At 31.2% G+C, this 72,089-nt stretch overlaps 3 protein-coding genes across 3 annotated transcripts; 2 read left to right on the forward strand and 1 right to left on the reverse strand.

The window, feature by feature from the left end:
- The first annotated feature begins 3,561 nt into the window (after nucleotides 1-3,561).
- LOC125065116 (leucine-rich repeat-containing G-protein coupled receptor 4-like) lies at nucleotides 3,562-6,903 on the forward strand. The gene is made up of 3 exons (XM_047672560.1): nucleotides 3,562-3,710; nucleotides 4,676-4,854; nucleotides 5,517-6,903. Exons 1-3 carry the CDS (start codon nucleotides 3,707-3,709, stop codon nucleotides 6,813-6,815), a joined length of 1,482 nt encoding a protein of 493 aa, XP_047528516.1. The 5' UTR covers nucleotides 3,562-3,706; the 3' UTR covers nucleotides 6,816-6,903.
- Nucleotides 6,904-7,498: 595 nt separating this feature from the next.
- On the forward strand, nucleotides 7,499-11,620 carry LOC125063861 (insulin-like growth factor-binding protein complex acid labile subunit). The gene is made up of 4 exons (XM_047670543.1): nucleotides 7,499-7,731; nucleotides 8,155-8,218; nucleotides 8,932-9,130; nucleotides 9,550-11,620. The coding sequence occupies exons 3-4, from the start codon at nucleotides 8,951-8,953 to the stop codon at nucleotides 11,611-11,613; spliced, it is 2,244 nt and encodes a 747-aa protein (XP_047526499.1). The 5' UTR covers nucleotides 7,499-7,731; nucleotides 8,155-8,218; nucleotides 8,932-8,950; the 3' UTR covers nucleotides 11,614-11,620.
- A 614-nt stretch (nucleotides 11,621-12,234) lies between these two features.
- On the reverse strand, nucleotides 12,235-57,407 carry LOC125063941 (protein windpipe). Its single transcript, XM_047670672.1, has 3 exons — nucleotides 57,140-57,407; nucleotides 33,447-33,493; nucleotides 12,235-15,246 (listed from the first exon to the last, which is right to left on the reverse strand). Exon 3 carries the CDS (start codon nucleotides 15,224-15,226, stop codon nucleotides 13,127-13,129), a length of 2,100 nt encoding a protein of 699 aa, XP_047526628.1. The 5' UTR covers nucleotides 15,227-15,246; nucleotides 33,447-33,493; nucleotides 57,140-57,407; the 3' UTR covers nucleotides 12,235-13,126.
- Nucleotides 57,408-72,089: the final 14,682 nt, after the last annotated feature.

Here is a 72,089-nt window from a genome sequence, read left to right on the forward strand (position 1 = left end):
TACATTACAACCAAACCCTATAAGGCGAACGAAGCTGCAGATGACAACTAGTCTTTAATATTTAACAAATTGCCGTATCCCGACCTCATTACCTCATTCTAAAATATCAAAAACATTCATAAATAAATAAAGTTTGACATGAAATATAATAATAATACAACGAAATCTTTCAAAACATAATTTAAAGGAATATATATAAAAATAAATATAAGTTTATCTTTAAGTAAACTTCGATAATCAAGGAGCTCCCCTATTAAGTTCGGGGTAGCAAATAAGTTACAAACGAGTTCAGACAGGCGTGATTTAAACATGTCGCGTTTTTGCACTCGACACCTGATTTTAATCCTCAGGCACTTAGGATTTGAGTTCAGATGGAACACGTCACGGGAGATTGGTTATAGCATATTGAACTTCGTATACTCAAACTTTATTATATATATATATCATTTATTTATTTATTTATAACGGGAAACCAGACGGGTAGAGGGCCACTTGATAACTACGTTCTAAATACCTCTAAGACTACACGTGTTAACTATTTCAATAATTACACTGTCTCATCCATTTTGTGTACACCCACACAAAGTACCACAGTAGTTTATTTCATGGATTACTGTCTATCTACCATGGTGTATGAAAGGCTCTCGTTGAAGTATCTTATACTATATCTTCTATTATTTTGTCGTCCTATTAAAATATTCTTATTAGACGAATGGTCCGTTTTAATGAAAGTTTATTGCAGTGCACGCCGTCGGCTGATCCTCTCTTGCTTTTATGTTCCAGATGCCTACGATTAGTCACAGTTTGACTTCGCGGCTTTATCACCTGAGATGATTCGAATATGGAGTTTTGTGGAACAGTGGTTTGTTTATATTGATGAGAGTATGTGACGTTACATACAAAATTGTGTATGAGTAATTGTAAACCCATTCATCATATAATAAACCGCTAAGCAGTAATACTTAGTATAAACTACGGTTAACTACTTCAATAAACACAACACGACACCAAACAAATAATTTAATATATAGCTTTTATTACATAACTAAATAAACATATAATTATCTCGACCGTGAAAATAATCAGCCTGTATACAATGATTGTAATTACTTTTGTAATCGTAATTCAAAAGGCTTAATGCGTATTTTTTATGATTAGCTTATTTCATGATTATAACAAAAAATAAAAGTAATAAAAGGAATTTATTTTTTTATTTATTTATTCGAAACACCATCGGCATATTCACAAAAACAATGCAATCAAAAGTACACGGACCAATGCAGTGTGGTACACCACTACAGGTGTTTACAGCATTATTGAATTACAATAAAAAGTAGTACACTTTAATTTAGTCACAATACAATTCATTTTATATATAAAGTTTCAGGCCTTCTTCCAAGACATGCAGTTTTCCTCACGATGTTCTTCGTCTCTACATAGTGTAAAACAATGTCGCTTCCAGCCGTGTGTACGCTTAAATCTTTTAAAAAACGTATCGAATTTTAATACACAAGCTTAACACAGGTATATTGTTGTAGACAAAAATCGAGAATTTCAGCTTTCCTAGCCGGAAAAACATTTAACAACAATCTAAAGGTTGTATAGAGATTTTTTGTACCCGTGTGAAGCCGGGTGGGGTAGCGAGTCATTAATGTGAAGCCTGAATATTTGACAGACATCTTAGATTGAAATTCCATCACAACTCTTTCGTTTAAGTTAATGTTGCAATATAAAAAAATATTATTAAATATTGTTTGCGTGCATTTTTTTTTACGTTATATTAATTTTTAGTTCACAATTTATTGGGTTGTCATTGAAATAATGTACAAAATGCAAAATTTTGTGCATTTGAATGTTTTTTACATTACGACTTGTCAGATATATAAATATCGTAGAATAAATATTAATAGGATTTTTTTTAATTAACGCAATGTTTAATCTTTATTTACGGCTAGCAACTCTAGAAGCTTGATATAAATCGCTGAAAAACGTAATCTTGTGTACATTTAAAAAAAATCACGCGATTATTTCGAATGCGTTAACACACGTCATCGATATAAAATATATGAATACATATAACTATGTAATATTATATATTTAATTAATCATTTGTTAAGCTGGGTTTGTATAATCTATGTCCAATTATATTTTTTTGTGATATGTGCCTACGTTCCGTATGTGTTAATATGTGTCATAAATATTTCGAGTAAAAACTATTTCTTTGGGTACGATGATAAGTCAATACGTGCCTAATCAGTGATAAGAAAGTTTAGATAAGACTAAATGTATACAGGTTGATGAAAAGATTAAACTCTAAATAAATACTTTATTTATTCTACGATGTATTTTTTATTATTTTACTAACCGTGCCCCCGATGGGGATATCCCATCTGATATGATATTCAGAAACCGAACATTTTACCTTAAATTCATATTAGAGTTTTTAGAGATTGCATTGTCCATATTTTACCAAGGTCACGCACTAATTAACGAATACAAATACCGATTTTTATATACAAATTTTTATATACTTTGTTTATATATTTTTATATATAAACAAAGATTTTAAAACTTACATCTTAAGTTTTATCACTAAGATGATGTATTTTTTAAAAAAGCTTTTAAAGATTTTTAGAGTTGTCCTTCCATATTTCTAACGTCATAATTTCCGTGATGAAATTTCCTTTTTTCCAGGAAAAGTCCATTCTTAGTGCTCGTCCCAGGAGACATTTCTGCAGCAGAAATTCATCGCAGCGGTGTTAGAAGCACCGAAATTTAGGCTGTATGTTGTTTGTCAGCAAATAATTTTAAAATTTTACTATGTTGATTAAGGATAAGTACTTATTAATAGGACTTTGTGAAATTTCGCCTGGGTATGTACTCATCTATTCTGTCGCCAAAGAGCAACTTAGTATTATTGTGTTCTGGTTTGAAGCGCGAGTGAGCCAGTGTAACGACAGGCAAAGGATCGTAGTTTCGTTTGCAAGATTCGTGGAGCATTAGCGATGTATCGAATGATTAATATTTCTCATAGCATTGATATGTCGATGGGCGGTGGGATACATTTACCATCAGATGACCTAATTACCCTTCCCATATAAGAGCCGAGATGGGCCAGTGGTTAGAAAGCGTGCATCTTATCCGATGATTTCGGGTTCAAGCCCACGCAGGCACCACTGAATTTTCATGTGCTTAATTCGTGTTTATAACTCATCTCGTGCTCGGCGGTGAAGGAAAAAATCATGAGGAAACCTGCATGTGTCTAATTTCAACGAAATTCTGCCACATGTGTTAATCCAATAACCCGCATTGGAGCAGCTTGGTGGAATATACTCCAAACCTTCTCCTCAAAGGGAGGGGAGGCCTTTAGCTCAGCAGTGGGAAATTTACAGGCTGCTAATGCTACCCATATAATAATAATAAAAAAAATAGAATTAAATATCAATGTTATCAATGTAACGAAATCGTATCAGCCTGTATATAAAGTAGTTGCTCTTTACACGGTGGTGCCCATCCGTTGACGTTTATAGATATGTATTCCAATGACGAATTAGTCAGGCACCTTCATACATGAAAATATTGCAAGGAAACGTTTGAAACATTAATGCAGAGATTGAAAATAGTGCAGTGCATATTTAATCGGTTTAGTGGTAATTTGTGATCATATGTGGAGTATGGGATGACATAATATGAAATAACTTCGCTAATGGGTAAGTACTCGATACTAAGTTCATACATCGATTACAATCGTTACGCATTCGTTTAATTTTAATCGATTATACATTCGCACGTCTAAAGAGTTAACGTTTTTTTTTAAATGTTTATGTAATGTGAACAGCTACTTGGATTAGAAAAGGTTTTCGTGATTTTTATTATCTTATCAAGTTTTACGCATGTTTATACAATTTAAATTCGCTTTTTGTGTATTTTTTAGGAATGTTCTTTAATTTATCCTTGTTATTATCATTTCAGTTAGGGTTATTCAATTGTTGTTTCAATTCAGGTTTAAGATTATAAGGAAGTGTTACTAAAATTACTAAAATTATACTGTTTCTGCACTAAAAAATCACAATTTTTGAAGAAAATTTCCAAATCATAAAAAATCTTTTATAATAATGGTATAACAATAAAAGCTTTTGGATTTGTCATAGATATTCCACAGCTTGTTCCACCAAGCTGATCCACTGCGAACAGTGCGTTTCATGAGACACTTTAGAAACACGGCATTTTGATTCACGACCGATCACGAGATGAATTAAAAACACAAATTAAGTCTATGAAAATAAGTGTTCGGATTTGAACTTCAAATCTTCATTTAACATCTCTAATTCTAACCAATCAACCATCTTGGCTCTTAGTTTACTTACATGGAAAGCCAGATGTCGTAAAATTTTCATTTTAGAATAATATATTATAATACAACAAGAAATTAGTAAAATAAACGTAATTCTAAACCTAGAGTACTAAGACTCATTTTGTCTAAGCTTATAATCATAGCATATATACTTTTTTTGGAATATATTAATTTTGATATAAAATGACTGTAATACGTTTATTCTTACGATAAAATGCTTAAAAATAAAAAAATATAAGATAATAATAGAATAATGTTTATTTTTTGTCATCGTAATTATAAAAAAATATATAATTAGAATGTTATTAATAATGGTTGCAGGTCTATTAATAGTGTCGCTGTGGTTATGGCTGCTGCCAGCGATGGTTTTATCTGGAGTGCCACGGGAGATGGAAGAAGATACAGAAGATTCTTGCAGGAGCTACATTCACGAGAACCTACTCTATATAGATTGTTCTGATAGGGGTCTCAATGACCTGCCAGAGGGACTTGATATAAACGTAAGCCTATATATACATATAACATATATATGAAAAGAATAACACCAACAGAATTATATGTTACAGCAAGTACTGCTAAACTCATATTGGAATACTTATTATTTTTGATGACACGGAATTAATAGTACCGCACTAGGAAGCTACCGCACACGTAAAATTATTATAGCGTCCTTTAGTATGAGTGCGTGACGATCGTAGAAGATGTCTTAGTGTGTGTGAGACGACTAAGAGTAAAGACTGCAAAAACAAAAATCAGACTGTTAAGTAAAACTTATTAACGAATTTGTAGTAAAATGTCGGACTTACTTGAGTAGATTAAAAGTGCAGAACTAATGCCAGGCAATTGTTATGGCGATCAGGTATAAACTTATATTGGTATAAATCATACGCGGGTATAAAATTATCTTACATGGCCTCTAACTAACAATGGTTTGAAGCTTATAGCACCACTCTATTTTAATGCAGGTTAGGTAGTAATTTCACCAGATAAAGGCAGATTTATTCACGGTGTGACTATTTCGTTGTCGTGTTGAAGGAACACGAAGTGAATTATAAATACAAATTAAGCACATGAAACTGACTATTTTATAATTTTTGGGTTAAAGATAAACACATTTCTTTACAAAACTGTTTTAATGCTAATACGTACTTCTTTGTTTCAGGCTCAAGTCCTGCTTCTGGCGAACAACAATTTCATTACGTATCCATCACAACTTGAGAAATTTACGAAAGTTGAAATTATGGATCTTTCTGGAAACCGTTTAACCGGTTCTTTACCTGCCTATTACGAAAATTTTAAGGAATTGAAAATTCTTAACCTATCGAACAATAACTATGATTCTTGGTTAAGTAGCGATTACTCGCTCAGTATTAAGAAATTAGATCTATCAAAAAATAAAATAAATGGGATTGATGAAGATACTTTCTCAAAATTTCCGCGGTTAGCGATATTAGATCTTTCTGAAAATCGTATATATGATCTTCCCATTGGTATATTTGAAAAGGCCACCAGTTTAGAAGTCTTAATATTATCTAGAAACTACTTTTCTGAAGTGCCCAAGTTTCAGTCATCATCGTTAAAAAATTTACGCTTAAGCAGTTGTCAAATAACGAACTTCCAAGTCAATTCTTTAAGTGGAATGCAGTCTTTGCTTGAAATCGATTTATCTATAAACCAAATCGAATCTATTCCAGATAATTTAGCATCAAACTCTTTACAAGAATTAGATTTGAGTTACAACGAAATCGATACCCTCACAGACTTGACGTTCTCGTCTCTACCGCATTTAGCGGTATTAGATTTGAGGTGTAACGAATTTAAGGAAGTATGGTCTACGTCACACTTCGCCTCAAACCCATTTTTGAGAGAAGTTCATGTGAAGGGAAACCGATGGAGCTGTGAGGGCTTTAACGTGAATCTACTATTGACATATGAATATCTAACGAAGGAACCGCCCAAGGTATTTGATAAAGGTTCATTGATATGCTACTCGCCCTCCAACGTTACTCAAATGAGTTGGCAACAAGCTTACATAAGAACGTGGCATGCAGATGAAAAGACAATGTCTTCGTACACATTTATGGCTGTAATCATTGGCATGATTATTGGCGTTATACTAACCTCGTTCGTTTGCAGATTTCTTATTTCTTCAAACAGACCTAATCCACCACGCCCTACCCCTGAAACGACAGTTTTGAACGGTAATGCAACACAGGCAAGTACGGAATCTGTGGTCATGAGAGTTCCCCTAAGAGAAGATTTGCCTCCTACGTATGACGAAGCTCTTTTAATGCCAAGACTGAATTCTTCCTTCCATTCACTTCCGGACTTCGTTGACGAAGATGAAAATACTGACAGAAGAAATCGCAGATCTAGGTCAATTGGAGATTTAACAGAGACTAGACCAAGAGTTGGCGATAGACGATCAGTAAGGCGAACAGTTGAAGTTCGTATACACTGATTTTGTATTATTTCTTATATTTATTGTAAATTTTATTCGTAAAATATATGTTAAGTACATAGTCGGTTTGGTTGAGCTAAATGATAATTTATAAATGACAATAATTCACTAAATTAAGACACTTATGTTAAGTATCTTAATAAATTAAAATAAATATTTAAAAAATTGTATTGCATTATTACGCCTACCTGAGTAATTACTGTTTGACAAGGAATTTTGCAAAACGCTTTAAATAGTAAGTACTACTAGTGACATCTAGCGGATTATAATGAAAATACTTTTTCCTTTTAACACGCACATGGGCGCATGTTTTAGTTAAGGAATGTGCTCATAGATGTCGCTCACAATATTATTTTGAAAAATGTTTTTGTTCTTAACTTTTTTATTATTTATATTGTAATTATTAATATATATTGATAATTAGATTGAAAGAGTAATTGTATGATATCATAACTAATGTAATAAGAAGAAGAAGTCATTGGCAGTTTATCATATAAAGTAAACACAAAAATTAAATTTTCATTAATGTATATAATACAATACATACTACTAAAGAAAACAATATAATGATCAATACTCCTAAGCTCACCACGCCTCGCATTAGACTCATATACTTATCATTATCAATGATAACACGTCATGTGTTTAATTCGGCTCATACAAGCTTATCTAACGGCTGAAGACACACGTACAATACTATTGTATTTGTTTTATTTATAAAAATCAAGTTTCATATCTATATTAAAGATTATTGTTTATGTAATGGCAAAGTGAAGTGATTAATAGTATTATATATTTTTTTAATATTCTTAAAGTTCAGCAAGTTGCTCAAAGTTTAATTATGACCTAATTATTTTATTAGCAATTGAATTTCCTTTAAGTTTTTTTTACTTTTAAAATCACGTGACATTTTATGGTAAGCACTGTATTATTACTTTCTTTATAATATATTTGTTATACTAAATACTTATATATATTTTCATTCATAGTTCTTTTTAATTTGGTTGTTATTTTTATTTAAAATATTTAATTAACGTTTCCAGTTGAAGTGCTATTTACGTAACTATATAGGTACCAAAATAGATGTTGCAAATATATTTTTGAATTGAATTAAATCAGTAAAGTAATCTATAGTAGGTAACATAAGGAACCCACATATCTATTAAAAATTTACACAACATTAACAAAGTAGTTGTACAAACGTGAATTAAGTAAATTTCAACGCCAAATAAAAGCTTATTTTACAAAGATCGCTAGAAAATAATTTAAACCATTCAAAATCGATAAGATTTATCGGCATCTCTTAAGATAATGACTCATGCTTTGTTATTTATTGCAGTAAAGATTTTCATTATCAATGGCCAGTGAGCGGGCAATTCTTAAATTTGCAGTTTTAACAGCAGGTATGTGTTAGATCGACCTAAATTAAAGTATTCTAGCACCTTTATCATGTAGATAACGATGATAAAATTGTTATATGTGTACAGTACTATATCTGTTGATATTTATTCTATGAAACTAGATTCACTAAACCAAAGGACGACCCTTTTTGGGTAATGTGCGAGACGTGAGGAGAAAATTCAAGTGATATGACTTACGAAATTAGTGCAGGTGTTTGATTCTGATTCATCACTAGTAGTAGTAGAATTTATTACAGGTGTTATTTATCAAGACTCTTGCAGGAAATTCCATTGTTAAAATCAACAACGACTAATAATAATTAATAATTAAATTGTGTAAGAATTAAACAAACAGTAACAGTGAAACGCGTGGATTATAAAAGATCTCGGATTAGAATTTAGACAAACACCAGTTTATTAGTTCACCTAACTCGCGTTCGGCGGTAGAAATCGTTGCGAAAGAACCAGCTTTTGTCAATAATATTCTGGCACATGTATGTAGAGAACACGTTACTCCACTTATGGTGAACCTTTGTCCTGCTTATAGGTCCAACAGTGCGTCATACAAAGGAATATATTCATTCTGTTATTTTGCCCAAACGAACAGATATCTAACCGTCTATCACCATTACATCACTGACTACGACAATTTTTATTATTCCACTAATGCCATAGACATGTCCTGTGACAGAACTAACAAAAAAAAATTATTACAGGCAGTTATGATAAAAAGTGATGATTCTGTCACGGATTTGGAGTCTACTCCTGCTGTTCTTTATAACAGAAGCCGAAATATTGGATTTTGATGACCATACAAATGAGGCTTGTTACACTTGCTACTGCAGCGCAGATTTGACGAGCGTGGATTGTTCACATAGAGGATTAACCAATATTCCTAATGGCATCAGTTTGAAGGTTTGTAATCAGCTTTAAATTTCCAGCTATATTCTGTAATATTAGCAAATATTAATGTCTTAGTGCATGTTGGCAAAGAAAAGTGTCATTGTGTCTGTTACTAAAATTATATATGATCCACAAAACCCAAAAAAGGTTTGTTGAAACTGTTAATTGACCCGAGCGAGTAATATTAATTTGAAAGAAACCTCTTTGTTATTATAATAATAGTACTAATTTACTGATATATAATGATATACACTAATACTCTATAATAATCAGCATTAATGTTAACCATTAAGACATTTTTATATTTCGATCATTAGGTCCTGAGATTACCTCCTACATACAAAGAAACAAATTTATCCCTTTATAATATTAGTATAGATTAATTTTGTTTTCGTTACGTTAGCTTAAATCCTACTTATATTTAATTTCAGGTGACAAAACTCAACGTTTCAAACAACGAAATTTCATCTTTTCCAAACAACCTAAGCAACCTATACAATTTAAAATCTTTGGACCTAAGTGGGAACCAGTTAAATAGCTTACCAGAAAATGCATTACAAAACCTCACAGCATTGGAAGTATTGAATTTGTCAAGAAATTATTTTGAATCATGGCTAAGCATAAATCCCAACGAAGTATTAAAACCAGCGACTAGTCTAAAAATTTTAGATTTGTCGAAGAATAAATTCACAACCTTGGCAAATCTTGCAAATCAAGAGCTCCTTATCAGCCCCTCGTTGGAAACATTGATATTGAACAGCTGTGAAATAAACTCTATTCACGGCAGATCGCCTCTTAGCGGACTAATTAGTATAAGAGTTCTGAAATTAAATAACAATCCTTTATTAAGAATTCAAAATTTAATATCATCTACGCTGAAGAGTTTATATGTAAGCAATTGTCAGTTGAGTTATATAAGTCACAATGAATTTGCTTATTTGCCTTCATTGGTGTATTTACAAATGTCATATAACTACCGGTTAGAGTTATCTTCAACATCGAATGCATTGTTTTCTAATTCTCTAAGATATTTAGACATTTCATATTGTAATATTTTTAGACCTAACTTATACGGATTTCCAAATTTAAGAAAGGCTATTATTAAAAACAACATGATACGATTCTTGAAGAGTATTGAATTTATAAATAATACAAAATTAGAATATTTAGATCTATCCTATAATAATATAGGGTCCTTCAAAAGTGATACTTTCCGAGGACTAAGTATGCTCAGATATTTGGATTTGTCTTGGAATGAGATAGCCCAAATACCCGAAGATAGTTTTATAGAGACGCCATCACTGACACAACTCAAACTTGCTAGAAATTATCTTAATAGAGTGGGACACATTAAATCTACGTCATTATCAATACTTGATATGAGTTCTTGTGAAATTAGTATAATTGGTAAAGATTCCTTAGAAGGACTTCCATCGCTTATAGATATAGACTTATCACACAATCTTTTATCTTATATCCCGGATAGTATCTCATCGAATACGCTAAAATATTTAAATTTAAATTATAATAGAATTAGTTCTATTAACAATGTTACCTTTTTCATGCTACCTCGACTAAGTGGATTGAGTGTTATTGGGAATAGGTTTACTAATATTTGGAGCAAAACCTATTTCAATTCAAATCTTTATTTAGAGAGACTCGATCTCACCGACAATATGTGGAGATGTGATTGCATCGACGATAATATGTATGACTTTTATGAATTTGTTACTTTAGAACCAAATAAAAAGGAGGAATCTTTTAATCTAATATGCAACAGTCCAATTAATGTTATCGGTCAAACATGGTTAGAAGCATGTTATTTTCATTGGAACCCCACCGAAAAAGCAAGAAACGTCGATAACTTGATTTGGTTCTTAATAGTCATGGTTGTTGGATTAGCTCTGTGTCTCCTACTAGTCAATACTATCAGAAGAACAATGAAACGACGTTTAGGAGCAATTCAAGCAGAAAGGGAAAGACAAGTTGAGGAGGCTAGAGACAGACTAAGACAGTTAAGAATACGAGCTGAACAAGAAGCGTTATGTAACACACCTGATCCAAGAGATTTAATTGCACCACCGTCTTATGATGAAGCTCTCTCAATGCCGAAGCTAAATGCTTCTTCTCATTCTTTAAACGAAACCGGAACAGGAAAAACCAAACGAAGAAGAGGTAGAAGGAAAACAAAGTCAAGTGGAGATTTATTAGAGGAAACAGAAAGAAATGGTGACGCACGTGTCTTCGATGACATAGAGCTTACAGAAACTTCTAATGATAATAATAGACATAGACGTCGCCGAAATCGAAGATACGGTAGCCATGAAATAAATGAACTAGAGCAAAGTCCAGGTGCCAGACGTAGAAGAATGTCAGAATATAACACCTTAGATGACAGTGTGACAGTTGAAATCGAAACGGAGTTAGAACGGCCGCTTCGCCCAAGAAATCGACGATATTCTGACGAAAACCAACCTAGAGAAAGTGATTTTTAAGTTATGTACGTAGTTCTTATTTAGTTTAACTTTATATAAGGTTTAAATTAAAGAATGTTTAATACAATTTAAATTATTACATATATACATATTAAAATATTGTTTGTCTATTTATAATATTTTTATTTTGTTGTACTGTATTAGTCTTCTTTTTTTAAATTTCCTTTATAACTCAAATTTTGTTTTATCCTATTTCCAAACAGTGGAATTATTGTAAATATTTTTATTTCTTACCACCATATTAAATATTTGATTAGTATAAAGATAATTGGCAAATAAATGATATGAATTAATTTGCTAAAATAAATTCTTTAAACTGGAAATGACGGTCGCTGTATTTTAATGTAATCATTTTTCAATCGTTACTTAAAAATACTATTGTAATTAAAAACATTCTCAAAGATTCATAATAACTACAACTGAACAATGCCTATGTGTGTTCAATATTTAGTATATTTAATTTTATTTTCATACTAAAAATATATTAAATATTTAATAGCGAAAATGGATATTGATTCAAATTAAGATATATTTTTGTTGATTCTATTATTCTATGTGTATATGGGTTATTAAAGGTTGAAGAAGAAATAAAACAAGTTCAAACAAGGCTTTATATCGTTCGAAATAAAAATACATGAATTATAAATCTCTTTACATTGAAATACTTTATTGTTCTATATTTTGAATCATAATATTGAAGAATGTTCGTTTCTAAAAAAATATATAAGTCGATAAATTATGGAAACATGAATTATAAGTCAGCAAAAGCAGAGTGATACAGCAATTAAAACATCTTATTACAATGTAAAATAATTTCAAATAAAACTAACTAAACAAATATACAATGAATTAATTATTTTCTGCATACATATTACCTTAATAGCATGGTTACTTAATATAAATGGTATCACAATCTTAGATAACTAATAATTTAATAAAATTACTCATAAGGAACTTATGCATAGACCAAGAATGTATCTCTCTAAAGTAGGATGGTATAATATGATGGACGACAATCAGTAAAACCATTCGTTGTTCTACATTTCCGTTCGCATGCGATATTCAGAGTGATATAGGTAAGTACACAACCATTGACAACTCAAGAATTGTACCCAAAGTAACCAAAAACCTAGTAAAGAATACAATACAAGATTGTACAATTTGTGTTACCATAATAAGTTTTAAACGAGACGATTTTTGTAACCATTTTAACAAATTTTATATCTATAATGAACATGGCAACATTTTTACACGTATAAAAATATTTTTACTTATCGCACAATATGCTCTCATAAATATATTTATACCACTAACAAAATTACAATAAAGGCACTGTCGACTACAAACACACTTTGGCAGTACTTAATACAGTCAAAATCTTCAGACCCTCAAAAACAAGAGTTCCCTCACTCACACACACGGAATAATCACAGAATTTCGCCAATAGTGAAAACTTTGCTAATTGACACTGATATCTACAAATTGTTCTTATCCTGTTCAATGAGGCAAAATTTCAAGTAGTTGATTTTGGCGCGTTTCCGTCCTGTGAAGGTGTAATAATTATGTCTCCGGCATTTGACCTACTTCTGGTGACTAGCACTGGTGTTTTAGGCTTGGGAGTTTCTGTTATTTTTATACGAACTCGTCCCATGTCGGGAGAATATACCGGAACATATTCACGTGAAGGTGACAAATAATCACAGTCGACTGTAGGATCTCCGTTAATAAGTGGTTGGGATACGTCTGAATCTCGATTGCGATTCAACCTCGGATTGTCATCATCATTTATAGGTACAAATATATCCTCACTGGACAAAGAATTAGTATCTTTTCTAGAATTCGCTCCTATGTCAGATTCAAATGACGTTTCTTGTTGTGGTATTTGGTGTTCATGAGCTAAATTATTATCAATTGAACTGCTCTTGTTTTGATTTGTATCACGAGGGCTATCAGTTCTAAGATCCTCGGTTTCATTGCGTTTTATACCGTTTCCAACATCGCCATTTTCACTTTTTTTCTGATGTGTTTCATGAGTAGGTACAAGTTCATATTTCCCATTAACTTTTTTTTCCGCAGGATTTTCTATTGCAGCAGGTTTTCCTAATAAGGATTTATTCATGTCTACCATTTCTTTAGAAGCCTTCTCTACGTCTCTCTTTTGCTGTCTTAAAAGTCTTCTGTCTCTTCGTTTCCTCATTTGCCCTTTAGTTATAGCAAATCCAATTAAACCGACAAGTAAAACAATAATTAACGCAATACAAACATAAGTTCCAGTCTTGTGTGGAACTACATTCTCCTCATTAGACGGTGCTTGACCCAGAACTTCAGATGCTTGAGTTACTCGAATTTGCTCAGATACAGTCGTATCTCTTGTAACTTCGGGAGTAGCTGATCTCCCTGTAACTACTTCGGGATCAGTTTTGCTGTGCCAGTCTGGACCACCCTGATATATCGTTGGTGGTACGTGCATTGGAAATTCTAATTCAGTAGAATTTTCATCATCGTTAAATATTCTTTCAACTGGATCAGGGCTTAGTTCGCTAATTATAGGTGTAGTCGTTTCCACATTCTTTTCACTTATTTCTTCATAGTCGGGTATGAAGAAACCTGATCCTTCGCCGGATCCCTCCATAGGGTCATCTGTAGTATGAGTATTCTCTGCAGGTAAAATTTCCTCATTTGCGAATAAGTTACCAAGCATTTTACGTTCTTGCACAGGCTCTATTACATCACTAATTGTAGTACTTTCAGCATCACCCGATCCTTCGATCTCATTAATAGGTGATGGCGTTGAAAAATGACCGACTTTCATAAACTGTAAACTGTCATCATCTTCCACTAAATCCGCACCGTGGATAATTTTTCCTTCATCGAGATCGCTACTAGCTACTAAAGACATAGATTTCAGAGCCGTCGTTTCTTCACCAATTCGAACAGCATCGATAGGCTGGTCGCCCATCATCATATCCATGAAATCCGGTTTCGCAATTTTGCAAATGTCTTTTGTTTTTAGTTCCAACCAAGAACGGCCTTTTAAGTGTACTGGTGTGTGGCATTTCACGTTATCGATATATACATTCGCAGCCAGTAAATGATTTCTAGCAACAATATTGTCGCAAGAACATTCCAAAGGATTTCCATTTAATTCCAAATGTTCTAAGCTAGGTAAATGAGCTATGTCTGAAGGCACATCTTTTAAAAGATTACCAGATAAATCCAAAGAACTAACACTTGTGGGCAGATACGTCAATGAGAGTTTTTGTATTCTGTTGTGAGCTAGATTTAGGTGAACTAATTTTTTTGCATTATGCAAAAATTTGTTAAGTTTAGTGAGACCGTTAGTAGACAAATCAAGCGTTACCACTTCAGTCAACCTGTCTAACTCATGAGTGATTTTAGTAATATTATTATGTGAGAGATCAAGAATATTTATATTATGATGTTTCTGTCGGAGAGAATATTTGTAGAGTTCGGCGAGGTTACTGCAAGTGACCCGGTGAAGTCCATCCCGCGTTGTACTGCAAACACAGCCATCAGGGCAGACAGCCGCCAATGTTGGTGATAGAAGCAAGGATGCGGCAAGAAGGTAGACATAAATAGAAAGCCACGCCATCTTAGTCACTCAGACGCCACCTGGAATAAACAAAAAAAACCATATTAATATTATTGGTAACTATTGTAACTATACTAAATTTAAAGGAACTTAAACTAGCTATCTTGTGCGCAATTTAGTTTGACATTATCGTATTAAGGTAGGGGAATTTGTGAAGCTTAAATAATTTGTAAATCTTATCTACTCGTAAATCTTTTTAAGGATATAGTTGATCGATATATGATTTAGTGACATTAAACGGTTCAAAGAATTCTAATTGAAAAATCATTTTTAGCATAATTGGTGTTGTCTTCTTCCGATCAATATTAAATTTGACATAGAAAACCTGGGTACCGACATACCTACATTCATTAAAGTTCAAATATAATGGAAAGTTGACGGTAAAATAATGATTTAATTTACTTCCGGACTATTCAACTACTCATAACAGATGACCACATTTATTTAATATAATATATCTAAAAATCTTTTATATAGTAAACTGTTATCAATCCACCATTCCATGGTTGAATTTGTGTAATATATAAAATGTTTAAATATTCTTTTTAAATAAATACGATTAATGATATGCTTGTCTGTGATTGGTCAATAATGATTTTGTATACGAATTAAAAAAAATGTTTTTTCAAAGTATCACAATACATCGTTAAACTTTCTTGAACAAAATAAACAGCTGGAATGAAATCGCACAATACGTAGGAGTACAATTTGAAATCAGTATCTATTTGTAGCACCGTAATAACATCCTCGGTGCACTTGGCCGGCGCTCGACCAGAAGTAGTTCAATGTTAGAGACAGGAAGAGGATTGTTAACCGTTTGTGCAAATGTCGTCACATCGTCTTCGAGGGAGGCATACGTTTGGGCGTCAAAAATATTACGCAACACCACAACTTCAAATATTTGCAATCATACTAACAAGCACTGACCATCTTGCTTCCAACTAAAATACCACAAGTTACACAAGATGCATAGCGAGTATATTCTGACGCGTATGCCTCAACGTAATTTTATCAAATTATATGAATTTCCACTTTAAACATAACGTTTGAATTTAGGCTTGTGAGTTGGAGTAAGAAGCCTTATTACTAACGTTAAATATATTAATTTGCATCTCTAAGCCTAAATTGCCACAATAACTCTTGCTTTTGTTTCTAACTAACCGGCCGAGATATATCGCGCGTGTACTATGCGTTAACTAATAAATGATCTTAAAATTTTTAAAACATTCGTTAGACAGAATAACGTAATTGACGAAAGCAACCTTGAACGACATTTGCTATGTTATATGTTATGTTATTATATGAGTTAATATAACCTTAGTGTCATAATCGAGTAGAATATGCATATACACAAGATTATGGTAAAAATATATTTAGCTGGAAAATCACGTCATTCGATAATGTCTAGAAACTGGGAAATTAAGCAATTAAATGAGAATTTGTGTTAAAGTAATTAAAGATACGTACAAAACAAGTAAATAGTCGTTTTACTACGTTTCGACCGTAATTACAACGCTTTCTTTTACAAGCTTTTATTTATCTCCACCTGTCAGTATGTGTGTCAGATCTTGCATCCGAATTGTAACCTGGTTGCGTTCGTTCTGATTGAGCTGAAATTTCAAACACACTTTTATTTGTACAATGTTTTTTATTCGTTTTAGTGCATTCATGTTATATGTAGTATTATTATTTTAATTTATTTTATTTTAGTCGTCGCGTTAGAGACTCTTGTTGAAACAAACATGTATTGTACTAGCTGACCGCCCTGACTTCGTAAACGTTAAGTTCAGAACTTAATCCCACCCCCTTATTAAAGTAGAAATTACACCCAGAAGCTTTGGATGTGCGTTGATTTTCATTCAGAACTAACGATTTTTTAAAGTAGTCATTTTTTATTTCGTGTATGAAAAAAAGTTTTTCGTAATTTAAGACAAAAAAAAATAAAATAAAAAATGACTTATAAAACGAGTACATTGAGTCTCCGGCTCTATTTTGACTAATAAATACAATTCTATTTGTGTATTTTTTAAACTATAAAAAAAAGCAAGTGTAAAATTTGGTATATCCTCAAACAATTCACGTAAACCTAGGAAATTAGCTGGAAAACGGTTTTGTTTATCGTAAAACACGTGCTATAAACAGATTGGGCAATGGAAGTGCTTACGTCATTCTACTAATGCTGTTAAGCCATCGTATTACTCCAGAAGCTGTTGTCAAATAAGATAGAAATTATGAAATATATTCATCTTGCTAGATTTGAAGTATTCTTCAAACACAATGATGTTACATTCATAACCTATTACATAATATTATTGAATAAATTTGAAAAATAATCCCTATACACATAATGTCGAAAAACTAATTTAGATAATTAAAAGGCAGCCAGTTACACTCCTGGGAGGAAGACATTTTATTATCGTTATTTAAATTACATTAATTTTTAAAATATATGCATCGTTTTTTAATATTACAAAAGAAAGATATATTATTTTATAAAAAAAAACTGTTTGCAACTGTTGCCTTGACTGTATTTGTCAAGGTACGTTTTGACTGACTGCAATGTATAAACGTTGTTTAATAAACAATTCTTTAAAACGATTTAATGCGGAAAATAAGCAAGGTTATTTTTTTTTTCTTAAAGGTAAAAAAATCACAAACCGTTATTTTAAACATAATTAAAAAAAATAGTTAAGAGTTGCGTAACAAAAGTATGCAATCATTAAAAAAAAAAAAAGTTTTGCTAACGTAGATATATGCCAATATAAATTTATAATGTGTGATGCATATTATAAGGGGAATTTATAGACCCATATCGCAGCCTATCTCATCAAGTGGTCGGTATTAGACTCTTCCGCGTCTGGATTATCAAATAGACTACATTTGACCTTGGAATTACATTAAGCCGGAAAATATACATTACGTAACTTATGTATCTAACTACTACTGCTTCGACAGATTTGACTCGATGGTTATCATGTCATTATGATACTGCACTTAGAGAATTTATTATAATTATTAGACACGAGTGAAATAATGACACTGACATAATTAAATAATAATATATTTAATTTAATAATATATATAATTGATGGAAATTTGCAATTGTAAACATTGAACATTTCTCTACGTGTCATACGTAACGTATACTAGGTACATATTTTCCCGGTGTTTCTCGATACTTTGTTTCGTTTTGTATATTTTATTTTTATCGTACAATGCACTGACTTACTTAATGTTTTTTTTTATGTCGGTAGACGGACATGCAAATGGACCATCTGACTGGACTGGCTTTGGTACTGTAAGAAATATCACTCGTCATATTACCAATGTACCACGTTGGGAACTAAAATGTTATATCCCTTGTAGTTGTACTGACTAATTTACCCAAACCGGAACACAAATTTACCAAGTATTGCTGTTTGGCGGTAGAATATAAATTGATCAGTATGTGGTACCTACCCAAACGGGTTTTGCACAAAGCCACCAAATAAACATGTTTTTTTTTTATTGTTAATTCATTCAAGACAAATTATGATTTAAATTTATAAAAAAGAACTAGTTTATAGCTGTATAACTATTGTAGGTTTGTGGATATATGTCTGTATATATGTACAGTCGTCACAGAACTCTCACAGCATATAATTAATAGCATAGTGAAACATATAACGAATTTATTATAATTTGATTCTTCATTTTTATTCAATTCATCCCAACTACTAATTCGATTGACGTGAAAAGTCATCTTTTATAACATTTAAATAGCTATAATCATAAAACTAATTATGTTAAAGAAGCTTCCGATATAATCGTCGATATAGGGGGTTTTCTGACAAATGTAAATTAAATTAAGATATACATCCATTAAGTCGGCTTTTATTAGAATATTTGAAACAATTTGAACGATGAATATACCTAGTTCGGAATATAGATTCTACCAAGAAGGTGGGATAAGTAATTATTCTTCTAACCAATTAAAAATAATAGCTTATATAGTGCTTTGATTCTTGGCTCCATTTAATTATTATTATCGTTTACATTAATTCTACGTGTATTTATATAATTGTATGGCTGCATTATATTTAATAATTATCTTCATAACGAGTACATGTCTGCACCTCTGCTATACAACTGTTTTTTTGACGAATGCTAATATAAAATACATATTATATGTAAGTACTAACTGTGCCCGCGACTTCATCTGCGTTTGAATTGAACAAAAAAGTTCTTGTTTTAGTCTAAGTTACTCCTTATAAGATCAGCTTTTTGCCAGCGAAAGACCCGTCAAAATCGGTCCACAGATTAGCCGGAACAAATAGACAGACACACAGACCGACAAAAAGATTAAAAATGTTGTTTTGGTATATGTACCGTGTATATATTCATATTTAGTAAAAAGCGGTTATTTTAATATAACTAACAGACTCTCCAATTTTTTCATATGTATAGACTATATTTTTACATATAGGTATAAATAAATGTAACCAATAAAGGCTATCCTGATAATGATGAAATATTATGACTCACTAAGGTCGATGCGACGGATATGCAAAATATTACTCGACGACCGTGGGGCCTGAAACGATCGTACCATATTATGAAACATTAAAATAATGATAAAGTCCCTTGAAACTTGTTATCGTAGAGTAATGTCATATAAAATATATTAAAACGAAGCAAAAAATAACGGTAATTAGTTCTTATAAAGCGCTCACTAAAATTTCCTCAATATTTTGACCTTGGACGGATAAATATTTAATTTTGAATCGATTTAAAATTGGAAAGTATTTCTCTAGCTGCACCAATTAGATACGATATTTTTTTTCATTTATTCTCTCTATTGTTTTAATTAATGTGTGTTTCAGTTACGTATACCTTATTATAATGTGTTTTGTCACTTTTTTTTTATAATGACAAGATAAAACTTGTGTTTGTTTGTTTTTGTTACCTATTTATTTTTATATTTTGTTTTCTTTTACATTATTTGCGTCATAAATCCTCTGTTTTTTGGATGGACTTTAAAATAATGACTCTTAGCGTGTTTACGTCCGCAAATAAATATCCACATGACAAAAATAGGTATTTTATCGACTTAATTTTCTAGAATCTTTGTTGCGACTGTTAACAAGATCAAGTTAAAACTACAGCACGAATCGCTCGTCCCTATAAGATGTTGAATGAGAATGTTTAAACTACATAAATATATATTCATCTATTCGATCACCTGTTACTTAATCAACACTTGCTTGACTCGTTGCAATGAAACGAGTCTCAGCAAGTAAAGGTCACGGGAGCAGACAATCAGACGCCTTAATGTCACATCTTAAAACAAAAACCTGTTGTTTTATTTATTCACAAAGACTTAATTTTATATTTATGTTAAAGCGTCGAACGTCAAGCACCGGTTTCATAATATTACATCGGATAAACCTGTGCGTCACAGCTAGGTGGCAATACCAACAGGATTGGAGCGATCTGTGTTGATATATGTAATCTAAAAATGTTATATTACTTTCAAAATCAATATTTTTTCAATATATTTATATACTAAATAACTATCTTCGTATATAGACAGTATCTCTTTATATGTTCGATTAAAATTATTTTTGCGTTTACATTTTAATAATGAAAGGCTATTTTAGACCAGAAAGAAGTCGCGTTGCTATCTATAATTTTGAAGGGCAATATAAGTAAAAGAAGGTGTGGAAAGAGTGGCTGAGGGCCAGATTATTTTCAATGCACCGGGGCCCATGTGCCTTGTTATAATGTTTCACTCAAACATTATATATCCAGAAATATTGAGTCAAAAAATTCCCAACATTCTTAATAGCCTCTGAACGATAGCCTAAGGAAGTGAATATATGTAGTTTGGTTATAATAATAATTTATTAAACTGTATACATGTGACATCATACCTCGTCCCCAAAGGACAGAGCTGTACCTATTAATTTTATTTAATAAAACAAACCCTAGAGCTACGTATGTATAATTCAAATTTAACACGAGTAAAATCAGCAGGCAATGCTAGTAATTCGGAAATTGGAATACCTACTAATAGTTACAAAACTTGTGACTAAAATGTTGACAAAAGAGAGACCATGTTAAAATGCTATTCCTTAAAGATCATACTATCAGAAAATCTTAATTTAAAACTAAAATATAATTTTTTGTATAAAAAAAATAAGTTAGAAACTCTTATTACTTTAACATGATATAAATATAGTTTTCTTGTAAAGTGAAATCCGTTACAACGCTCTATTTGACGTTTCCATTTGCAATGTAACTGGATCCTGGAATGTTCGATGCACAAATTCACTCAACTGCAAACTTGGGAACTAGATATCGAGCTCATTTCGTACACACACACACACACATATAAATTGCAGTCTTGAACCCAATTCACACACACTATCCAAAATTAGGTTCAGCTCGAATACGTGGCTGTAAAACTTGTTAATTGTCTGTTTTACATTTGGCAGCCACTGTGGAATTTATTTAACTTAAATTTTATTCGCTGCCGAAGGTTATGAACTTTAATAGCTTAATTAAAATGACTGTTAATAACTCTGAGATCCGAATATGTAAGTTCTTTTAGTAAAAAGTATAGCAACAGGTTATGTATGACTTGCAGCTGAGCAAAGATCTCGTCTTTTCATTAAAAGGTTCGGCTTGGAGCTTATAACACCACGTTGATCGCATACGGACTGGTGGCCAAATATCATCCGACACAAATATATTTTACTTCGCTGGGCACGAACTAATTTATAAATACAAATTATCTACATGTCAACTTAGTGATGCCTCGATTAGAATCAGTGGTCTTCGAATACAGTTGACATATTCCGAGCATCTTGGCTTTAACGAAATATATAACCAGTTCGATTCTTGAGTGTAAAAACTTTGTTCTTAACGATGGAAATGGAAACCTTAACCTACTCCTGAATTGGCAGTAAACATTGACCATTAAGACTGATATGTTGGGAGCATTAATAAATCTCTTCAGTACATTAACTGTCAATCTTCTGAGACAGACGTTCTGTATTCGTATGTTAAAACCTTGACAAGAAGTCGTTACGGTATACGTATTAAGAGCAGCTGATGTCTTATCTCATAAGAAACTCAATAATTGCATCTTATTATAGTTAATACAAAATATCTGGTTTGCGGTTTTTATTTTATAAATATGATTTACGGTACTTTTGCGGTTTATTTAAATCTTGCTAATTTACGAATATATATTCTATATTAATCAATACTAATATTATAAATGTGTAAATAACTCTGTCATCTGTTTGTTTGTTACGCTTTCAAACCACTTTGATGAATTTTGGTATGAGAAAGATCATAGGCTGATTTTTTATACCTAAATCTAACGATCAACCTCTAAAACGCGAGCGAAGCCTCTGGCGATGACAACAACAACAACATGTACAGCCCTTAAATTTCTCATTGCTGGGCTAAGGCTTCCTCTCCCTTTTGAGTAGAAGGTTAGAACATATTCCGTCGGCGACAACTCGTACTAAATAAAATTGCTAAATAAATACCTAGTAGAGTTCATGCTAAATATCTAAGATTCTCGGTAATACCTCTTTGCATAGAACTCATCAAGGAGCTAATTTCCCGTTCCAAAGACTGAACTCCTGAACAAGATGTATTTTGGTGACATTCACACAGTTTCAATTCACAACTTTAGAAAATATATTGTTATGAACTTGAACGACAAATATTTAAGAGTATAAACTTATTAATGTTTTTTTGCTGTATTTGTTTTTATATAATCACTTAGACAAAAAGTGTATTAATAATTCGGAAAAATGTTTAAGTAAGTGATTAAAGTAAAATAATTAAAAACAATAAATAATGAATAGCCAAAACTTACTTGTTTCGACATGCATTATGCATTTCGAATAATATTATAGAAATTATATTTATAACGTCTACAAAATATATTAATCAAATAAGGATATCCCAAGAAAAGTAATTCGACAAGCACATTATTGTAAGTACCTCGTTTAGTTTTAGTACAAATCTATTTATCGTTTGCACTTGAACTTCGTTATTAAATAGATATTCACTCCGCAAACGCGTAGGCGTGATGGACTATAAATTCTGACTCGTAGCATCGTTTTATTTCTACTTCCTGGGCTATTAAGTGTATATTTAGACTAAAATATTTTTTTCTTACACTTACGTACATAAAATGTTTCATACGATACAACATTACATCACATTTCGCTTTTATGTCGGAAATCAAAACATTTCGAATATTTTATATGAATATTTTTCCTGTGTGAAGTTCCCAACATTAAAGCATCCAATGATCCAAAGCGATTCGAACTTCAATAAGATTATTTTTCTTTGAAGCTATGGAACAAAATACTCGCTCGCTCCCGAGTTAATATTGGCCGTTCTATGCGCGTGCACATCGCGTCGTAATCCTAAGTATTTATAAAGGTTTTAGCGAAACCCTTCTGAAGATATAACTGACTATCTATATACTTTATTATTATTTTCAAGCAAACATGGGTAATATTTATTGGCTTAATTTAAAAGGCATTTTAAGGCATCAATATTATATATAATAAATATTTTGTATAAGCTGAGATGGCCCAGTGGCTAGGATATTGAGTCGAAGACTACGGATCAACTCTCCGGACGAGCAATGAATTTTCATGTTCTTAATTTTATATAATTTATCTCACTGTGGCGAAGGTTAGCCTCGTGAGAGACGTGTGAGGTATCAATCCAATTATTATCAATCATCGTGGTATGTGCTCAAAAAACATATAAACCTTCCCTATAAAGTAGCAGCAGTGGTATATTTACGAGGTGTTTATATATGTCGTCTTGCCTTGAAACAATTCAACGAACAATGAAATGAATACATAAAACTAATTATAAATGTTCCTATTTGTAAATGTTTTTCATGTGACTAAGTACTTCATCGCAATACGGTTGTGGATTGTGGATTTATTAATTTGGGTCAATCGAGATGTCATCCGTAAAAGATTATCGAATTAATCTAGTGCTCAAATAACATGACTCATTTACATCTAACAACTGTAGATAAAATTAAATAGGAATGTTAGAAATAAAAAGTCAACAAGGGTGTAGGTAATCATAAGATAATATAAAAAAAGCATATACGTTGCAGCGGTTAATTTGCTGACGTTTATTGAATTTCAGAATAAACTTTTTTCGAATAAAAAAATAATTTTGCAAAACCGCTTGTATATCACGGAGTTGTACCCGAAAATAAATACACATCCAACATTAGAGAACCTCCGTCTATTTTTAAGTCTTTTATTAGTAATATATAAAAAATATTACATTTGTGACGTTATTATGTATAACGTAATGATAGACAATTTAACAGGTCGCGGTCAGATAATTATCACGAGGGCGTGTCTTATTCAATAGAACGCTTACGTGTTTTACGTTAACAATAGATTAGACTTTGACACTGCAATCATAAAAGCGAATACATTTAATCAAGTATCGAAGACGTCAATGGATGGAAAACTATTGATAGATGGATCTAAGAAGAAAATTGTAATCTGTGATTGTACCAACCGAACGATTTTTCTAAAATACTTGGATATTATTTTCGTAACAGTTCTTGGGTTTTCGCATTCAATCAGATCGCTATTTAAGTTGGCATATTGATGTATTTTTTCATGAAGGTTTTTATAATAACCAGTATGTGTTAACTCAACACTAGATGGCGCTGCAGCATATCAATTTATAGTAGTACACGGTTCACCTAATCGCCATAACAATTGGTTTATATTTGGAAGGGGGAATAATATGTCGCATCGAATAATAGTTTACAAACAAATTAAAAATAATGCAATTTTTTTAAATTTTACCAGCTCGTAAACTCTAAATCTATACTGAGAATACAATTCATGCAAGAAACATTAACTAACCGATAATCTTTATATAGTAATAATATTAGAGTAACATGGGATTATCTTTATAAATAACGAGACCAAAAGAAACGGCGAGAAGACCTACAAGGAATATGACCTACGTATGGACACTGAACGGAAATCGAACTCGTCAAAGTCACCGTTAACAGATCCATGTTGCTGATCTAAATGTTGCTCTTTGCCATATACTAAGAAGAGAAATGTATTTCGAACTATAATCAAACAACAACGAAAATTACAACAATATAATTGATCATTAAATCAACAGTCGATCGCTTCCTGCAGCTAACAAAGAGTATTACACTTGTTACTGCAAACATATTTCTTGAAACAAGCAGTTTTTACAAACAATGGTATCTTTTCAAATAAAAAGAGTTATTGGTACATTTTTCTTCCTTTGTGTTTAATGATTATAACTGCAAGTTATCTTGGTTTGTATTATAATTCGTACATTTTTATTAATTACTAGCTAGGATGAAATACGGGTCTAAATACAGCATCTCACCAATGTTTCATCACTACCGGATGAAGGGTTTATGATCGTATAGAAGACAAACATTCAATTCAATTTATCGTCATCCTCCTGCCCTTATCCCAATTTGCTTGGGGTCGGCGCAGCATGTCTTCTTCCATACTTCCCTATCTGACGTCATCTCACAAGGAACATTATTTCCAGCCATATCATCTCTCACACAATCCAACCATCTTCTTATTGTTCCCCTTCCTCTATATCCATCCACGTTCATGCTCAAGACCTTCCTCACAATATATTCAAATTAATTTATATAGAAAATAAATAAATGCACATAGATAGATAATCGTTGATGGGTATGATACGTAAATATTTTGTATTTTTACGTACATATCATTGTTCTGACGTTATATGTATATATAATTGTATGTAATTCGCGGTCCCCTTCAAGGTCAGTATACTATCGTCGCTGGACTGTTTCCAAGTTCAACGCTTTTGAAATCTAGACATTACAGAGTTATTCAGATTTTTACACGAATCCGTCATTGCACTGAAATTCAAGACAGTTTCTTATGAATAATTATAGAATTCATATTATTGTTGTTGTCGTTGTTTGTTTGTTTTCGTTATTTACATCTCCTTTGTACGTAAATATTACTTATAGGAACATTAAACTCAACTAAAGAAGAATAAGATGTACAGAGATATTTTTACTTATTTATATTTAATCTTTATATTAATCCAATTTTGTTTAGTGTATTGTTTTTTTTTTTATTAGTACCAAAAATACAAAATTAAAACTGGTTGAGAGGTACTAGTTTAAAATTCAGTTACAAAATTTAGTAAAAAAAAGACACTAACATTCACTTTAAATAAAATCACGAAATAATAAAACACACTTTTTCCAGAAATGATCTCTTACTTAATTTGACAGGTGCTATGTTTAAATACATAATGAGGAATAGTCGGTTTATAACTTAGGCGTATTTTTTAAAAGTAGATTAATATAAACCACCAAAAAATAAGATATTATTATTCTTTAAGTGTAACTAAAACTATAATTATCTAGTACTGCTATCGCTAATTCCTTTACAGGAAAACGCAATATTATTGAACCAATAGGAAACTGGGACCCTTCCCGGGCTTTTTCCTTTTCGAGTTCTCTATTGGTTGTTACGGTTATTATTTGGTGTATTCACAATCTGCAACCGTACAAACTCGGTAATAGGCCAATGATATCGTTAAAGGTATGATTATATAAAATGAACGAAAAACCAAAAACGTATATACTACATACCTAAGTAATATAAGTTCACGAAGTCACAACCAAACTTATATATATTATTATAATTCATTCCTAATTACAGTTGGCGCACAAACGTCAATTTGCGTCACAGTTTTTTGCGCGAGTAATTTTTTAAATTCTGTATTCATACGTATTAGATTCAAAAACAATTTAATTTTTTATAAACATAATACCCCGTGATTACCACGCGATATCACGCTGTCAGCGTACGTGTTAAACAAAACACAGACAATCACATAGTAATTTTGTTTAATCATTTGTAATTGATATACGAAATATATAAAAAAGTCATAAATACAACGTCACTGATTATAAACGGATCAACTTAAGTCAGATTTATTCTTCAATTCAATGTCGTCCTATTTTCCACATTGTTAATATTTATTAGGACTTTTATACGATTTATCAGACATCGATGTATGCATTATTAATAAATAAAGGTCAAATTATAATTTATAATCTTTACATAATACATTTACGAACTTATTTTCGAACGTTCAATTTATTTATTTAACCTTAACAGTGAAATGTTTTGCTTTATTTATACGGTAACCCGTCAACGCACATTACACTCTGAAGCCGAACAAACACACTATTTAATCTAATATCATTCAATCTAATTTATCTCATCGCTTACGTTAAAAATAAACCTTATTTTCTGCCTGTGACGTAACGATTTATCTATTCATTATAAAAACAATATCGTACGAATAATTAAACGAATTCGCGGAATTGAATCTAATTATAAAACGGGTTACATCGATACAAAATTAGAGTAGACACACACAATTGATAAAAGACAATAGTTAGTGTTTTGAATTGTTGCCAAAGTTTTGTCAGGTTGAGAGACGCAACGTCGCCCGAATAATTGCAGGCACCTCAAATATTTCATTAAGATTCGATAATATATTCAATAATTCGATAACATCCGTTCATATTCGTTTTGTTTCAACTCGTGTATTTATATATTTGGTGTTTTCTTTAAGAACAAGTCTCCCGTGTAATATAAAGACGGTGAAAATCGATACATTCGATTAAAGTAATTGGATTAGCAGCGTTAAGGACATTCCTATGACGATGTTGCCAAACGCGTCCATAAAACAACACGCGTTTCGTTTGTAATATTGTGCCCTCATTATTTAAATCCAATAATAATTGTGTTTCGTGATCTCGACCTCACTTATGTACCATAAAGAGCTACCCTGCTGACAAAATATAATTAAATAATAATAGAAAAAATAATAAAATTAAATATGAATTATACTGTGTTAGTACTAAACGGAGGTAATATATTATTGTATCGTCCTGTTCAATGATGGTCCATGACTATTTTCGTAACCGATAGATGGCGCCAACATAGCAATACCATTTAGAGTAATAATTTTTTTTGCGGTTGAATACACTGTGTGGTTTGTTACTATTGCTTAGTTTCTAGTAGAACAGCATTATAATATTTTTTTGGAAAGTCCTCACGATCGAAATCACACAATACTATAGCTAATAATACCGTAAAACATTTGTTTTTAAATACAGTTCTCACATTATATGTTAAGCGCATGTTTTATCAGGATTTGATTTAGATTCATGACTTATGTGCACTTTGATCTTATTTTATCTCGGCTTTGGAAGAAGGTGAAGTGCTACGTTATCTCGATATAATTAATTGAATGCATGAACAGATCTTTATGATTTAATTAATCGTCAGAGTCGTTTGAAATATCCGACAGTAAATTATGATAAAATTTAGCTTCGGGAGACACACATATTGCACTCATATTGCAAATACAAAACTGGATTTGAAATTAAAACAAATTAGTAAGGAAGTTAATTTTATTTTTATGATTTTGGTAGACGGGCGAGCAAATGTATCACCTGATGGTAAGTGATCACCACCGCCTTTAGACATTAGCGCTGTAAGAAATGTTAATCATTCGTTCTATCGCCATGCGTCACTCACCTTGGGAGCTAAGATGTTATGTCCTTTGTGCGTAGTTACACTGGCTCACTCACCCTTTAAACCGCAACAATACTAAGTATTGCTGGAGGTAGAATAAGTAACCAGCCAAACCGAGGATAGAGGATAGGATAAGGCAGAATTTTATTGAAATTAGACAGATGCAGGTTTTCTCACGATGTTTACCTTCACCAATAAACACGAGATGTTTCAAACCGCAATCATCAATTAAGATGCACGCGTTCTAACCACTGGGCCATCTCGGCTCGGTTTCAGGAGTTTATATTATTATAGTTCAATTTCCAATAGGCTTTTTAAAACGACTATATTGAATGATATATAACATTTTAACATTGTTACAACTACAAGATCTTCACTTCAGTGTATGTTCCGGCTATTTATGTCAACACCGGTATAAAAACTTTACTGTAATCCTAGTAATACTGAAAGATACATAAATTCATACATTGTATGGACGAATAACAGTATATTTAATTACTTAATACCTGTTTATAATTTATTACGTACTAATAGAGTTTTACGAAGATAGTCTGATCGGGTCAAGACTACTTTACAAGTATATATTGACATGATCAATTAAATGAGCGTTTAAAACATATTGTTTAAAAACTATGCTAGAAACAAAAATGCATCTCTTTACGAACTTCATACATTTCACTTGTAACTAATAATGTCTGTTTAAAAATAAATCTATCTATTTTTACGTATCGATATATCTATTTCTATTTTGTATAATCGACTTTATCTGGTGATGGATACGATCGAACCGTATATATTTATATTCATTTAGTTTGTTTTTACGAATTAAATAGACAATTTTAATAAGAATAGATACATAATGAACCATACCATCAATTAAGAACATCAATCTACATAAATAGAAAATAATAATATTACATTATATCTTAACACTAGACGTGTGTTTTTAAATTAAAAATTACATTTTGTATAACACAGCTATCGCATTCATGATAATTAATTAGTAAGTATCATATTTGATATATTAATTTCAACTTTAGTATTTGTCGTTTTTAATACCGATGTACAAAATATAATTTATTACTTTGAATAGTGTAACTTATTAATGTGTATTGTGTGTCGATGCGTGACTAAACAGGTAATAAGAGAATAATTAAAACACGCGTGTAACTTACGTAGTGTTACGCGTTAAGTTATTTTGAAATTAAAATTTTATTCAACGTTTAAAAGCGAATATTATATAAACTCATTAATACTATAACTTTATCAATAGTAGTAAAGTATGTTTATGTGTATTAAATTATTTTTAAATTCGCGAAACAAACGACTACGCCATTGAAGAACGTTCAATTAATAAGATTAAATCTACATCCTTAAAAGGCTTACCCCAGCATAATATATAGAATAGCTACGTATATATACATATTATTACAAATATAATTATATTTACGTATCAGATACCTTATCGATTATTTACTTGAACGGTCGACCTCGACTGATAAATTTATTAATAACCTTTATCTGTCAGATGTAAAAAGCGGAGTGTTTGATTGAACGCTGAATAAAACTGATTTGTAAGACCTATTTACAGAACTTATTGTGTTAAGGTCCTTTTAAAAACAGCCAGTACATAAAGTAGACAGTTTGACATTTGTATCACAGGTCACATCTGTAACACCTTTGCCGATAAAAAAGAAAAAAAAAAGAATTGTGCTTGTCAATAGACTGCCACGAACGAATTAAAAAAATAATACGGTTCTCAAAGTGCTTAAAAATCTTTTTTTCGTATTGTAACGGTATTATATTTTTGATGATATTCATACTTTTTTTTTTTAATAGAGCCACTAACATTTTAGTCTTAACCTTTGACCTAATGACATATGGAAATATAAAACTGCGGTTAATATTAAATCTAAAGTAAAATTTAATGAATTAAGAATTTCTATAGACGTGTTCATTTATCAACGTTCAACATGTTTAACTAAAATGTTTTCTATATTTTGAAGGAAAAGATGAATTACAACAACAGAATATAATAAAAATATGGTACCTCCAATTTTTTCTCGGTGGTTATACAAATCATTCGTTTACAATGAAAAAACTTACACAACAGATGCAAATTAACAACTTTGACCCAAACATTTCCAAGTAACGTCAACATTTTTTTGCATTGCTTAAAATCGTAGCTTTAATGGTAGTCTGATAAAATTTGACAGTTTTCTGAGTGTCACAAAAAAAATTGAAACTGTTATATGGAAAACGATATTTTTTCTATTATTTAAACATGTGGCTTGTGGAACGTTGGTTTTTGAAAAAAAAAAAAATATATTGGATTTCGTTTAGTTGCTTAACGTTATCTTCAGATAACATATTATAATCTGTATGACGTCAAACTTACGAATATCCTGCTTTGCGAGGTTATATGAACTCACTATTTATTCCTCGAAATATCTCAAAATATGTGCATATTTATAGGAAATATACGTAATATTTTTTGTACAAATGGAACTGAATCACGTATTTACATAAGATTCGTATAGTGAAATTTCTTTGAACTTTTTCAAGGTCCAATTTTAATAAAACATTAATTAATAGAGAATCCCTTCTGTTTTGGCACTACAAAATATAATAATTATTTTTTTAATTATACTTATTTAAAACGGTTGTATAGTTTCTTCCTCGTTTTTTTTTATTCCCTTTTAAAACGAACTTTAATTTCAGCATCATGTCATTGTGCCTTAATTTTTTTTTTGTGAGTTCAACTATTAAATTACACGTTATTTATAAAAAAGTTTACGATGTAAGTAGGAATGATATGTTTGTTTAGATTGGTTTGATAAGATTATTTTTAGAAAAAAAAAAAGAAAGAACATCGTCAAGCAATTCAGCGTAACAGATAATAATTGGTCGTCGTTTGATGTGATGCAGTTTAATTAAAGCCAATTGCTTTATCCCTTTTCGAAGTGCCTTCGACATTTCATTGAACCTAAATGTTAGCGTCTGTACGCCTATATTAAAAAAATACGTGTGTATCTATTATATTTTAGAATTAATATTAATATTATATATCTTTTCATCTCTTTTAGTATCTCCTCTCTATTTTTAAACATATTTTGTTCGTATATATGTCATTCGAAACTCGAATTGTTTCATGCAGTAGGGCCAACGGCATTGACACAAAAAAAAAAACATTATAATTATAAAAAATAATAAATCTACTTCTTACGCAATAGACTTAAAGCAACACTGATACGATATAACCTTATCTTTAAATATATGCTAACAAAATCGCTGAATTTTAAGTCGCTTTAAAGCGCTTACTATCTACAATTACAGGTTGTATGTTTTTCATGATAACATGAAAACGAACAGTCTTTAGTCTTTGTAGTTGATATACGAATTTTTTCAACAAATATAATATATAGAATTACACTACAAACAATTATTGCACGATGTTAACGAATGTTAGTCACATTCATACATTATTGTGAACTTTAGAATTGAACTGTGAACCTATTGATTCATTAGAAATATCATTCAACGGTACATTTTAGCATATCGCTGTCAATTAGTAAACAAAATACATATAAAGCGGATTTAATGTTAATTGTGTAACTAGTTGAGTTAAAAATCTTTCATTATACGCTTGATATATTTCAGATGCCTAAAAGCGCTGTTTGTTTTCTTCGTCTAATCACTCAATTATTGCCAGCAGCTTTACGAAGATGCACAAGCGGCTTCTTACTTCAGTTATTTCGGATTGCCAGCCCATCTAATTAAAATAGTGAGGGAACAAAACTCTCCCTGTGATTAAACTCTCCTGGTCATACTCCCTGTTTAATCACATCCTTCACACATAAACATATATAACAGTCTTATAGTATAAAAAGCATATGTTGACAAATAATTACGTCAAATCTAATCATGATAATTGATTATTTATTGAATGCATTAATTCGACGAAAATGTTTTGATTACGTAACGATGATGTGATAAACACTATAATTAAATTACAAACATATGAGTCTAGTAACGTGCGTTTATTGGATATGTGTGACAAATAGGAACTCGTATTACGCAGTTATACGTTAATGCAAACATTTTTAAACAACATTCGTCTATAATAGTTTTGTCTCTGTTTGAAATACGTTCATATCACTAGTTGGTCCGCACGCTTCACCTGCGTAAAATGATACTGATCCGCCCTGAGTCATTGCTTGATTTTATATAGTCTAATAAATGTATCTCAAAAATAGATTAAAGCAGTTCTTTTTATGTAGGACCAATGGATCTTGGGATAAGTTTCTCGTTCAAATATACATATTCTGTAGATTGTAATTTCCGACTTTAAATTTATACCTTTATTTTATACAAGAATAATTTGCAATCTAAATAAAGTTAGTATCCCAAGTAGTCTTGATGTTCATCATATAAGGATATGTCCAGGCTAAATATGTCAAATTTAATCACTTTGATTTTGATTCGGTTATTTACATTATTATATGAATACTGATACAACTATAAAATGGTACTGGAATAAATTTGAGTGTCTTACTCACCATACAATATAAGCTCCAACGATCAAGACATCCCACGTCTTGCACTTCTGTAACAAGAAATATAATGTGAGTCGACGAATGTATAAAAATATCAAATCAATAAAAAAAATTCAAGGAATCATATGTCCATATGATTCCTTTACCGTTAAAATAGTTTGCAGCTGCACATATTCCCGTAATGTTGGACACAATAAAAAGTACGCCTCAATGATCGTTTTGAAGGTATCCGAATTTTAAATAACAATTATTAGACCCGAGCAGATGTTACGGAGGTATTATTAAAGCAGGTAAAGCTTATGATATATAATGTATAGCATCTTGACATTTGGAATGTTTTTACTACTTTCGACTATTAGCTTATAGCTTCAAACCCCGAGGTATCAATCATGATAAAAGTTACCTAGTTTGTTTGTCAAAAAAATGTCAGTATCTACTCGGAGCATTTTTCGTTTTAGAATAGACACACTGTCAAATGGATCGCCTGATGGTAAGTTATCTCCACTGCGTAGACAATCACACTCATATCAATATTAATCAAACCCCTCATAATCAATGCGCTATCATTATTGGGGTATGAGGTTATGTCTCTTATGCTTGTAATTACACAATCTATGGGTAGTTGGGACTGAAACGACGAGATGGCCCAGTGGTTAGAACGCGTGCATCATAACCGATGATTGCGGGTTCAAACCCATCGAGCTATAAAGGAATAGAGATTGTGTATCTCACATTCGCTGACTAGTCTCTCCTGTTAATGGCCACGTGCCCGAAATTGGTCAGAACGACATCATCATTATAATATAATATTACTATATAAGTTAATAAACAGGTTGTTTATAATAGTTTCAATTTCTATTATAAAAAAGTACCGCAATGTATGTTATAATTTAAATAAGATGCATAAAATTCAATTACATATTTGTTTAATAATATTGTACCTATATTTATTAATTTATAAATTAGATAAATTGATTTGTTGTACATACATAAAACAACTACATTACAAAACTATGTTCCTATCATTCCAATAATGTAAATCTGGTGAATCCTATGGAATTTAAGAATGTTCCATAATGTGTCTTGAGTACTTACAGTTTATAAGTACTTAATGATTTTATCATGAATACTTATAATTCATAAAGTAATCTAGAAATATCGCAGAACATTGAAAGATAAATTACAGTCGTGATCATTTCGGCCTCATTATTGGATCATAGGTTATCGGAGAGATTGCGGAATTCTGCTACATATGTGAAACCAACTCGCGGTGAGCCACGGACTTGATGGCCGACAGATAAACAATAAATTAAATAATTGGGTTTTTTTACATTTTAAACAAAAAGGTTTTATTACTTTTTTATTATGTATAATTACTTTATCGTAATAGAAAACTGTTCTTGTCATGGTTTTCAAACATTTACTATTGCGAAAATAAACACCATTACTCGACTCCGGTTTAAGTTACCGGTTTTTTGAGTGTGGCGTAAATTTGAGCGAGCTAGTATGACGTACTTATTATTCACAGATAACACAAGGTTAGTGGAATTTGTAATGACAAATTCTAACTGATTGAATAACGCATGGCATATTAATCAGTTAGAATATGTTTGTGATAAGTTATCAGATATTTATAATTTATAATCTTGTTTCTGACTACATTCGAAAAAGGTTCTTTTATGAACGATTTTTATCGATGTTTTAATAATTGGCGATCGATTCGCTCCACGATAGCGAACATGCCTTCTTCGACGATATTCGATAGTTTGATTGATTACAGTTTTGTACGTAGACCAAATACATAGTATAGTAATCTTTACGATTTGGTTTGCATATTTTTTTAATAATTGATAACAGTCAATTCTATTGTAATATATTTTAAAATAACTATGATGTTTCGAATTTTCCATCTGAGTATTATGAGATGGTAATTCTACAAATATGTACTTAGGTGGTACAAATTTTATATATATGTAGTTCGAAATTCGAAATTTGAGAACAGATAAGAATTTCCATTTAAAAGAAAATACGTGTACATTTATTTATATTGTGTTTTTATTTTGATCCAATCACTGGGGGGGGGGGGGCGAACGTAGTTTGCGCGTATTGTAACACTATGTCAACATATTGAGTGTTACGATACAATAATTTAGTATACCCTTGCCAATACAGTTTATAACTATTAAGCTTACCTGAGTTCCAAATTTCTACATATATATTCTGACTATAGATAAAATATTCTGACTCTAAGGAAGATCAGTGTTTTAAATTATAATACCGATGTCACACCGTCACTGGTTTTTAAAGACGCTGACTTCACTCTCGTGACATTATTATGCGACAACACTTTATTTAAACTATGAGTTTATTGTATTAACTGATACGAACGTAGTAAGATTATATTTCTGTGTCATTTTCTTGTTTAAGAAATAGCATGTAAACCTCCCACTACGGTGCTAGGACCTCTCTTTTTTATTGAATGAAGTGATGGAGATTTTCCACCACGCTGTTCCTATGTGTGTTAGTGGATGCACATTTTTTATTTGAGATATGCAGATATGCCCTTTGCTTTCCAATGAAACACAAGATTAATTATAATCACAAATTAACCAAATGAGAATTAAGTTTTGCTTGCTCGGTTTTGAACCCGCAAACAGTTATGATTCACATGTTCAAGCCACGTGGCCATCTCATTAACGTTTTCTAATTAGTAATAACTTCTACAATTGATTTGCTACAAAGTTTAACGCTATTTGACCCACGAAGATACTCTTAATTGACTAATCATCTAAATTACCGTCGGAACTAATTGTAAGCTTTTGAAGACCAATATAAAAGTACCAGGAACTGCCGTTACCGCAGAATCTTCTTCTCTTATCCTGGTTATTGCAAGTGAAGATCAAATGTACTTTTTATTTTTGAGACTACTTGAATAAAATTTTAATTTAACGATCCAGTTGAAAGTTGAACTATCTCAGAACATCGCAAACTCAAATCAGAGCAGATTTGAACCAGAAATATTCTATTAAGCTGTATATACTATTAAGTATGCTTAACGGTGAAGACAAACGTAAGGATGAATTCATATTTTGACCCCTCCCAACTCCCCCCTCAATGATGTAATTTTCAAAAATCATTTTTAGTGAGAGTCTGTCTCAAAAGAATTGCTCCTTTGCGACGCAGAGTGCAGACGCTCTATTTTAAATTCTAATAAATCCTGTAATTTCTGAGGTATCGTGATGATTGGTATTTCACTTATATATAAAGACAAATATTATTTCGACATTTACTTGCTGATGCTTTTGTGAATAAAGTATAATCAAATCATGAAAGTATTTGTAACATCTGAGTGCGCGGTAGTTAAAGTAACGGTGCCCATAAACCGCTGCAAATACCGTACGATTAAACCAAAAATGGCTTGAAACTACACCGGTCTTTTATTGCCAATTTCGGACGTATTAGATTATCTTATATATAAATTTAATGCCTCACTTTATAGTATACAGCTTCGCAGGCTTTTAGTCGCATAGTAATCTTTCTTTCTGTCATATGTCATAGCATTGTTTAACAGTTCTCCCTGAAATAATATGGACTTAAAAGCCGAAATTTTTACTTTTCTTCCGTTTTAGATGTTTATAATAACAATTGGTATAATAACAATAACTCTAACTAGATAATTGATATAAAAATTTGTCAAATTTTCGTAACGTATATCATCCATTCGACATATTTTATTCGGATTATACGGTGATATCGTGTGATTAATTTTGAACGTAATTTAAAAAGACTTGCATCTGCCGCGGTTACAGCTGACAGCCTTTGTGACTCCCAATAATACTTGTATGACAATACATTAATTTATTATAATTATGTGAAAACTACGATTAATATAGGTAAAACATAAATAAATTGATAGTTTTTTGGTAGGCGGTTGAGTAAATGTGCCAACTCGTAGTAAATGGTCAAGGTCACGGTCATCACGGCCCATAATCACTGGCACTGTAAGGAAAAATCACCATTCCTATGATCACCAATGCTCTTCAAACCATACTGTTACACTGGATCACTCACTCTTCAAAACGGAACACAACAATACTAAGTACTGCTGTTTGACGGGTGAATATCTGATGGGTATGGACCCAGGTGGACTTGCACAAAGTACTAACACCAAGTTGATTTTTTATTTTTAAGCAGACTTTACACACATAATTTTTTGAAAAAAAAACTCAAAAATAAGTTCTTTCATCACATATCTTTATGTCATCGAGCTCTTATCTTAAATATGAAATCAAAACAGCACTCTCATAACCATAGTGAGTATAGATAATAATCAAGCTTGCCTTGACTAAAGTCATGTAACCTAAAAAGCAATGATGATTCACGCACGAACTTTACTATATGAAAATAAGTTTTTAAAGAATTCGAAGCAACGTAAAACATTCTAAATTTAAATTGGAATTATTACAAAAAAAGTTTAGGAGAAAGGAGGTTTTAATCGATTTTAATGCATATCATAAAATAAAAGAACAATTCTATTTGGTTGAGTGATTACTAATATTATTTACATAACTCATATGTTTGGATGATTCACATAATCACGCCTAAAGACTGGAAAGATTTACTCTGCATTGAATAGGTCATTCGATACTTATTTTATGATCAATGACTAATTTTACAACTATCAAATTAAATTAATTTATAAAAACATCTATCATGAGAACTATCCTGGGTTACTTTTGCCCATACTACAATATATAAAAGAATCTAATTTTAATTCCATCCAACTAATTGTAAACACACAGCATTAAATTTCACTAAAATATCAACGACACGAATAATTAATAGATAAAATAAAGGTATCGTGGGAGACGCGGTTGGAAGGAAGTTTCTTTCAGGTTTCGTGCAATTTATTTAGCATTAGCAGCCCGTAAATGTCCCACTGCTGGAATAAAGGCCTCCTCTCCCTTTGAGGAGAAGGTTTGGAGCATATTCCACCACGCTGCTCCAATGCGGGTTGGCGGAATACACATGTGGCAGAATTTCGTTGAAATTAGACCGAATTCACCGCCGAGCACGAGATGAATTATAAACACAAATTAAGCACATGAAAATTCAGTGGTGCCTGCCTGGGTTTGAACCCGAAATCATCGGTTAAGATGCACGCGTTCTAACCACTGGGCCATCTCGACTCGTGCAATTAATATACTTAATTTAATAAACAACGTTTGAGAATAATTAAATGAAAAGAAATTAAATTGTTATTAAAATTGTAATTACATTAAAATTAAAACAATAAATAAAAATAAAAGCGAATATAAAAGAAGAGCCAGATAAAAATAAAGAGGCAGTAGTGGGCATAACGCGTTTTCCTCGAGCCGCGTAAAAGAACTTCGTGCCAAAAAAAAGGAGTGAGTACCGCGCACATCTGACATAGCTTATCCGACAGTCGAGTTAGTCAACCATTGTACGCAAGTGAAAGTCTAGTCATAGAAGTGGGTGTAAAAGTAAATGGTTTGTACAGAACAGATCATACGACTGTCATTTTTATCTTGTATGAATTATTTCACAGACAATAAACATATATACGAGTACGTCATACAAATAAGCTATTACAAACACTTTAGTGACGAGTCTAAATGAACTAATGAACAAATTATAAGTACATTCTTCTGAAGAGCAGGCCAGAAAGTTATATTTAACTCTTTTCTGATAGGTAAATTAAAAAGGTATATTCAATACAATTAAATTATTTTTTATCCTGTTGGGAAATCATCAAACGCCACACTTTTAATCGAATAATAACGAAGTGCTCTTTGGACTAATAATGCCATCTATAATAATATTTTATAACAATTGATTTCAATCTATTCATTAAAAAAGATAAAACTATTTATAGTGTAAAACATGTGTATCGATTACTATATTAACCAAATTGGCTTAGCCAAATTAACTACTTAGATTAAAGTCAAGGTCAAGATAAACTGCTGGTAACATTAAAATTACTCTCCATATATATATTTATATGAAAACAGTATCGTAAATTACACGAGATTACCGTATTAGGGAAGATTTATTACATTTAAGACAACATAACATTTACGATCTTTTTAAGTTTACATATGACGTTGACAAATAAAGTAATATAACGAATCGCAGTTTACGCAACGTGTAAATTTACTTAATAAAAAGTAAAACTCTAATGACTTTACTGGGTATACAATAGGGATTTTGCATTTGTCATATATGCTTCTAATAAATAGAAATATATAGGAAAAATGCAATCCCCTCAGCTGCGTCATAGTCGAGTAATAAATAATTAATGTTATGTAAATAAACCGTCCGATTCCAAACACGTAATAAAATATTACAACACATCGTTCCGGGAGATTCGAATCTTGCAAATAAGAAACATTTGCGGTTGGTTGTTGGTACGCATTAGTGCGTAAATTGCATGTGAGGAGAAGTAATCTCATCTGTTGATTATTCATTAGAAATATATGTATCTAAATTCAAGATATCGTGGGAAGCACATACGAAACATTTGTGACTGATTTAAAAAAGGAACTTAAATTTTATTAAATAGTTCGTCTTCGTTATATTAATATTTTCAACTTCATTCCATATCTCCAACTCCAAAAAATCCAATATCCCATAAAACAGCACAATTTAAAGGAATAGAGACAAATTTTATGTGTCTCCATGAAAGAAAAAACATTTTCTTTAAATCTATCTACCAAAACACGTAAAGGCATTGGTCATGAGTCTGAACTCTTTCCGACCTTGTCTAATTTGACGCCCCATCGTATCAGAAGAGGGAGGAACTATATTCCTGTGTTCACTATTGAGAATAGCCGTGTTCCTTGCCAAAATCAGGAAGGCCATGTTACTAATTTATCTTATGTAAAAATTGCAATTAATAACCGCTTATTATTAAATAAAAAATAACGACATTCGACGAAGACATTTAGCGGCGAATTATACGAAGTTATCATGTCGGTAATACTAATATTATCTATAATTAATTACCGTCTAATCATTAGCTCCGTTAACGTATTTATAGCATTATAATATTAATGTTTGCAACTGAATGAAAGTTCTTGCTAACCGATAAATATGTTTGCAACAACAAGGTCACGAGGAACTCTCCGTTGACACATTGGACATATTACATAGTTAATATTGCTTCTATGAATTTCCGTTATCACTCGAGAAATATATATCAATACGTGAACATTGAAAATTATGATATATATTATTATAGGGGAATTTTATCAGCAGATATGTGCCATAGATGGTAAAAAAAGTTCGAATTCCGACCACGAGCGTAAATGCATCAACCACACATCGTCACTAAAATATTTAAGATTCGACGCGACAAAAGAAAACTTAAAGAATTTTTAAATAGTTCGTCTAAAAATATTCAGCGAATATTGTTAAAGTAGAATAGCGTGCAAGAGACACCTTTCAAATGCTCGTGGGTGTGATTGATTCATCGTATTTGTAACAAACGCCCTCTACCTACTGACATTGGCGACAATATACATCTCATGTAGTTTAGTTTCCTTGAAAAACGTGATATGCTGACGAAAGGTGTACTGTGTGAATTATCCAAGTAAAAATGTGATATCATTTATGTAAATAGGCGTGGCGCTGATGACTATCCTGTGTTGCGTAACAATATTTAAATAGTGAATCGGAGCAAAATGTTATATATACAACCAGTATCAGTTTAAATTGAATCAAAATATTTGAACGAAATATGGGTTCCGTATCTGAGCAAAAAAGTTAATAGCCATTAAAATTCTTAATGCTGTAACGCGGATTATCTCTAATTAGCTTGAAACGCGCAAACCGAAAAGACTTTTGACAAACACGCGGACAAAAAAAGGTCGTTAGGCCACATTGGACGGAAGAGAGTACAAAGGGCCCTCGGTGTCGGAGGTCTTGTAAATAAAATGTAAAGGAAACGATTTTTTGTAGACGATTTAGAATCGGGCGTCAGCGAGACGGGTTCAGGTAGGAATTTCTAGCGGTTAGTTCACGTTACTTCCATTCGATATTATCTCGGTATTCGTGGTTACATTTAAGTGCAAACGTTGCTATCTCGGAGTCGACTGTTTGCACAAATAAGGACGACCTTACAGCCAGCATACGTGACTGTTATTGTATAAAACATTACCTTTATAAAACGACATTCTATCTCTATATTTAATTTAATATTATCGAAAAAGCTTGTAGCTCTTTAGAGAAGAAGAAAAAATCTAAATAAATGATGTCATTAAATTTTAACCATCAATTCTTAATGGATTTTGGCACCGCTTTACCCTTGATTGGAATCAAACTTTTCAGTCTCCTTACTAACATTCCACGATAAATAGATATTATACTGTGCTGGCACATAAGACGTTTTTTTAATATTTATTAAGCAGGTATTAATCACATTGCGTTTTTGGGAATTAAAATAGGTTTCTAAATGTAAGATAATGTTATGTTTTTTTTCAAAATAAATCTTCGCTCGCCTATTGAGTCGTTACACAAAGTCCATTGCAGTCCTTGTACGATCTTATAATTGCGATCAATTTCTATGCAACTTTAGTTTTTATTCTTATCGTGTTTCTTTTGTATTATTTAAAAGGCAAAAAACAAATGAATCTTCTCAAGTTTTACGAATTCGAATAAAAATATATGTTGTTACGCAGAATTAGATACAACATGATATGAAAAAGTCATTGACACTCTTTTTGATTTGTATCCAGTCAAATTTCTATGAAATATTCGTTTAAAGATTAAAGGAATTCCAACTTAAAGCGAATCCGATTATATTAAAATAAACCGTTATAAAACACGAACAAATTCAAGTTTTTTTAATCAATAGTAATTAATAAATAATATTTTCTTAGATATTAAGATTAGAAACGATTTAGATGAAACCGATGCTTTTTCATTGACATTTAAAGGGAATTAAGGATCTACTTTTTTATAAATTGGCTGACCTTGACACGTCAAATTCAAGCATAGCTGTGAATTGATATATCAACAAAACCACCAGGTCTAAGATATTGAAGGCAAAGGCTTAGCGAATCAGGCCTAAATTTATATTCATAGCCATACATTCATAGCCACATTCATAGCCATAACAGGTGAGGAAATTGAAGAGCAGTCAACGCTTACCTCAAAGCCCTTACCCAGAATACGGCCCACGAATAGCCAATACACAAGTAAGTATTTAATGAGAATATTACCTTAATCTGTCAAGGCGTTCGTCCGGAACACCACACACAGAAACGGCAAGTAAAGTAATAAGTATTTTATTAACTTTCCCATCGCAATGCCATTTACCCACAAAAAATACGTTAAAATCGGTCCGACCGCTTGGGTTCAGTTACACATACGTATTTATAACTATTTATAATGATAAAAATATGATAGGAAAGAAAACATTTACTTTAACAAAATGTAAATCTGATAGAAGCCGAAACAATATTAAATTTATGTAAGCGACGGGTACCTTTGGCACCTTGGATTTGAATACACTTAGATCCAGACGGGTCAAAACCATTCATATTCCACCTCCTAAATATTTATCACGTCAGACGAATAGTAAGTTTCTTTTTTCAATATCCGTTTGTTATGTTCCAACGTTTATTTCAAAATACAGTGGAAGTCAACCATCATTTTTAAGAAATAGGTAAGGTAGTTTTTACGTTTTAAATAATTTTAAACGCATTTGTATTTCGATAAATTTTATTGCAACGCCAGATTAAATTAATTATTTTTCTAAGGAAATAGGTGGACAGGCCAATGTGCTACCAGATGGTAAGTCGTCACCGCCGTCCATAGACATAGGTGCTGTAAATATTAACCATTCCTAACATCGCCAATGCGCCACAACCTTGTAAACTATAATGGAATTTGCGTTATCAATTGTGAGCCTAAGTTATCTTTACGAAGGCTAAATCATTATCAAAAATGAAGATGAGTTTTGAATAACAATTAAACAATTCTTATTTATTATTGACATCATCAGCGTTAGTACACCGAAGTAAGGTCCAGTAGTCAATTAAGACAGTAGTCTTATTTGTTTTAGTATACAATGATGGCAATCACGCACAAATAAAGCAATGCGAATTATTATGATCGATTCAATGCAACCGAGTGTTACGTTTTAATTGAATCGTGAAATGCAATTGATATTCAATGGACACCAGATGTTGTTAATTCTAACGTCGTGTATGATCAACATTGTACATTTAAGAGTTCCACGTTCTAATGCCGTTGAAAAAAATTTATGAAGTTCTTCTGACGTCATTCGGCCAATTGATACTATTTATTATTATAATAAGTTCCATAAGTATATTTTCTTTTTATAATTACATATATGAACTATAGTATTAGGATATCTATTTTTTTTTTTCAATGAAAGAAAAACTTGTGTTTTATACAGCCAGCTAAATTCTAAATCACTGCAATCGCAGTATCCGTACTCACCAACTAAACTTGTTGTCATTACCACTGCCTACGTCGTAACGGCATTCCTTCAATGTACATAAACATATCCTACCATTTGCGGAGACGGGTAATCTAGTCTACATTAATGGCTGTTTTATGGTCTTGGAAGCGAAGAATCGTTGAGAAACCTTAGGTAAAACGAACCATTCGTGTGATGAAGCCAATACGTTTTCGCCGCGGCCCGTTTGACTGCCTAATTAGTTGTGGCAAACATTTTAAGTGCACTTTTTCTCGCATTCGTCTTGTTTAGGGGGAATCTGTTGCTGATGCGGTTTCATTGAGTTTCTTTAATTACCCTTAGTTTCTCTTTTTTATTCACACGCACATTAGCAGATACATCTGGTGGCCCAGTAGCTAGAACGGAGTAAGCTCCAAGTTTTTTCCTAGAAGAGAGGAGAACATTTGCCTTGTTGTGGGAAATTACTTTTTGCTCATATAATATGTGTTTTGGACGATGCAATATGTTATCTGTATTTCTATATAATTAGTATTTTAATTATATATAATTAGTAATTTAGTGAGTTGATGTGCCAGTGATTCAGTGTCTTAGTGTCCTTAAAACCTTTAGTTTCCTCTCAACGATACCCACGGATTGAGACTGTATAGCCATTTTATTGAACCACACGGCAGTCAAATAACGATTCTACAGTAATAAAATACGATAACATTATCTAGTAATATCCGGTTGAAGTGCATTCGGACTATAAAAGGCGTTGAATTTTGCGTTATCGTTTTCTAATACAAGGAAGTGCGGGCTATATAATATATAAGTAATAAATAAGGACAGTAAATTTACTTGTAAAATATCAACGTCGCAAAATCCATTACTGGATGTTTTACAATCTGATCGATTTATTGTTCTTGAACTTCCTGGCGATGGGAAATCGAAACGTGTGGGCGACTGACTATTACTTTGAGATGGTATAAACATTATTTTATTGAAAGGCGATTTATTTGTAATATGATGTTTTTATATCAATCTGAATACTGTGACCGGTACCTAGGGCTATAGCGGTACCTGATTATTATCGTATATCTTACAAACATACAATTTTAAGGGTAAAACTACTAAGGGTATAAACTAAGGTGTCTCCAAAGGTTTGAAGTTATTCCAATAACAGTTAGTAGTTCAGTCTACTTATTCATTCCATTATTGTTGTTAATGACAGTAATAGTATATCACACTGAATAAGCTCACTATTAATTTTATTACTTATTTTTGTATATGGCAATTGTGTTTCTTAAGATCCCTTAAACTACGCAACGGATTTTAATGCGGATTTATCAATAATTCTAGAGGAAGGTTTATATGTATATTGTAGTAGAGAAAAGCCGAAAATGTCAACGTCGGAAGAATATTTATATTTATGTTTGTTCTTTCTATAAGTTATATATATACCCTTATTCCATTGAAGCCAGAACGGGTGATAAGTCAAAAAATAAAATATTGTCTTTTGACTAATTAATCATATATAAGTTTGACAGAAACGTTCTATAATTAAAATGATATCGAGAACCTTTTCCAAGCATTTAATTAAAATGGGCTATCCCTTTACATTCTATTAAATGTAAAATTTAAATAAAATGAGTTATCAGATAGTAAACGCAACCAACATGTTCGATTACAACATTTGGTACAATATTTACATGTAAACAGCCTTTTATACAACCCACGTTATTTCATACAGTTATAAAAAAAAACACATTTACGTATAATAAAGTAACGAACAATACCTATTACATAACGTTCGTTTAATTTCATTTAGTTTAATTAAACCTACATTCATTGTATTTTGACAAATTTAATATCACATTATTATATTTTTAAATATGACTTATTTTATTACATAACATTTAAAACTACAATTATTTATATAAATGTCAATATTATGCTTAACATTGTTGCTATATTTTTTTGTACATTCACAGTATGAAAACACGTTTCATTCGAACTTAGCTTAAGTTAAGTTTAAACCAGAAATAAAAGTTAGTGCCTACATAAAATATTTGTTATTTTTTATTTTGGTGAGGGAAAACTATTTTGTAAGGAGATATTTTTGTTTCCATTTCAAAATGACATAATGACTACTTTAAGTAACTATTATTAACGAACCGGCTGGGTACTTATGTACTTTTATTTGTCTTATATTTATTTTTAACTGTACATCGTATATTTTTTTTCTGATGTCTTACTAAGATTTTATAGATATAAATAAGTATATGAATTGAAGGTAGAATAAAATAATTGATCTAATAATAATATAAAATAAAATAATATTTCGTCATCAAAATCGTCGTTATTTTAAGTATTTGGATTTTGTAATTTACGCTTCAAATATTTTTTTCTCAGTATTCATAACTGCATTTTATATAAGCAATTTTACGTAAAGTTTAACGTAAGATATAGACGGAATAAACTCATTGCATTAACTCTTAATAGTTAACTATAAATGAACGCTGCCTTTTAAGCAACAATTTATTTACATTTTTACTTGCCACTAAAGTTTGTACATTGTAGTTTGACCAAGATACAGTTCTGTCATATAATTTTATATAACAATGAAGTACGTAAGTTCAATGAACTATAATGCCTTATGTTACTTGTAACCAGTATTAGTAAAACCATGGTTTAATGGAAACGGATTTTCCCTTTTTTATGTAATAATTAATTAAAGAATTAGTAATATTATTATTTACCCCTCCTTTTAAGCTTATCACTTGTGTTAGGAGTGGGGACTACAATAGCCCAAGGGGTCAGGATCGATCCTGCGACTTTTTACGCTAGGCGGCTCGTAAACCGTTGCGCTATTGACGCTTTAGTAAAGAAACCATCTCCTATACATTTTAATATTCAAAAAGCTCACATTAACAACAATAATATATAACATACAATGTCCTACGCGACAATAAAATAAAATATACGTGTGTCACTGATAGCCATAAATACCAAAAAACCTTTTTAAACATTGACAAGGGCGCAACCCTTCCATAGACGTAACCATAAATAAAGATAAAAATAAAACTCCATCAAATACAACGCCTTAAGTTATCTATTACCAAGTTCCTTGTTAAAAATGACAGAATTTTAATTGAATTTGCCCGCATTCCAACATAGCATCCTGTTTTGCCAATTCAAGTTATAAGTGGAACCAAATTATCCATTCTATGTAAGAGAAAGATAACAGTGTTAGGGGCCCTGGTTTATGCCGATTAAAGGAATATCTGTACATAAAAATGCATAATAATTAGTTCTACCATAGATAACGAGGTAACTATTGACTTATTAAATTATAATACTTATCGCAGTGTATTTAATATTAGTTTGTATCAATTGAACTATTTTTAGATTTTGGGTTGATTTTTTTTATATATATTTTTATTACAACAGGAATTAAAATCAAAATATACTTTATTCAAGTAGGCTTTTACAAGCACTTTTGAATCGACATTTTGCAAAACTATACTAAGTGCATCTACCACCGGTTCGGAATGTAGATTCTACTATATTTACATATATATATAGTAGAGCGTCTTTAGCGCGACACGAATCGTCAATGTATTATATTGGTATTACCACAATTATTTGTCTCGTTGCGACGCCAAGAACGACAACGAACTGTAGAATTATTCCGTGCGATCGGGAAATATCGGAAAGAGATATACGTCATCAACTTTATAACTATAACATACATACATACAAAAAAGCGTATCCCATTTAGTTTAACATTTTACGTGTGAGATACTGAGTGATTTATTGTAGAGAAGCGTAATCTTTTGATTCAAAGTTTAAGAAGGATTGAGGCATTGCATTTTGTAATAAAATTGTACTGTAAGTATATATATATTTCAGGTCATTTATGAAACCATACGGCAAAGTATTGATATAAATAGTTCCTTCAATATCATAGTCAATAACAAATAAATAATTTGTTTTTATTTATAAGCGACATGACGCAGACCGATAAACCACCTGTAGAAAAGTTATCACAATCGTAACTAGCTTATGCCAATTAAATATAATTACAACGATTTCACCTTATATTAAAACGTACTGCTTTTTGGCATTAGTATTGAAAACTATATATAGTTATAAATAAATGGATAAAAGATTATTCCGAGAATGTTTATCGATTGAAATTTATTCTATTAATAATAAAAATTCAATATTAAAATTATAAGAACATAAATATACTCAAAGGTTAATATCTATTATTTATTTGCAACGGAAATACAAAAAAAAAAACTATGCATTGCTAGCAATTAATGTAATAAATTAAACCTTAAGTACATTTTTATAATTTTAAAAACATTTCATTTGAGACTAATTTCAATAAGAGCAACCGAGATAGATTTAATGATACGTGATATTTTTTAGACTAAAATTTAATGAAATATACTATTATTCATTTGTAATAGTGGTAATCTGAAAGTATCTCTGTCTGTCAAACACGATTGTTACTCATCACGATTCTGTAGTTACTAATCGTAATGAAATTTGATATTAAGATATAAACGTATAAATTATGGGTTCTTAGTTGCTGCCGGTTTATAAACTAGTAAAGAACTAAAATAAGAATAAGTTTATTAAAAACATAATATATTCCAGATTTTTTTAATTCAATCTCATCACTAACCTAAGTAATTAAAAAAAAAGTACATATAAAATCTATCTTACAATTTAAATAAAAAAGTAATAAAAGCTACAGACAGTTTTCATTATTTTTACTCTGTATTTCATTAAACTATATTGTTAAAGTTATCGTAATCATTCAATCCCGATAAGTTATCTGTGGAGTATTAGTGGCGGCGATATTTTTTTAGTACCTACATAGTTATAACGTAACTATTACTATAATAATTTGCTATCGACCTAATTCGGTGTACCTTATAAATTATTGATCGCTTGTAATGTATAATATAATTATTTTAAATTTAGAATGAGCATTTTCATTTGTTTACTTAACAGGGCATATTTTTATGTAGTTTTTTTTATGCCTATAGAGCGCCATATTGAATTTATGATGATGTTACAAAGAATACTCCCGGACGCTTCTTACAAGTATCGTCACTTTTCAATAATGATGGTAAATTTAGAAAAATCATACACACATACAAAGACCGGTGAAATTATAACCACCCGTAGATTTCACGTTATTAAAAAAATATTTATAAGCGCCTATTAGAAAGTGAAGTATGTTTTGATTTTGATGAAAAGATTAAATATACATGTATGATGACGAAATTCTCAGTAATAATATAACACGTATAAGGGGTATTGTTCAACAATAGGTCGAGAAGTTACGAGTTGAATGCACAATTATAAGGACTTTAGTCAGTTATTCAATAATCAACGAAGATACAGGGTAACTATAGCGTGTTAGAATCGTGTACATAACTGTTTTAATATTTAATCTTTTACAATTATTCACAATTATAATTAATTAAGATTATAATGCATAAATTAATTGTAAAATAATATAAATGTGTATATTCACTTTGAATTTGAATTTGGAGTCAGATGACAAAGAGTCACGAGATATTTATTTGAGCGGGGTCGTATCGGTTTGTACCACCCGCTAAAATTCAATTGCTCTGTATTGCTGCATTCCGATATCAATGGCAAGTGAGCCAGTGTAAATAAAGACAAGAGTATAACATCTGAGATCTCTTATTTGGGGGCAAATTATCGGCGTATTGAATGATTAATCTTTCTTATATCGCCAATTTGTGTGTTGCCTTCTATCTTGAATATGTGTTGTCAAGCGTAGAATTTATTTTCATTTCTTTAAGAATCATATCAATGACTTTCTTTTTTATTTTTATTACTCATAACATTTATTTAACTACATAAAAATAATGGTATTTATTTTAAAAAAATACGAATTTAAATTAAACAATATTAGGCACTGTTTAGTAACTATACGTTAGTTTGGCTACTACGACGATTTTTATAATCGTTGACAGGCATACAATAAGACAGAGAATGAATGTGTGGTCCGGAACCGAAAAACGAAAGAAAAGACCTGAATATTTAAACACACCTCTCTCAATCTATTACCAAACAATGGGATGTATTTGTTCTATGCGACGGACACGCGGTGCATTTGGTCTCATTTAGCATAGTCGTATGGTAATATTGTTTATTGTTACTGTGACACAATAGACAATTACAATGGCTTCTGGCGCTGCTCAATCAGCTCATAATGGCCTCTGACCTATTTGCTACACACCTAGTCAAGTGACCTGATTATACACCTCGGTTAATGTGTATGCGTATAAGTTTATAGTTAATTCCTTAGTTGTTTATAAAGTGTCTTATTTTGGATTTCCTTGTATAAATTATTTATGAACCTTTTAGCTTTTTTTAAAGAAAACAAATGAAGATTTATATTGATTATTTTTAAGGTTAATAAAGATAATTTATGACACTATAAAAGAAACCTCAAGCTACGATCTTCATAGGTGTAAATATTCTGCATCAGACAAACCGAAACCTATGTAAATGTATATATTTATAATGTATATGTATATTATATTGTTATATAATTATATATTTATGGAATATTTATTTATGTATCGTATATATACATATATATATATATATTGTATCTATTTTTTTTATGTATTAAATAATTTGTACACCCCTACCATCCTATCTCTCTCCTCTACCAAAGGTTGCCTGGAAGAGATCGCTGTTTTAGCGATAAGGCCGCCTATTGTACATTTTTCTTTTCTTTGTTTTTGTTGTACTCCTATTATTTTTGTCTATATTGGTGTACAATAAAGAGTATATAAATAAATAAATAAATAAACCGAATGGCCACCTCGAATCATTAGGAACGTCACTTAAGAAATCGAGTCGTCAATTAATAAAATTAATTGTATTTTAAATTACAATTCAAACGAGAGAACATTTGCGAGCCCGTATGTAAAAATTGACAACATCTGAGCTCTAGCGCTTTTGCTAATTAGCGTGGATGTTCGCATCAGATAAGACTACGTTAAGAGAAAGCAGCTGAAAGCTAGAACCGCAATGACCCGAGGTTGATATGATTGTAACCTAAAACTTCCTTGTTATAAGACAATATATTGGTTGCGTGATTGCATACATATTCACTCATTGCAACGTGGATATTACGTAAAGTGTGTGAAATAAATATTATGACAGTTCTTTTCACGGAGCATTAAATCAGATGTCTTGTCAAATGCCTTTTGAAATTCGTTAATTTAGCTATATTAAAAAAAAAAAAAACCTTTTGAATGTTACAAGTACTATTTTAATAAATATTCTAATATTTTTTTTAAATTATAATATGACTGTAGAGGTTAAAAGAAAAATTACTACCGTACAAATCATGACCGCAAATGGTAGCGAGATGCCAGCAGCATTTCACCGTTGAATCAAAAATGATTTATTAGGATCGATATTCAAATTGAACATTTAAAATAATGATATGTAGACTCGATGCACTTATTAAAAAAAAAGAGATCAAACTAGTCGTTATATTTCTTCAAGCATATTAAGATAAGATCATTTTAAAACGTCAGTATAAAATGCTTTTGTAAATTGCATACACAACGATATTCATCGGGAAAGGCCCAATAGCACACTTTTTTTGCACGCGCAAAACTTGATACAGTTCAACGTGCTAATTATTAACTGACTTTCACTTCGAATGATAAAAGAGCGTGTTTAAAATCTCTGCATTTTTCAGCTTCGTTTCATACTCTTTTCAATTCTGAGACGTGAGACTAAAGTTATTCAAAAGGCAGGCTTACATTTAGTTTCGTTCTGAAGCAAAAAAGTCTGCCATTCATATATATATTTAATGTTTTATCATCTATTACAGTTTCCTTGCATTATTACATAATAAATGCAAATTTCAATGTAAATATATTGTAATCTTATAAACAGTATAAATATTATGTAATGTTGTCGTTGCTAAGTCACGAAAAAACATCTGCTCTTTATTGTATTATAAATTTAATTTAATATCACCCGAGCAATATTCTATTCCTAGATTTGCATAATATTTTTATCGTTGACATTTTAAAGTGTTCCACGATATATACAGGATGTCAAAAAAAACAATCCGATGCTCGTTAACGTGTTTTTGGATATGAATTAATATTATTTTACATTAATGGGAATTAAGCATGTCTTTTCCTAGATTGATCATCCTGTTTTAACGATCGATATTTATTACAGATCATTTGTATTTTAAATATTCTTTATTTTATTTTTAAAACCAAACATTATATAAATGTGTGTAACTAATTGGTGTAATTAAACATTAATACTAATGTATTACATATAAATTACTACATATTAGAACTATTGGAACGATTTCTTCAAATTCTTTAATTTTTCAATTTATTAAAATATTTATAAAAAATTACATGTATATAATAAAGTTTGTTTTTGCTTTAAACTGCTCAAGACTACCGTTTCTGAGGTCCTGGATTAAAATTTTGAGACAGCGGGCGCGCTAAATTATTTGTAAAGAAATTATTTTCAATGGCAGCCTGGAGTCAGGAAATTATACTCCCGCCTCAGAAATAGAAGCCCTCCGTCCTAGGCCTGATTTTCTCTGATCTAACAAATTATATGCCTCATCTGATTATGAGAATGCATCTGTATTTGACATGCGCAGTTGGCATGCCATTGAAATTGATAAAAGGAAATCTTATAAGAAATACAGTACAATACAAAATACACTTGAAAATAAATATTTTAGTAAAATCCTTGAAACGCCCGGATCCAATATACGTTCCGATTAAATAACGCCTGACGTTCATGTAATATATTTATTATTATCAAACGTATGTAAGCGAATGCATTGAATGTTTACTGAGCATAAATTTACTATTGTTAATGTTTTGTTTAAATAGTACTATCTAACTCTCACGCGCCAGTTTCTGTATGTATTCGTTATCAACTTGTGTGTACTGAACCACATCTGTGTAATATTGCACGTTTTATTCGATTCTAGATTTAGTCCGTGAGTTTTTTAGCTATGAGATTTTTTTTATCCATAACGATCTTTATATTAAAATATAATAGCTTAGTTATTCATTAAATAAGGTTTTATTGAATTAAAATTTAATACTGTTTTTATGTGTAATATTTACTTAGTATCTGTATTAGTAATATTTAAAAACAAATGAAGCGATAATCTCTATTTTTTCTGTTAAAAATATTCCCAGTATTAACACGACATTAAGATCACTATTTAGATAAAACAATCGCTTCGTTCTCACGAGATGAAAATTATCATTTATTATATTTTTGCAACCTCAAAACTACTCGATAACAATTTTCATCCACAGATCTTCAATACCGTTACACCATAAACGACGTATATTTCAATCATATCATTTAAATATATTTGTAAATCATTCAATAGAAATATTTCTTATATATTTTTAATACCAAAAGATACCTATTAAAGTTTTTGCTGCACCTATGTTATCTAATTTGCCATTTAGATTTTATTCGACATTTTTGTCGCTAATTATATTTAATCATCAATAGCTAAATGGTACAAAGACCGCCTAGCGAAGCGATGCACAAAAAAAAGAAAAAATGACTAAGATCTTTGTACATAAAGCTTATTATTGTACAAATGTTAGGTATTTCATTTTACCTAGAAGTCTTTAAAGGAAAACAGAGTATCGGACTTCAAGAAAGACATCGTCATGAGTCGTGTATGGTATATGACGTCAAGAATATGGTAATTAGAAAACGGAGGTCAGTGCCAATCTCAGGAGTAAATACAATCAAAAATACAAGTGAATTTTCCTAATGTCTTAAATTACTGAGCCAAGATTAAAAAACAAACAATATTGGTCGTCAGTCTTTTATAAAAAATAAATGGTACGGAACCCTTCATACGAGACCGGCTTGAGTTTAACGTGCTTTTGAAATAATTGTTTAAAGTTAATAAGAAATACTAGTCAACAAGACGTGTACAGGGTCAATGCCAATAGGATCGAGGTTTTAATCTCACACCGAGTCATTCAGTTTTCAAACATTTATCTTGATTTTATTTATAACTAGCGACGTTTGAATATAACACTTAAAAATAAATATTAAAATAATAACTTTATTATTGTTTTATACATAATTCTAAGAATAAAAGTAGCCTAAGTTATTCCTTACATCAGCTATCTGTCAGTGAAAGTCTCGTCCAAAATCGGTCGAGCAGTTCCAGAGATTAGCCAGAACAGACGGACAGAAAAAATTGTAAAAACAAATATGTACCGTGTATACGTGTATGCATTTATTTAAAAAAAAAACGTTTATTTTAATATTACAAACAGATACTCCAATTTTATTATATGTATAGAAGATAGATAGGTAGTCTGGCCATCTGAAGAAATATTAACCATACTTTACATCGCCAATGTGCCACCAAATTTGGGAACTTAGATGTTATATCTTTTGTTCGTGGCTCACTCACCCTTCGTAGAGAAGGTTGGTACATACGCCCCGCACAAAGCCTAACTACCAAGTCAAACTTAGTAAATTTTGGCAAACATTTGATGGTTATATGAGAAAGTGATGAGTAGGGAATTGTAAAAATTATCATTGACATGGCAATACACTTTTATCGGTTGTTTACGATTTTTAATTTGCTTTGAAACATAAAATTTATCACAACGATGTACAATTGCAATATAATGAGTAATAATTTAATATTTGTGCGTTTATGTGTATATTTTTATTACGGCTGATAGCTTCTGAGCAATACTTTCGAACTAATAAGCAAGTAAATATAATGAGATGTATTTCATCGACGATATTATGTACTTATATGTGTAATAAATTAAAAAAAAAAAAACAAATGCGTAAGTCCAAGATAATAAGAGTATATAAATTGTACTGTTATTAAAAACAATCTGCTTTGTTCTTGGATGTGAGTAAACTAAAAGGTCATAAACAGAATTTTTTTTATATTTTTTTTTTGCTGTATAATGACATTTTGGAACTGAGACTAATAGCTCATTAGTCGTTCTTGTAGAAAAAGAAATAATACCGACATTGCTTAATATTATCATAGAGAATTAGCAATAAACATATAGCAGAAACTCTCTAAGAATGAATTCATATTTTACTAAAATCACACGATAAATGTGACAGTCACGACTGTGGCAAATTACACAAAACGAAGTAACGAAGAATATGCAGAGATCACATGTCGTCAAGTGTGGCGTGATCCAAACTCACGACAACATATCGAACATTACACAAATTTACAATTACCTATTACATATTTTTTACAAGAAAATATAATTAGGTATAAAGTATACTCTGGAAAGGTCTTATTGCTGGGCTAATGCCTCTTCTGTTTCTGTGGTTGACCTTCAACCATGGTGCTCTAATGCGTCGTGAAAACAGAAAACACTTAACAGTTTCCACGCGATGATTCCCTTCTCCGGCGAACACTACTAATAAATAATATAAACGTTTCCCAAGTCCCAACCATAAAACCTCACGGCGGTTAATGTAACCATAATATAAATAAAATGTATAGTAAGTATAACGTATAGTAGCAAACATCGCGAAAGTTTAAAGTGTATAATTAGTTATAGTATAAAAAACGACTTATAATTATACTCTATTAAGAATGATGGTATTTTCTTTTTAAATATTTTTTGCCTAAAAACCTATTAAAAACTACCGCTTGGTAATTTATTAAAATAAATTTGAAAGAAACAGCCCGGTATCTCTATTTAAGCTTCCGTTAGGAATTAATTAATTAATAGCTATATTAAGCTAAATAAATAAGTTCGTTATAATTTACATAAAGTAATCATAATTATTAAAGACGATGATTTTTTTTTTTAAATTAGTGATGATTCGAGCGAAGGTAAACTCTTTCACAAAATGTTTTTTCATTGGAATAATAAAAAAAAGTAACGCTTTTAAAAAGTCTGTTTAAACGGCATCGTACTGGCGATCGACGCATTAATCGAAAACGTTCACTAATCGCTTGACTATTACGGTAATAGCGTTGCAGCTTGCAGACTCCAAGCCGTCTCGGTAATACCGGCCAATGCCTTGCAAGTCTAGCCTTGAAACAAGAAAATAAGTAAAATAAGCGTATCACAAGGGCATAGACCTCATGGTAATATCGTTTTTTATAATATTCATTCCTGTGATTGTATGCAAAACAATTATAAATAGATAATTCGTTTTTTATTGTCAACTCTCAGTGTCATTATCCAAACAACTGATTAATATAATTTTATAATACGCATAAATACTCTAGTAATTGCAATGTCAGCAAAAAAGGATTTCGCAGCACCTATTTTTTTTTAACTTGACAATTAATTTACGATTTCGACAAAAAATATCCTGTTACGACACAGATATTATTATCTTTTGATTAGTTTATATAAATTAGCGTTTCGTTCGAAATATCCTATTTTCCTTCAACGAAAATTAGTATTTTTATTCTGTATAATATAGTGCATAAAATAGTAAGTACACATTAAATCCCCTTATCATATTAGTACTAAAAAATGCACATTAACATTTAACGTATATGCATGTTTCCATTTATTATCACGTATTCGGTCTGTAAAAAAAAAAACTCTTGTACCGAATCTAAAAACGAACCTCAATGTCAAATGTGACTTGCGAGAATTAGTACTTTGACAAAAATAGTAAGAAATAGTTCGAATACTTATTTTCATTCATTTAAAAGACCTTTTTACTGTTCATTCAAAAGTAATAACTTTATTTAATTGAGAATGTTTAATTGTTTCATAAAAAAAGTGTGAGAATTGATTAAATGCCATAAGTTTGTAATGCGAATTTTAATTGAATGATTGCTAAATATTCGTGTGGGTACTTTTAATGCGTGGTTAAAATCTTCACTTCATTTTAAATATTCCTTATCCACTCAAATATTGACGTCACAAGTACAAAAACTATAGGTACATCAATATTAATTAATAATAGCTAATTTAAATTTATTGCTAACTGAACATCATATTGGAAAACCTTGAAAACTCGTTTCGAAGTCGAATTCGTACTTAGCTTTGGACTGTTTTAATTTTTGTGGAATAATTTAAAATTATTATAAATTAAAAACACAGGAAACGATGTTCAGTATACCGATAATAATATTTAAAGTATATTATAATAAAATTAATTAAAAATTGTACTAAAAACTTACCGAAATAATGTTGTGCAAACTGAAAAAAAAATGTATACGTTGATTTCGTTTTCGTAATAGCGGAAAAAAGTTACGAAGTCCTATTTAAAAATCCCGACACAAAATCTTCTCACTGACGCACTGTCACTTTTCAATAGGTGCACGGCCGGCTTTTTTTATTCTGTGGACATCACGCCACGTCGGTGCGGCTCCTGCACGTGGTGGCGTGTTAGCTAGTCGGTAGTTCTGTGCGGACTGGCGGCTAAAGTCTAACTAAACGCATGTTACTCGCTTCGGGTCGTCTGACTGCACTGCTCAATTGCGTCCCTACTAGATACGATTCCGAATACGTATTATGCCTTCACATCTATGCTGGCCCCTATCGTCAAAAGGACCCTTAATGTATGGCATTCTTTTCGACATACGAAATGTGCAAAATATAACAAAGAGCCCGAGACCTTATCGCATTTTTTTCCATTTTAACTTAACTTGATAAAAATCCTTTTAGTCGTTTGTAAATTGTAGAATGTTAAGCCTTTTATTGCTTAGGCTACTTGTAATAGCTTAAGTGATTTTAAAAAATTACCTTTAAGTACTCTTATATTACTCACATGATACAATTACATAAATTAACAAATCGCGCCATGAGAAATATGAAAGTAACTCGTTCTGGTTTTAAGTAGGATATCTACGAAAACCAGTTACCGCCCCTGAACACTGTGGTCTGTTGTGACCCCAAAAGGTGTACAGATATACAACTAACTGAGAACACTGTGTCTCTAACTGAAATACCGGTCCAGACACGGCGGATCAGCATCGTACGACAATCGCACCACCTGAGCTATTTGAATTATTATCCGTTTTTTTTTTAAATAATTCAATTCTCAGCAGTTGCGGCTTGCGTGACTTGATCATATTTTTAAAATAAATATTGTTATTCTCGCGTTCGTTTCTGCTATCATTGTATAATAATATGTTTTGTGTATTTAAGTATAAGATAAAAAAATAATTATTTAACATTTATCTTACGTGACAACAGTTCTTATGTCGAATCATTCGTTTCTATTTTTATTAAGATATGTTTCCAATTTTAAAATTTACATATCAATAGTTAATTAAAAAAAAAAAGTTTAATAACCTGAGACTATTTTATAATTTGACATAAATAACATAATAATAATTAATAAGAAACGCAATAAATGATTAAACTAACATTTATTTCTTATAATAATTAAAGTAAGAAAATCGCTTATTATATTAATTAGATAGGCATTCTGTAGGTATGAAAATAAATATAACGACAAATACCTACATATATATTTCGTTGAAAAATATCCTCTTCAGCTAATATATAATAAAACAACGTAAAGTTAACATAAATTTTCATGATATTAAATGTTTAAAATAATATGATATTACAATTAAATCGTATAATGTAAGGAATATAATCGTAAAATATTCGTACATAAAATAATCGTACACTCCAAAAAAAAAAGAATGCTTGATCAATAAATATTAACATAGCTTAAATAAAACTAAGATAACTGAATAATAATTTATTTTTTATACGTATATTATACATAATGATATAAAAAAAATCAGGCATAGGATATTCAAATAACCAATGTTCTGCTGACAGCTTACTATATAACTCACATGGACATATCTCACAAATAACTCATCATATCAAAATATTTACTTAGTAACCAAAACAATGAACGCAAGACCGGTATGCTATTGAGCTTACGGGGTGCGTGAACGGTCAACGCAAAATTAACTCTATTTACGTGTAATAAATGGCCCACAAACGTTTAGAAACGTTTTTGCGTTATTTTTAATTTTCAAAACGAACAATGAATCAAATCAAATCAAATTGGTCTTCTACACTTTTGTGTGAAAACCATTGAGGTAAATACTACGCGTAATGTATTTTCGAATTTCAAATATCGAACAAAGAATTTGTGAACTCAGAACCAGAAAGATAAATGGTTATTTTTGTATGTTGACAATCGGCATGTCCGTTTACTCAGAGTACCTTCAATCGGTGCCTGTACTGTATCTGATGTATCACCGACCTTGACCAACTCTGATATTGTAAATAAATACTGTTTGCCTTGATATTTTTTGTTGTTTTTATATATGCTTAATTAAATATCAACACAAGCAACTTAGCAGAACACCTTGGGAAGGTGCAGGTCCAATTCCTGCTGAGCGTGTACTTTTTGTATGATTATCTTTTAATTTCTTATTTAAATTCATTTAAAATGATTCAAATTTATTTCGTGTAAATAATAAATTAACATTAAGATACCGTGTATCATATTAGTAAGTAACTTCTGCTTTGATAATCACGAGTATCATAATTTCGGCTCGAAATTCTTCCATCAGTGTCTTAGTGATCGACATGGATTGGCAGTATATTATGGGCGCGCGCTGATATGCTTCTTGCCATACAGGTGGTTGAGATAGTTGACGTGCTCGATTTTAGCATGCGCTTAACAAAAATTCACTCAATATCGTACGACAACACTTAAGACGACATGTCTCGGTTTCTATGGTAGACACAAATATTAGATAGTAAACATCAACAAATCTTTGTATAAAGACGCTAATTATTGATTACAGATATATTTATATATGTACGTTCATGAATATAACGTCTAAATACGTAAAATCCGAACAAGGTGTTAAAAAGTACTGCCCTTGGATAAGGATAAATCAGATAAAATATTCAATACTGAAAAACAAATTTGAGCATCGGACTTTAAAGAAAAAAGTTACGCCATTAGTCACTGTTATTACCAAACATATTTGTGTCGATAGAATTAAATAAGTCGTGGTAATACAATATGGAAATTGGTTACGATAAAATTTTAAAGTTAGAGAAAGTTAACTAACAAATATAAACTAAAGATGTATTCAGTCACAATGGTGCGCCCATCCCTATTAAATTATCGACGTTCATTAGTATAGAGTGATGCTCGTACAAGATGTCTTGATGTATTGAAGATGTGTGCGTGAGACGATTAACACAAGAGTAAAAACGGCAATAAAAATACAAATAAGATTACATGATTACCTTCGTTTTTAAGTTTTCGTCTAGTTTTACGTGAAGGGACGACTTCGTGAGTGTCTTTATTTAGAAATAGGTCGTATGTTTTAGGTATAAAATATAGCCTATATTTTTTTTTGGATTCGTTTCAGTAAGCTAGCCAGGAAAGTGTAACAGACAGATAGACAGAGTCTCGCACATATAATATTAGTATAGATAAGATAAGAAACAACACCAACATAACAATGCTGAAAGTGAGTACCTCCAATATATCTACGACTAGCATAAACGCTAATACGATCAAGATACATAACGTGCTCATAGTACATGACACCCCGTGAACTAATTACCTTTAATGGATGTCACTGGAGGAAAGTTAAAATGACCTAAGTAATCGTGTAAAATACAATGAGTGCTTCAACAGTGTCGTCGTACGATAACGAAGACAATTGCCGCATTTGCAAGATAATGGAACTGGATGGAAACGGTTAATCTATTAGATGCTCTGTTACCGTAGAAAATGCCGGCCTAGTTCACTAATTGAGAGTATATGGACAAAAGATCCGCTAATTGGAGTTTTAATATCTATATACGAAATGCATTTGTTTAATTTGGTTTGGTTAACAATGTCACGCTGGATGTGTATACTATGCAAGTAAAGCTATTGCTTATGTGCATCTCAGAAATGAAATAGAAAGAATATAATTATTCATAACAGAATTATTAACAGGTCTTAATTATTTTATAAATAAAAGTTTAAAAATAGGTACTGTACATATGATGGAACGCGTGGGATGGTCGCAAGAATTCTAGCAATAGTAATAAAGTTTCCAGGATCGTAGTTCAACCCACAAGAGCCGACATCTAAATCAGTAGCGGTTTTCTAACATTTAAATTACTAAAGTGTGTTAATTAAATACAAAATTAATGATTGTTCGAATACAGTATATCAAAGTAACATTCTTTGGAAGTAGCCAATTTGAACTTAAACGTTACGTCTTTGGGAAAGACGTCTATCGTTTAGGTAGGTATTGTTTAAGTCATTACAAATTAAATATTAAACAGATTCAAATGCGATTGCCAAATTTAAGAGATGTTTTTTTGTAATAAGTAGTTAATTTAAGATAGATAGATATTATACCGCCAAAAGGCAGTACTCAGTATTGTTGTGTTCCGGTTTAAAGGGTGAGTGAGCCAGTGTAACTACAGGCACAAGGGACATAACATCTTAGTTCCCAGGATTGGTGGCGCATTGGTGATGTAAGGACCGGTTAATATTTCTTACAGCGCCATTGTCGGTGGGCGGTGGTGACCACTTGCCATCAGGTGGCTATTTGAACGTCCGCCTACCGACACCATAAATATATATTATGATATTTAAGAACCGTAGTTTAATTTTATATTAAACAGTTACCTCACTTGCATTCATTGTCTATATAAGGGTTTCTTGTTGATTTAAAATTGGCAGAATACGTTGAAAGTTATTATTTTTTAGGTATTTTAAAGGAATCTTCTTATTAATCAATATACCACATAGCGACGGTGGTTAAATCGACCTACGTGTACCACATAAAATCAAAGGCTAACCGGCATTTATATTAATTATTAAATGTTATAAAGTTCAAATAAGCTACCCAACTAGTATCAATGCGTACCCAACGATACTTATCCGGTTCTATAACCATTAAAGTTGCCTGTAAATAGAAAATATCGTCAATAAACAGCAAATAATTACTATTGCGAAGCGAAAATATAAACGTCTGTTTTACTCTTGCAACGGCAATAGTAGTTACTTGTATCAAGATCTTAAGATTGTATTGCAGGAGAATTCGAAAATTATTTATGGTATTTGTGAGGTGGTATCCTGCTGAAGACCAGTTTAATATCAGTGAAAATGTTTAAAATATTACGTCACAAGAAAAACCCTAAATAAAAGGGAAACCAGAATGGTACAACAAGATTAACAATCGGTCTACTACCTGATTGTAAATTCTACAGTGGCTTCGTATTTAATTTATTTAAAGAGCTTCAATAGAATGAACTGTACTTATATGTTCCGGTGTCAACGTTAAGTAAGCAAGTGACCATATTAAAAAAAAAAAAAAAAAACGAAATATCATTTTAGAAAACCACCGGTTATGAATGTAGATTCTACCGAGAAGAACTGACAAGAAACTCAGAAGTTACTCTTTTGCAACATTTAAAATACTATGTACTTTTTAAATGTGACTTTACTTACCGTGAGAAACCAAACTTTATTTTTTGTACCCCTTTGTAAGTGTGATTATTCAAAGAATAAGTTCTTGTTACGTGCGTGTAAAAATTATAACATACATTGTAAATAATAAGATATATTTAACTAAAAAATTAGTGACCCTAAATTTAGTTAACGTCATATTATTAAACTATAACTGTTTTACTAGCTTTTAATACTTTCTGTTTTTGTTTTTATTTTTAATGTAAGTTGTCATTTGTTTGTATTGATTTTAAGTAGAAACATGATTGATTTATGTTTTTCTTATATTTGTTTTTTACTATTAAGTGTAATTATAATTGTTTGTTTCCCAAATAAATAAATAAAAATATAAAGGTATGTTAGTTAAATACAATTATATATGATGTATATAATATTTCTGCCTGTCAACAAGTATTAGCTCCACGCTTTTGCATTATTGAATATGTTTTTTTATTAATGTATTTTTTACAAATGATTTGAATTTATTAATTGGCAAAGTTTTCTGCGGAATTTTGTCATAGAAACGGATACCTTGTCCTAACTACTATTAACATATTAAACAAATAACCAGGTAATACCTACATATAATGAAACTTTGATTGTGACTCTGCCTGGTTATAGAAACGTGCAAGCATATACAAATATAAATGAGCCAATATAACCAAGACAAGCACCAATGTAAGAGCCGAGATGGCCCAGTGAGAGCCGAGATTGCCCAGTGGTTAGAACGCGTGCATCTTAACCGATGATTTCAGGTTCAAACCCAGGCAGGCACCACTGAAATTTCATGTGCTTAATTTGTGTTTATAATTCATCTCGTGCTCGGCGGTGAAGGAAAACATCGTGAGGAAACCTGCATGTGTCTAATTTCAACGAAATTCAGCCACATGTGTATTCCGCCAACCCGCATTGGAGCAGCGTGGTGGAATATGCTCCAAACCTTCTCCTCAAAGGGAGAGGAGGCCTTTATCCCAGCAGTGGGACATTTACGGGCTGCTAATGCTAATGCTAAAAAAGCACCAATGAATTTCATGGGCTTAATGTGTTTGTAATTAATCTCGTGTTAAAATAAAAATTCTGCCACATATGTACCCACCAACCTGCATTAGAGTAGAGTGGTGGAATAAGCTCCAAACCTTCTTATCGAAGGTAGAAGAGGCATAAGCCTAACAGTGGGATGTTTAAAGGTTTTTTTACTTTATATTAAAATAAGATAAACCAAGCAACGGAAAACATCGAAGGCGATGGCGATTTAAGGATAGTTTTGATTTTCATCTCCAACCAAGTTGTACCAACCTCGTACAAACTCAGTTTGCATTAGGAGTCGGATAAGAAAAGGTCATGATCAAGTAGATGACTTTCCCATTTCTTATGAATGGCAAGAGAAATGTGGTCTTTTTAATATTTTACACAAAGGCGGTTAACTATGTACTTACTTATTAAGGAACTTTATATTATATTATATTATATATAATTAGGACTATGCTTGTACATAGAGTGAGACGAGAGAAATCATGATCAAATCCATGACTAACTATTCCACATCCTATCCGAATGTTTTTACCATTTAATAGAAGACCAGTTAATACCTTCTTTTAACGAATGATATTATTTTCTTCTCCAATCAAGTGTCAGCTTGATTATTTACTAGAAGACCTATTGAGAAAAGGTTTCATTTGCTTCTAATTATTGAGAGGTCATGATCAAATGACATGATGATCTTTCACACCGTCGATTATATACCAATAAAATATTGAGGCCTAATTACAAACAAGGAACATAATAATGTAAGGATTCTATATTCTGTCATGGGATTTGAGTTACGACCCTAAGGCCTATAATAACACCTCATATCTTACCCATGTTTATGGGTAGAGGACCACTTATCACCAAGTCATCCAATTGCTCGTCTGACGTCCTACTTGCAATAAAAAACAGGTTTTACTACAAACAATAATTATCACCCGCCATATTGGAATTCTGGTGACGCTCTTTGTAGCAACATTCTGATACAATTGTAATTAAAATAATATTAAAATAGATGACCGTAATAAATTGAAACTTATAAGTATTAGAAACTATATTTGTTTGAGGATGTACTCGTAGTTTGCATTGATCTATTTTGTGTAAACATACAATTAACTAGTTGTCGCCTGCAGCTTCGTTCGCGTTTTAGGGATCGGTTTTTAGGTGTTTGACATCAAATGTATCATACTAAATAACATCAGAATCTGTTCTGGTTCTTGCTTTGGTCTTGGAAGAGCCACACTATAAATGTGGTTCGTATTTACCTGCATGAAGTCGGGACGGGAAGCTAGTTTTGTCTAAAATTTAAAGCTAAAGAGTTTGTTAGTTTATCTGAATGCTCTAATCTCGGAATCTACCAGTCCTATTGAAAACAACCTTTTATTTTAGACAGTTCATTTAATATGCTTAGTTTTTTTAAATATCGAATGTCAAATTACTATAATTTGTACACCTCGTCTCTATTACAAGCGTCAGCAGAAAGGGAAATGAACCATTTTTGTTCTCTCGTGCGCAACTCAAGGATGTATCTCAAATTTTACCTTCATAAGCGGTTAAAATTACGCTGACATTCAAAGGATGTTGTTTCGTTACATAAGTGAACATCCATGTTACCAGAACTACACAATAGATTTTATTTTACAAAGTACTGAACTAGAAATACTATCGAACTTTAATAAATTACCAATTCACATTCACAATATACTTTTAGGTAATGCATTAATTCTAAGAAATAATATATTTACTCAACCATTTGCGACCTTTAATTCAATTGCAACCCTCATATTTACTTATGTTATTGAATTATCGACTTTATTAAGAAGCAATCAAGATCCAAAAACAAATGCGAACACTTTAATACCAATCAATTATTTTTTCCCTTAAAGTTGTACGCGTTCAACTGTAAATATAATAATGAAATAAGTATTCTCTTCTGTCTGAATTACTGTCTCTCCGTTATTGATAAACACGGGAACAATTTTGAGGGAGATGAGCGAGTATGTTCTAAGACTTTTTATTACCGTCTTACCGTAGCACACTGGACATCAAGTGCTGTACAAAAGCCCACTTTTAATGAGACTACTATAGCTATTACTTGGTGGTAGGGTTTTGTGCATGCCAGTCTTGATAGGTATCACCTACAAATCATATATTCTACTACTAAGCAGCAATTTTTAGTACAGTTGTGTGAAGGTTTATAGCGTGAATGACTATACTATACTACAGACACAAGGGACATAACATTTTAGCTCCCAAATTCGTTAGATGCCTAAAGCTCGGTGTCGCATTTAATATTTCTTACATATATTGTATATGAGGGGTGTTGACCACTTACAATCAGGTGCCATTTGCCCGTCCACCTACCATTAAAAAAAACATAGTTGATTATTTCACCAAGCTACAGTGTGGACTTATATGTGGTAAAATGTCATCCATTACATTGCTTGTTGCTTAACGATGTATCTGTCTCCATGGAGCATGACATGGATTATAAAGTAGGCCACTTACCATGCCTATCATAAATAAAATAAATTAATTCATCGAGAACTCGTGCTAACTTAAAAAAAAAAACACAAAAGGATCCTAACATTCTTAATAGCACTTCTGGTCTGTTCTGGTCTTTCATCCAAGCTCGTGACAAACTTGATTGCCCTTAACACACATATCGGAGAATACTTGACCCATCAAATGTTCAAGGTTATTTAGTGACAGTCTCAAGATGATTTATTTATATTACTTTCCAGTGGCTACATTCCTCTGCACATATTATATAAAAACTATTTATTGAAAAATAAATTATCTTTCATAAAATGTTTATGGAGTACAATTGTACGTACTGAATTTTATTTAATTCATCTTATAGCATAAAATCTATCGGCAAATTTAAAAAAGGAACAATATCAAATCATAGTTTCTTAAAAACAAGACAGTCCATTATCTAGATTCAAGAGCCGTTACGGCCACACCGGCCGCAAAGCCATGTAAATTGTTCGTACCGTATCAAAGCCAGACAAGATATACTGCCGCTGTAAGCCGCAAGAGGCGAACCTAGTTGCAATTATTACCTGACTTGTTTTAAGCCTTCGAAAGGTTCTTGTATCAAAACGAAACAATCATGTATAAAACATAGAATAACATGTTTACATACATCGTTTAATTCTTAATATTCACATGTGTGCGTACCAGATTCAATAGACTTCAAATGAGGACGAATATATATTTCGGCAATTGGAATGTGTATTATATTTAGATTTTAACGATAATACCTATTTTATTTTGCCTGATGTTTTGTAATTATTAAACACATTTGAAAATACCATGATTATGAGAGTTACCGCAAAATAATTAAATTTAACCATTTCACAAAATGGCGATAAAAGATAGGAACTTTATACATACTCCTGTACCATGTTTTAATCATAATAATGGACTATCGGGACAGTTATCCCTGTCATTGTCAATAGATAAAATTAGAAGAAACTCGAATGTCACCGCAGATCACGAGCGTGTCATTTCAAAACCTGGTATGCGACATTATTATAAAAATTATAGGATACACGTGTCACAATGGTGTATCACCGTAATTCCGTTGTCAACAATTTACAAGTGAGATACGAAGTGAATTACAGAATCGCACTACTCATGTCGAAAGGTACATAAACTCCAAGTCAGCTTGTATATCCATAAAGTGTATAATATACACAGCGTGTAATATACATTATAATCTAACTTTATAAGTCTATAAGTAGTGATAAACTAAAATACTAATGGAAAGTATTTGTACCACACTTCCATTTAATATTAACAATTATAGTTTCAGTGCGAATGGTCTAATATATTTAAAAGGACATATGAGATCCCAAAATAAAGCAAACGAATCTTTTAAAAACTGAATACATTGTGTTATGTTTATTAACATTCGATTACCTTTAAACCTACTTCTCTAGAGCAGAACAGGACGTCTACAGGCCGTTACTTATCGATCTACCGTAGTTATGTTATAGCAGTTCAGGAAAAAGTGAGAGGATTGAAAGCGCAATAAGGAATTATTAAGGATATTCCAAAATAAATAACAATAAGCAACACACTGTATATAATATCAATATATAATACAAGTGATACGTACTCTTATTACTGTTTAAATAATATTAATTATGTAGGTCATAATTATCGTCTTAATAATTCCCTTAAAAATTACCTACTCTGTCAATTTAATTTGGAGTGTATTATGTCGTTTACCAATAAACTGTATTATTATAATACTGTTTCATACCTGAAGCTTTGAATCATACAATTAATATTTAAGCTTTTAAATTGTATATATATGTTTATACAATTTAAAAGCTTAATATAAGCTACATACATATGACCACCTCGCGAAAACCAATGGTTCGATTTTGATATACTTTTATAAAATTAAAACTTAAGGTAAGATTTTTAAACGGGTATTTTATCAGTAAATAATAGTGAAAGAGGTGATAGGTATATTGTATATAGTAATAAAAAGACGTTTAAGAATATAATTTATTTTAAAAGCAACCGGAGAAATGTTTGTAATAAAATAGACATTTCTCGGACGAGATTATAAGAATATGTTATTGGATTGCAAATAATGACGAGTACGTATCACTTGTATTATATAATATAAGCAAATAATCACATCACACTAAGGTAACATATAATAATTTAAATACATAGTTTGAATAGATTAGATAGAGAATTAGATACGAAAAAATAATAGGTAATTGGAGCAATTGCTGGTAAGCTGAACAGCGGGTGGAACCATGAACGATCTGAAGTCGAACGATGTTATATAGACTTTGGACAAGACAAAAGACATACCAGTCTTGCTGATGGCACTACTTGCAAGTGTGGGTCATTCCATATATGTTTTAATATAATCCAATGACGAACGGAGGTTATCAATACCATAGACCCATCAAGCAGAAGTGCCAATGGCCAACCTACGTCGTTAGGATAGGGACAGATAATCTACGGAAAAGATAAAAACTTGGTGATTAAAAAGAACTTATGATGCTCCAGACCCAAATTGGTCCCTTTTAAGAACAGCTATTTTCAAGTCCAGGAGACTTAAAAATCGCTGTCCTTAAAAGGTTAATTTATTGATAGTGGCACGGTGTGTTATGACTTTTCGTTTGTGAGGCAGTCCCTGAGTCTTCCCGGCTTCTAATATCGCTATTCTTACCCTCAAACTGTTGACCAATCAAAACGCGTTAAAGCATCCTTTTGTTTCTGTTATTGATAATAAAATTAAGGTTATAATGTAGTCAAGAGTGTTCAATTACATTACAATTTAACTGAAATTAGTCAGCTGTTGTATGGAGTTGAGACAATTGACATAATTCCATGAAACCGTGATATAAAATAACAACGATTTTGCATTAATTCCTTAACGTAATATTTAAAATGGTCTGTTTTGTACAAATGTCTGTAGCTTAAATTCATTTCAAATTTGTAATAAAATTATGAAGATTAAAATGAAAAATAATTACAGTAAAAATCATAATAATTGATAATGAAACCATATTTGATACATACAATCTTGCTCACATTCATTATTAAACTATTTTCACATCTCAGTAAATACCCATTTATATGCATTATTGATGAATCGACAAGTTCAGTTCAGACAAGTTTCACTAGAATAAGTGAAAGGCACAAAGGGCATTTACTTCGAAGATTAATTAATACCAGTCGTGTTCATTATTTTTGCTTCAATCCATGGAGAAAGTATTCTTATAATCGATAGGTTTATTGACTTAATGTTTTTTATTTCTTAATAGGAGGCGAAGGAGTCAATGAAACAGCCAGTTTTAATTCGACTCAAATTTAAACTGTTCCTGATGTGTTTCATTGCTGATATATATCGATTTGAAAGACTTAAAAATCATTGCATATAATATTTGCGTAAAATCTAGGCCAGTGCAAACATGAGGCAGTGCAGATATACGCAATGATCTAAGTAAGGTCCTTGACCATTTAATTACACAAGTTACTTGATCTGTATACCGATGATCTGATTTTTTTTACATTTCATGACTTAGGAAATATATATATATATATCTAAAATCAGCCACTTTCAAAATTTTAATTACCAGAGAAATATATTTTTTCTAATTTTTATAACTAAATTAATAATTATGGAACATAAACAACTTTTTCAGATATTATATGTAAATTTAATATTATTTAATATTATTTGTAATTTTTTAATTTATATCTAAAGTGGCACAATTTATAATTTATACGTCAAACTATTTAAAATTTAACTAAAAATATTTTAGCATGAAAAAATTACCGTTTCCATTGTTTAATTTAGTCAGAAGTATCAGAGATATATGAGGTTCTTACAGCATGACATGTGGTTGCGGTATTATAGAGTCACCCCGTTTTAACTTATAGTTCTCCTAAAACCCGACTAACAAATCCATCCATCGAGCAAATAAGCACTTCAATAGCTGACTGTTGGAAGGTAATTAATGTATCAAAAAGCCCGCCACAGAAGTGTGCTGAATTCAGGCAGCCCACCGTATTTATAGTCTTTATACGCTGCACCGACTCCTAAATAAATCTAGCCTTAATAATTAATTCTTAAAGATTTTTGCGAGAACACAAGAAGTAAGTAAAAAGTGGTTAAAAAGACAAGATATTTGTACCATTTCTAGTTAAAACATCTTGGACTAATAGTGTAAATACCTTTATTAAAAGTATAACACCTCGCCTCCACTGGTGACAGGACTGCTGGTTTACTTTTTACCCAGATGATCGGAATTCGGTTCGATTTTCGATTCAACGGGGAAATACTGACTCTTATCAACATTCCATGGGATCATGATTTGTACATAGGTACTAACAACTATTTTTAATTTTAATTTGTATACCATTAAGGCCTTATTTTATAATTCTTATGTAAATAATGATATTATATCCCGTTTAATAATAATAATAATACAAAACACCTAATTTACAATCATTGGTGTATATTCTTGTTTTGAATAACGCGTAGATCACTTGATTTTCAAGTACACCGGTAACTAGCATACCTAAGGTTGTAGGCTGGTTACCTAGAGTGCCAGTTCGCCCACAGCAACTACAATAATTTACAGCCAGCTTTTGTAAGTTATAGGATTCTAGTGAATTGTTTTCGCATCAGGTTCGACCGACGTTGTGAGGTAGGGTCTGTACGCGAAGTAAATTATATACTATATTTAAAAAAACTGTAATGATGCAAGACTTCAAAAAATTATTTGTTGGTAATAAAAAAGAGTGTTTCCAAGTTTATATTTTAAAATTTCAGACGCTACGCTTTGGAATCTAAAATATATAGTTTAGAGAAATCAAAGGTTCGAATCGCCACCTAATCTATTGAAAATCTAGTTGGTTAATTTAGTAAAAACAGCATTATTATAAAAAAATATTCAAAGAATTCATTGACTAGAAATGACAAAAGCGAACTATAATAATATATTAGTAACATAATAACAATTTAATAACATAAAATATTTAATAACATAAAAAACTATAGGGAAGGGCTTTCAAAAAGATTGCATCACTGATATACAAGAAATTGCTTCAAAGCAAGTAGCAAGTTCGATTCAAATTTTTTGAAATATAAATTTACTCGGAAATTATTTTTTCGTTTTTTTTTTATTTCAAATGAACGCAACCGTAAGTATATACGTCTGTTTAATGGTCTAGGTCTATGTACTGTCACGGTAAGAAATGAAACCGTCAATGGGTTGCCAACTTATTAAAGATTATACATTCCTTGCTTCTATAATTAGATTTCTCGCCTTCAAGCTGGAACACAACATTCCTAATTGTTACGAGTTAAGTGTTTTTGGTGCACAATCCTGTGATTTGGCTTGCATGCAAAATACTCATATTTGGCGTTAAAATAATTATATAAGTCATAAGTGGTTCGATCCCTCCGCCAATGAGTGAAATGCATATAAATCAGAAGGTATATTAAGATAAAGCGTACTCGTTTTTTCAAATATTGCAATTAATTTCTAGACTAACAAGTATTTTAAACATTTAAATTTAAGTGCGAAATTATATTATGTTGTTTTAATTAAAGAATATTGCTTTTTACGTTTAATTATGCGACTTACATTAATTTTATAGATTGAAACGAGACAGACAACATTTCATCACTTCTTATTTTATCTGTTATTTTGAATTCAAGTGAATGTACGTATTACAAATGATCATTTTTGATAGCAATAATAGAAGCTCCGCTCTACTCCCTATAATATTTAAAATATTGAGATGTTCGCTGTGAAGGCAGATCTTAATCGAGAGTATAAATTAAATCTTCATGTAATGTAGGCTGTGATTATGGTTTATAGTGTGGGGTCAAACAAAGCCGTATCCTCAAATTTATTTTATAGGAAAAACATAGAAATATCTACATTAATCGTACTATATAGTAATCCAACCAGAACTAGCCATGCTTTGTGCTGGCTACGTTGCACATTTAATTATATAATACGATAATATTTAGCAAAAAAATATAATAATATTTGTCTGACACACGCTGATAATGGTGTAAATTTCATGTCAAAATATTCAGCGGTTATTGCATGAGGCGCGTTCAAAAAAAAATAGCGATCTTATTTTAGATATGTAGAAGA

This window comes from Vanessa atalanta, chromosome 1 (genome assembly GCF_905147765.1).
Source record: "Vanessa atalanta chromosome 1, ilVanAtal1.2, whole genome shotgun sequence".
In the NCBI taxonomy this organism is placed as follows: domain Eukaryota; kingdom Metazoa; phylum Arthropoda; class Insecta; order Lepidoptera; family Nymphalidae; genus Vanessa; species Vanessa atalanta.

Coding starts and splice junctions, on each gene's coding strand:
- LOC125065116 (XM_047672560.1), top strand. Junction 4,855..5,516: donor CAGAGGGACTTGATATAAAC/GTAAGCCTATAT, acceptor TCTTTGTTTCAG/GCTCAAGTCCTGCTTCTGGC.
- LOC125063861 (XM_047670543.1), top strand. CDS start 8,951: ATGATTCTGTCACGGATTTGGAGTCTACTCCTGCTGTTCTTTATAACA. Junction 9,131..9,549: donor CTAATGGCATCAGTTTGAAG/GTTTGTAATCAG, acceptor ATTTAATTTCAG/GTGACAAAACTCAACGTTTC.
- LOC125063941 (XM_047670672.1), bottom strand. CDS start 15,226: ATGGCGTGGCTTTCTATTTATGTCTACCTTCTTGCCGCATCCTTGCTT.